We start from the raw sequence: 72089 nt of genomic DNA on the forward strand, positions 1-72089 counted from the left end.
TATAAGAAATAATTTTAATGATAAATAAAAATTATATCGCAATTTTATCACTAAACCATCAGAAATACTTTAGGAATAGACTTTTTTGACAGAAATATCCATCACTAATTTTCAGGATACATGATTCTCATTTTGTGATAGCATTTACGATGAAAAATTCTATCAAAAACCTTTCCGTCATAATTCCATTGCAAGTTGTTTTAAATTTTAATATATGGTTTATAACATATATTTATATATTATTTTTTTGATAATTTTTATTATGCAATACATAAACAATTTAATAACTATAATTTATTATTTTAAATTATTTAAATATTAATAATAATTTAAATAATTTAAATTATATCTTTAATTATTTTTATAGTTCTGATAACATACCTAATTATTGTTATTTAAAAATAAAAATATTTTAAAAATATAAACTATAATATATTATAAAAATTATAATATATAGCAATAATAAAATATTTGTTCAATTTAATATTAAATTTTTATCAAAAATAATGATCAATCTTATATCTAAAAGTTGGCGAACCATGAATAGTACTTGAACAATAAAATTTCAAAATGGCCCTCTTTTTGTTTTTTATCAAAATTCGAAGACATGTTCAGTTTGAAAAGCGATGCCTCACATTTATGTGTCTGTTGCAACAGTGTACTTTTTTTGCAAGTATTTACTTTCTAGGTTTTATTTGGTTCTTTACACCCTGTCTTTTTCTTTATTTTCAAAAGCACTAAATTTCTTTCATACCAAACTTTCTAATTATGTAACTGGTAAAAAAAATCGCTAATTATATAAGAACATTCAATTATTAAAAAAAAAAGATCAAAGTTGAGTTGTTACATGAAAGACACAACAGTACTGCTTCTTTGATTCATTTCCTTTGCCTTTGTTATGCATAACTATTTCAATGAATATTATTGACCTCATTACTCTCAAATTAAGTTTTTACTTTTATTTGTGTGTAACATATTGTTGGGATTTTGGGATGGTTTAATTTTTCATCGAGAGAATGGCAAAGAGTCCCAAATGATCAATTAGTTCAAGTTGGGTTCCAAATGCCAAGCTCCAAAAATTTGTAACTCAATTTTTTAATTTTGCAACTATGTTGTGATGAATTTACAACTTGTTCCAAATTTTAATGTGGTTAAAGAGTAGAAAAAATTATTTTTCCTATTAAAATTTAGAATACAAGTTACAAATTTATTATAATAGAGTTGCAAAATTAAGAAATTGAGTTGCAAAACTCTTGAAATTCAACACTTGAGACCCAACTTGAATTGACTATAATGTTGGGACCTCTCTGTCATTCTTCCTTTTTCATTGTTGGCCTATCATTATCATTATGCTTCATATTTTACTTCACTTTATTAATTAACCCAAAACTTTAAACAAACATTCGTCTTAATCTAATTTCACGATATCTTCCCATGCACACAAGATGAGATACTAGTTTTTTAAAAAATATAATATATTATAAATAATTATTATATAAAAAATTAATTTATCATATTGATAAATACAAATAATGTTAAATAAATATATATATTTAATTAATATATTTATTGATGTGTGTGAGAGAGAGAGAGAGAGACAAAGAGAGTGGTTAAATATTCTATATTTAATTTATCAATTAAAGACTAAAGATATCCTTTAATTCAATTGGCAGGAAGGTTGGATGCAAAGGCCTCACAAAGGTGCGAGGTTATGGGTTCTAACTTGGCCAAGGCATATTTGAGCTCATTTGAAGTTAATGTATGACATGGAGGCAAAGCGGTATAGAGGTGGTAGTACTATGGCGATAAGGTGGTACTGGCCCGCCAGGTGATATGACAATAATGATCTTTTATGGAATTTTCATTTGTAACGAATTAATGACGGAATGCATTACATCGCAGAATTGAAATAGCTTATCCATGTTTAGTGTTAGCAATGAAATTTTAAATTTTGTTAATTAGTGATGGTGTTTTTATCAATAGATGATAGAATTTGCATTGATGAGTGATGAAAAATCCCATCACTAATCCACTATTTTTTTGTAGTGAAATTAAGATCTCAAGTTTAAAACAATATTTTTAATGTTGTTTGAGTTCAAACCTTTCTGAATTAGAGTATTAAAACATTTGGAAGCATGACAAACAAGCAAGAAAAGTTGTCATGACAACACTCAGAATAAACTTTCGGCATGCACTACTTCTCCATCCGACATCCAATATAGGTAATTCAAGAGATCACATGTAGATTATTCATCTACCTAGCTAATTATATAAACCTCACCCTAAAATAAGTTCTCATTTAAAAGTTAGATGTCCTAACACACAACAATCTCTTTTCTTACTAAACATAGGCCCAAGGTGTTCAATTCTCATACCATGTGCCATTAACCTCAACCAAAGTTAGAACCATACCTTATAGACCAAGTCTATGTGACTAAACAAGCCCAAGCTTACCAATTATAAGGATTGACTCAGCCAAAGGTTCTATGTAATATCCTAAAAAATATATATAGTAATAGTATTTTAATTAACTTTGGATCTATATAGTATACATGTGTACATGTTTGCCTAAAATGAAGTGAATAAGCAATTGAAGAAATAAGGACATATCAATTCTATAAATATCTTTAAAAAAAATAAAATAATAGTTAACTAAATAAATATAATGACAATAATGAATTACAAATAAAAAGAAATGAGGGAATGAATGTATAAGGATTAAAAAACTTGGAGGAAAAGAAATCAGTGAATGAATGGATAAGTATTAAACAAACTTGGAGAAAAAAAGAAATAAAAGACAAGTATGACAAGTAGGATTATTTAATTGGTACATTGCATTTTGAAAGTAACTATTTACTATATACACACCTTTATTTCCTTAAAAGGGACAATATGAGTTTGTTAAAAGAATTAACTAAACTTACTAAAGATCAGAGTAAAATTTGAAGATTAGGAAGTTAGCAGAGGTAAGAGTCTCTCTCACTGAGTGATATACCCTAATATGTGTAACATCTCGAATTTCTAATCTTGCGTTAATGACTGATTAGGAAGAATTAGTGATTTAATATAGGAATAGGTTTTTGAGTAGTGAAATGTTATTTTGATCCACTAGGATGTTATATGAATATATACATTAAAGCACAGTGTGTGAATATTGTAAGGATTTCCCTCACTATGCCACACATTACGGTGGGAGGTAGATGCACCGCAGCACATGGTATAGAAATTAGATTAATAGGGACATGTCCAGCTCATGAAATAGAAGGGAGAAACGTGGGAGGAGAGTTCTTGTGTGGAGAAGAGCAATGGATGTGCTAGCACAAGCATAATCAGGAGCAAGGATGGTGTTTCTAACCTATTACTTATTGGGTAAGTCATATACTGCCTTAATCTCCGATTCTACCCTATTTTTCTCTTAGTTTTAACTAGTTTAAAATTAAATTTAAGAGTTTTAAGGAGTTGATTTCTTACCCTATAGTAATAGAAAGGTTCCTCAAAACTAAACTAGTGCTGTGTGACCAGTTTGAGTCGAAACAATAAAGCTTTAAAGCTGTAGGTAAGAATTGCCCTAGTCTAGAGAAAGAGTATTGAGAGAAAATTGTTAGAAAATGTTAAAGCTTGAAATGAGGGGTAATCAGTGGTAATATGCATAATCGAGTATGAAATGTGAATTTGATAGTGATTAAATGCTTAAATATGATAATTGGCACTTTTATCAATAAAGAGATTGACTCTGAATGCCAATTTTGTGTAGATTCTAGTGAGTGATGAAGTAGAAAAGTGGAAAGAGATTTGAGTAAGAAAGTAACATGGGTAAACCTTTCTAGCAAACAGAAGGATTGAGGTAACAATATAGTTTATTGTGTTTATTAACTATTATAACTGTGTAAAAGTAAATACAAAATGAGAAATAGTTGTTTGTGAGTCTTTATGCATGATGTGTATGGAAAATAATTTCAAAATGAGCATTGATTTATGAAAATGAGTATATATATATATATATATTATGACATTATGTATTATAGAAATGTGAATGAGCATAGGGGGTGGCAGTTCACCCAGGATATGTGGGGATATGTGTGCATGAAGATATGTGAGTGAAAAATTCATATAATCCGGGTGACACGATGGGACATTTGGTGTAGTATTATATGGGATGTTACCATGGGTAATTTGGTACAGCATATTATGGGACTGTTATCATGGAACATTCGAATAGTTTGGTAACTCCCTAGTACTCGATAAGATGTGGTTAGGAGTCAACGACACCTTTATTACAAGTATGTGAAGAGGGAAAATCATAGTTCGTAGGTGGGTTAGATTACCTTTGGCAGGTGTTTCTACCACTAAAAGTGTGCTCAAGTCAGCAAATGGTTGATTTAGGAGAGCCTATGGTTTCATGTTGAGGAGCATTAGAGGTTTGGCGACTAGATGATCATTGTAATAACTCAAGAATTTTAAGTAAAAATTATATTAAAAAAAGTTGGTGTAATTTTGACAAGAAGTAAAGTTGGTGTAGTGGAAGTGTGCATGTAATGCACTCATTTGGTCACAAGTTCAAACTGATAGAGGCCAAAAGGAGAATTACTTTTGCAATTTTTGATTCTGTGAAATTACCAAAATGCCCTTCTTCAAATCTGATATATTCCTCTTCTTTCTTTCTCTTTATCAGATCCGTGTGTGCTGGTCGGTGGAGAGAGAGCTTGAGGATTTTCTAGAATATTCGAACCCTCATCCGGACTTCTATCCTCCGCCATCAGCTCTGTCACTCTACTGGTCGCCGGTGACTCCATAAACGCCGGAGTCTTCACCGTGGGAAAGGATAAATGGGCTGGTAGTGCTCTCCTCTATTTTGCGTCATCCTCCCTTATCTTATCGTCTGTAAAACTGTGCAAGTAACTCGAGCTTCCTTATCGTGTTTTTCAGTCTGTAGCTTGTGGTTATGAGCTCGCCGGCGTGCTTGCCGTTGCTGTTGTCTCATCCGTCCTTGATCAACAAAAACGTGACGTCTTCCTCCTCCTCTGTTCCAGATCGATTTTTTTTCCTTTTCTTCATCATTGGCGTGGCTGTGCAGGTGAATAGGAGAACTTACTTCTTTTGTTTTGCTTGCTCAGTCAATCACTGGTTTGCTCATCTCTTCTCTATGCCAACAGCGATCTTCCTCTCTTTCACTGTGCAGACGAACATTCTCTTCCCCCTCTTGGTTTGCGTGTTGTTAGTTTATCCAAGGTGAGAATCTTTGATCTCTTCTCCTTAGAAAATTCTGTGCATGTGAGATGGTGAAGGGATAGAGTTGATGTTGCAATTTTATTTTTCTTAAGCCTTGCTGCTGTCCGTGACCATATATGGCTATATAAGAAGAGGAAGCTTGATTTTAAATTGAAATTAGTGGTTATATAAGGAAGGAGCTGATAGTATGTAATTGAGTTTAATTAAAAATGTTTGAATTAGTGATATTGTAAGGTTTAAGGAAGCTGAAATCTTGAAAGAAAATGTTAATATTAGCTTGATAACTTATGCTCATATAGTGTTTGATAAAATGTCCAGGAAGAGAGTTGGCTTGGATTTGCATTTTTGAAATTTAATTAGTCTTTGTGAGAAATATGCTAGTATGAAAAATTTTGGATCTACAAATTGATTTATAGATTGTAAAAGAATTTAAATATGAATTTGTATGGAGCCATTTAAATTCTTGGGAATTGTAAGGTTATTAGTAAATTGTTGGATGTTTAAATTGAATTGGTAGAAGTAAAGCACCTAAGGCATTTGGTGCAAAGCTTGAGAGAAAATTGTGTCTCAAAGAAATAGATTGGCATGGTTAAAATAATTTAGAGGAGACTAGTGATATGGATAATAATACTTTGATCAATTCTAAGGCATGAATTTTCATTTTGGAAATTTAAATGATGGTGGTTGGTTGAGATTATGTAATAAAAAAAAAGTTATTGAAAGGATATTTATTTATATCCTTATAGGGTGTGTGGAAGAACAGGACCTTGAAAAAGAATTAAAGGAAGAATATCTTTGGGAATTTGGAACTCCGACGAGTAAGTGAATAGCATTCCTTATAATTATTTATTAAAAATGTTTTATTGAAATATTTCATTTTTTTAATTATGTTAGTTTTAGAAATTTTGAAACAACAATGAAGGATAGTTATATTATGATTTGTGCATTTTCTCAAGAAATATATATTTCTAATATTGATGAAAACACTTTTGCTTATTGAATTTCAAAAATTTCTTGGTTACATGATTAGTACAAGTTTGTACATTCGTTATGATGTATCGATTTGGCAAGTTTCATATATTTGAAGTAATTCATGCGAGTTTGATCTTGAGAATGAAAGTTTGAACTCAAAAATGATTATTTCTCTCGCATGTTTGAAACGGGATTTCTAAGAGAACTCGAAACAGAACACTGCTGCTAACGGCAGTTCCATTAGCCCGTAGCGCGCTGTGGTTAAACACTAGCTAGTTTGTTTCGTGAGTTTTATTCTCACGTTTGGTATTCGTGGGCTTTGTACCTGCATTTGATTTCGTGGCCTAAGCCGGGTTTGGTTACTTACCCTCGTGGGCTGTGTGTCTACGTTTGTTTCGTAGCTTCGGCTGCGTTTGGTTACTTACCCTCGTGGACTGATGTGTCCGCGTTTGTTTTTGTGGCATAAGCCCCGTTTGGTTATTTACCCTCGTGAACTGTGTGTTCGCGTTTGTAACCTATTCTGTTGAGTTCTCAAAATTTTAAATGTTGATTAATATGTATTTTTGAAATTTACTTGATTTTGACTAGTAAATTGTATCACTTTGAGTTATATGAGAGCAGGTTGTTTTGTTTAAGCATGATAACATAAATTGTTTTCAATTTACTCTTATTTTATAAATATGGTTATGACTTACATGTTTATAAATTTTTGTGGAATTGCTTTTAACTAGCTGACACCATTATTAGAGATTATTGATTAAAATTTTAAGAACTTTTTCATGGGAATGCTATTCACTGGAAAAAATTATTTTGGTCTCAGATTTGTTAGCTGACGCTGATCCTACCATCGACCTCTAAAGGGCAACTAGCTACAGTGGGTGAACCTTTTTGATTGGTATTATTGCTTTAATGTAAATATAGAAATTGTATGTCTTTTGATTTGAAAGAAAGAGTAGATGCTCCACATAGGTTATTGATAAACCTTATTTTTGGTCTGTATATTGGTTGCTGGCTGGAAGGAGCTACGCTCCTGATTTATACTATTATCTGTAAAATTTTTATTATAGAATTTTCGGGAGATCCTAGTTACAGGGGAGGTTCTGCTGAAATTTCTACTAAAAAAAAAAGTCGACACTTTCTTATGATAATGAGTTTAAAGGAGTTATTTTGTTCTCCTCTTTTGTAAAATGAAATAAATATTCATTTTGAGGCTTACGGGAATGTGTGAAAGGTTCATACCCGTGCCGGTCACCCTCTATTTTTAGGGTGTGACAATCATGCTAGTGCATATTTATGCAGAATTGCTTTAAAAAGATTATATTTCTTCATACTTTAATATATACGTGATATTACCTTACTTTTATACTTTAGCATGGTTATTTGTGATAATGGACATTAAATAAGCTATATTGGTTATTATGATTTTTATCTCACCCATAGTTATTTATATTTTTTCAAGCTCTGGTGAGGCTAAGTTGGTATCTCTCGCCTAAATCTTTGTAAGAATTGGTGTAATGAATTTGTTGTCAATAGTTGTAACTATTTATAAGTTGTCATAGGATTCAAACACGTGCATAAAATTGTATTTGTAGTATGTTTTGATGATTTGGAGTTTCCTAACCCTTGTGTATGTGTGAAAAATGAAATGAATGGATAGGCTAGTGGATAAGTGCATATGTGTGTGAACATGAGATGGTTGAAGAGTATATGTAGTGATTTGGCCTTGTATGAGATTTAAAAAAAAAAGTGAAAATGTGATTTTCACCCAAAGTGTGAAATGGGTAGTTTACAGACCAAATATATATATATGTGTGATATATTGTGTATATGTGTGGTCAATCAAGTATGTATTGTCTATTTGGACTTAGTCAAGGCTCAAAAAGTGGCTAATGACAATTTGTTTCGAATTAAGACACTTAAGTCGAAAGATTTTGGCAGAAAACAATCAAAATGCACTTAGGTGTTTACTTTTTGATAGAGATATTGGATTGAAATAAAACTAGTGTCATTAGTTAAATTTTGAAATAAGCTTCGTGTAGGCGCTTGAACTATACCAATCAGACATCGTATGTGAAAATGGCGTGCAACTGAATTTCATATTAGAAATTGTCATTTGACAACAAAATTCATGTGTATGTGCCACAACGCATGTACCCATATGCCACAGTGCACGGTGCAGAGTGAGCAATTGTGGTCCTTATGCCGCATGCTGTGGCACATGTGACACGAGCCACGACGCATGGTGCCAAATTTCACTTTGTTTTTCAGTTTTGCACATGTTTTTCTAAGACTTAAATGTATCCTTAGAAATTGCTTCCGCCATGTGTAATGTTATATGTTTTGAGTGATTTATAAAATAATTTCTAGAAATCTTTTATTGGGACCCCAAGGCTTTCGATGTAAGTAAATGATTTCAATTTGATCGGCAAGATTGTAGTGGAGTGCATGATAATGTTGGTAAAGGACATTATAATATGACTATTTTCAACTATGAAATTCGAGCGTTCACACATACACCATTCGCACACCCACACCCATACACGCACTAGTGCATGCGCGCGCGCACTATCCAAATGCATTATCTATACGCCTTATTGTCTCTAATATATATATATATATATATATATAATTTACAATTCTTGTAATCACTACTGTGGATTGAAGAATTATGTTACTACAAATGATCATATGTTTTTCATAAAAGATCATACTTGCATTATATCATACTTGATTAGCACTAATTGCATTATGTAGTATACTTGTAAAATGAACTATATTACAAATTTTATAATATTAAATTCTATTAAAAAAGAATTTATATGGGAATATGCATAGAAAATTATATTGTTGTATGCTAGCATCCTTGAGATAACCTGGAAAGAAAAATCTAAGTAAAAATGGGGTGAGATTTATTATGTCGATCTACATTGAGGGACACTCTGGTTATGCTTCATGCTATATATGGATGCTTATAATTTTCCATTGCATACTCACATATATTTCTGATGTAGAGAAGAAAATATTTTCTAGTTAATAAGCAGCTGAACATTATTAGTTTAACTTTAATCTTTTATATCACTCACCTTGTTGCATAATGTTCAAATGCTAGAAACTAAAATAGTAGTTTAAATCAAATGGGATGCTCTTCACATTCCTGAGAGAGGGAGTTTCTTAGTTGTTTGTAATATAAGTATCCATAATATTACTAATGTGTTGGTCAATCCACCCCTACCACCACTACCCCAATTAATCTACCACCATTTAATGAATTATACACTCCATCAGTAGTTTGATATGCTATCCCTCCATTGGAAGACTTGCTAGTGCCATCAATGAGAGTGTTAACTCCTATGATTCACATCAATTGGAATGAAGACTTGTTGAAGATTATTAGAGACATTAATACGGACCAGCCAAGTTCTTAAATTTATAAATACTTGTATTATATAGAATAAAATGGCTTCAGTCCACTACTTGACTATATATGATTTTTGGAATTATGATGTAATTGGGATGATTGTATTGTTAATACTATCGTAAATATATTATATGAATTATAAGATTACCCTTTAAATTATTTCTTTTTTCTATGATTATTATAGACACGTTTAATTAAAGAAACAATTAGTATTAGTATTATTTATATGTTTAGAATGCTTGGTATATTTGAATTAAATATCCTTCTAGTATAGTGACATATTATATAAGTTTTTTTTTTTTGAAAAGAACGTAATAGCATAATATTTACTACATACCTATATTTAACATTATAATACATACTTTATAAAATAAGTTTTTGATAATGCAAGACTTCAAGTAATTTTTGGAGAATTTGTCTAAGATCTAGTGAATAAACTTAATCTTCTTTAATTTCCCTTCTTAATAAATATATACATAAATATATATTTCTAAATTTTATTAATTTAGTAATAATAAAGATACATTTTAAAACAAGCAAAAAACTTTTATAATTCTCTCATTCTTTTCAAGATGAAAATTTTTATTTTTAACATCTTTATTTATACACATTAATAATATTGTAATTAAAGATAAAAACTATTATTTTGAAGGGGTTTACACTCCATGATCACCTTCAAATTATATATTCTCTCTTCTTAAATATTAGAGTGTAGGATGCCCTAGCCTACACCCTTAAAGGTGATAATGGGATTGCCAAAATAATAAACTAAATACCAGGGCCTCCCATGATGTTAGTGGATACTATATGAATTTAAACTAGGGGAAATGGCATTAAGGACCCTAAAAATGGACTTTATTGCACTTAGGGCCTAAACAAATTTAATATTGCTCCGCAGGCCTTGGGGCCCCAATTGTAATGTTGTTTCACACCAAAAATATAATTTTGCCCTTTGTTTAATTTGAATAAAAAATGATTCATGAACCCTTAAAGAAACAAAACAAACGAAGCACGGTTCACTGTTTTTCTTGTCTTCTTTCTCATTTCACCAATCATCGCTCTGCCATTGTTGATCTTCACCGACATGGATGAGTGTAGAAGTCGTAGGTAAGATGGAGAACAGTTCACAATTTTTCCTCTCTTTCCTTACACATCACCAACCATTGCTAATCTTCTTCATCTTCCTTATTCGAGCAACATCATCTGTTTCTTAAAACTTCTATCATTATTGTTTAGAGGTAAGGATCTTCAATTTCATTTCTCCCTCATTGATTCGAAGCATCTATATCTTTTAGTTATTGAAGTTGTAATAAGTATCTCAAGTGAAGCACAGATATTTAAGCTTGCAAGTTTATTTGTTTATTTGCAATTCTACTGCTAATATGAGCTAAATGTTGCTGAATCATTTTTGGCCATGAAAGTTTTAGAGTGGATTAGTTGTTGTACAATAATTATGGTTGACTTATTCATATTGGGCTTTTATAGGTGAACTGAATAAAATATGATCCAATAGGAAGAAAATTTACTATTAAAAATGTTGAAGTATTTGTTGTGCAAAAATGAACTTTGAGTTGTTAAACATTGAGTTGTGCATTTTATTAAGCCTAGCCTAATGGTAAATTGGAATCACATGACTTTCAGGTGAGAATATATGAACCTTATGTTGTGTATAGTGGATATTGTGTTGTGCACTATTTGTCTAACTTGAGCATTTTATTAAGCCTAGCCTACTAATAAAGTAGAATCATATGAATTTTTAATTGAGAATATATGAACTTTATGTTGTGCATAGTGGATATTGTGTTATACATTGTTTGCCTACTTGCGTATTTTATTAAACCTAATTTGTTGATATAAGCTAAAGGTTGCTAAACCATTAAGTTGACTATGAAAGTTTTAAAGTGGATTAGTTGTTATACAATAGTGATGGTTGACTTGTTCATATTGGACTTTGACATTTGAATTGAATAAAATATGACTCCCAATGTGAAGAAAATCTGCTTTCAAAGATGTTAGGAGTATCTGTTGTGCAAAAATGAACTTTGAGTTGTTCATGTTGAACTTTGAGTTGTGTAAAATAAAAGTTGGATTTCTATATGTATACTTTTACCTAAATTAGTTTGTTCATTGCAAATTAAAATAAAATAAAATTTATCATTATTCAAGATGTGAGGAGGCTGGACATAATGGCAAGATGTAACATCCTAAAAATTTTAAGACTCAAATTTATTTAAAAAAAAAAATAAAAATAAAATAAAATATCTATAATTAAATTAAAATTTAGAATAATTTAATAGAGGCCCAGAGTTTGAATTTTACTAAGCAAAAGTTTGGTTTTATTTGATTTTTAACTATGGGAAAAAATTACCAAAGTTGACCCGGGCTTTTGTGCAATAATAAAAAATGTTGGGCCCTTCTTGTAATTTTCCCCAAACTTTTTGACCAGCAATTTAAAGACCAAAATTGATGTAGAAATGCAGAAATTGAATTGGAAAGGAAAGGAAAGGAAACGTATGAGAGGGAGAGAGGAAGAAGAGAAGAGAAAGGGAGGGAGTTAGGCTTGGATCTAGGAGTCTTTGCGACCGTTGCGAGCTCGGCTACACGATAGGTAAACTCCCTACTTCAATCCTCTTCTCTTTCTCTTGATTTTCTTCAATTTTTGGAAGAGAAAATTTTTGGATTTTGATCCCAAAGGCTTTATTCTTGTAAGCTTTTGTTTCTTTGGATTCTAGGGAGCATGTTTTGAGTTTCTATATAGTGATCTAATGTTTTGAGTGAATAATTGGATGAAAAGAGGTGTTTTGGGCACAAAATAAACCTTGAGAAATTGAGTTTTTGCTCCTCAATAGTTTAAGCCTATTGATTTAGTTATAATTTTGCTATTTGAGCCCAATAAGATTTAAATTAAGGTTTGGTTTTCATTATAAGGGCTAATGGTGAAAGTTGGTGGCACTAAATAAAGGTTTTTAATTGATTAAAAAATTATATAAATTGAAAATTAGCCTAGTGATGGCTAATAAATGGTTTTGGTGGTTAAGTGATACTATGTGAATGGTTGGTTTAATATATGGACCATTAGGGTGGATTATGACTCATTGACCTAAGTTGTGTGGTATAAGTTATAGTCTTCATTAATGCTATTTGTCATGATAAGTGATGTGGATCACTTATATGTTGTAGAAAATTGTTGGTGGAACTTTTTGAGAAGTAAGGAACAAGCCGAGCTCTATTTTGTACAAGGAGAACCCTTTTAGTACTAAAGGGTTGAGGTAACAGGGGAATTTATATTTCTTATTACTTTGTTTTAGCTATTTTTGAATAAATATTACTAGTTATCATGCATTAAATGTTTTAAAAGATTAAATGTGCTTTATAAGGGGTTATGGGGTACTACTTTGATTATAGTGCAAATATGTTTTCTAATTGTTTAATAATAATGTTTTTATGGAAATGAGATTTATAAATATTATACTACTTTAGAGTGTTGAATGGTCAATACTCAGGAAAGGTAGACAAGAGTAAAAGGCATGATCTCCGTGGGAGTTCACCAATGAGAAGGTGTGGATTTTTGATATTCTATGGCACACTGTCAGTACTTAGTGTTGTCTTACGTATTGTGGGCTCAGTGCACTAAAGTGGTTAGTGTATTGAGTGTTCGACACCTCTCAGTGGGGGAGGGAATCCGACATATGAAGTGTGAGGTTGAGTGCCTAGGCCAAGGTAGCCCTCACATGGAGAGTAAGTCGGGCTGGCTCTGGGAGGGAGTTAGCTTTGACTGCTCAGGATTCACGTCGAAGGGGCATAGGCGGTTCGGTGGATTAGATCATGCCTTAGATTATGTTTTGTGCCTGTGGAGGTACAAGTAGGTATAAGGTTTACCTGCGAGTTAAAGAGTGCCAGGGGGCATTCTGTTGGTCATGAAAGGCCATACCGGCCTAGGTCATGCATTCATGCATTTTAAATGGCTAAATTATATACTATGTTGAATTTATTATTCGTTTATTTGATTATGGCTTACTTTGTAATAATCAATGTAAATTTCGCTGTTACTGAGACTGTGGTTTTCTCACCCCTTTCTTTTCAATATTCTAGGTCTAGGCGAAGGATCCAGTGGTGGACGGGAAAAGGAGCAAAGTTAGGGGTTTGCTTGTGATTTGTAAAGAACTGCAACCCCTTTCTTTTAAGCAAATATATTGTAATGTATTTAAGATTAGGGTGCCAGTAGGATATGATTACGTGTGTGTGTGTGTGAATATGTGTGGATTGTGTGCTTGTGTATGAATTTTTGTCTGTTTGCAGACTTGTGGCTAGGAAACTTAGTTATGGTGTGTGGTTTTGATGGATTTACTTAGTAGACCAAGTTTCTATTACAAGCAGATCTTTATTTTCATATATATGTGATTTTATAAGCAAATGCAAAGTGGTTGCATTGCAAATGGTGTGCTATGGGCAAACATACAGCTTGGATAGAGAGAGTGGGTGCGTGGGCCCCACAAGGAGCTCTGAGCCAAGTGAAAATGTTTAGCATATGTATTTATATAAGTACATGGTATTTGGATTGATTTGTGACCACTCTTGTATGATTTGTGCATTTTGGGGGTTTAGGGTCCATTTTGGGAAATGGCACCCGGGTGGTTAAATTTTGATGTATGGGGGTTTTCTATCATTTGAATGTTCTATCAGGTGTTTTTAATCTTATTTGACGTGTCCAAAGTGTTTCCACAGGTTTGTGACCATTAGGATGGGATTTGGACAATTTTGAAAATGGTTTTTACCAAAAAGCTGCACTTTTGCATCCGGGTGTCCAAATCTTAATCCGACCGTTAGATTTCTCTAAAATTTGGGTCACAAGTAAAACCTTTTATAAGCTTCGTGTGGGCTTTGAATCACGTCGATCGGATATCGGACGGAGAAATGACGCACTCCGGAATTTGGTCTAGAGGTGCTGTCATGACAGCATTAAATTGCTGTCATGACAACTACAGTATTGATTTTATAACCTGCACAAAATTCAATCCGTCCGTTGCATCTTTTCAAAATTTAGTATGCTAATAGTATTCTTTAAAAGTGACATGTGGGCTTTGGAATCACTCCGATCGGAGGTCAGATGATGAAATGGTGCACTCCGGAAGTTGGTCCGGAAGTGCTGTCATGACAGCTTTTTAGCTGTCATGACAGCAAAAATAATCAAATTTTTAACATGTCTAATTTTAAATCCGACCGTTGGATCTTTTTGAAATTTGGTATACTTATAGTACCCTTTGAATGTGACGTGTGAGCTTTAAAATCACTTCGATCGGTGGTTGGATGGCGGAACAACGCCTCCCAGAAGTTGACTCGGGAGGGTTGTCATGACAGCAATTTAAATGCTGTCATGACAGTATCTTTTTATTTCTTTTTCGTCTAACTTGCTTCCGTGCGCTATAGTTAGAACCTATAATTTTTTTTAAGGTTTTAAATGTTTACTTTGCAATCGTATATTTGCTTAGTGATTTAAATGGTTTGTTTCCTAAGTTGGTTTTAGGATTAATTCCTTAACCACACTTAGTTTATTTGAATTGTGTGATTTTTGGATAACACTCGGGGCAAGTGTTACACAAGACATGCAAGAGTCTTAACTTAAACATGAGAAATAGTCACATTGTTCCTTTTTTATGTACATAGGCAATTATAATTATGTATATGGAAGCATTCTCAAGTAATATTTTTTGGGTAATTGAGAATCACAGATATTTTTTGTTTATATATAGAGAAGCAACTATTAGATGTTTTAGATAGAGTGGCTAGTTTTTTATATATATCAGACTTGAAATATCATGTCAAATTTCATGTGGGTACTTGTTGTAGTACTTAGTCCAGTACCAATATGAAATTCTACATATTTGATGTAATTTCCTTCTTAATATTGGAAATGTATGGACTTTTTATTGAGCATGCGTGGACATTGTCTTATACATAGTAGATATTGTGTCATGCATCGTCTGCGTAACTTTTCATTTCTGTTGAGCCTTGGCTTGTGAAATATTGAAAAATGCATGAAGTTTCTGTTAAGCATACGTGGATATCGTCTTGTATATGGTGAATGTTGTTTTGTATATGGTCTGTCTAACTTGTCATTTTGTTGAGCCTAGGCTAGTAAAATATTCAAAATGCATGGACTTTTTATTGAGCAAGCATGGGCACAATCTAGTATATAGTAGATGTTATGTCGTGCATGGTCTACCTAGTCATTTTTGTTAGAGCTTAGGCTAGTAAAATACTTAAAATGCATGAACTTTTTATTGAGTATGTGTGGACATCGTCTTATATATAGTAGATATTATGTCATGCATGATCTATTCTGTAGCTTTAAGGGTTCGCGCAGGTTCTAAATTTAAATCAAATAAAGGGCAAATTGTCTTTTTGGTGTGAAAAATATTGAAATTGGGGCTCCAAGGCCTGCAAAGTAATATCAGATTTATTTAGGCCCAAATTGCAATAAATTCTATTTTTAAGACCCTTAATGCCATTCCCCCTTTAAACTAACCCTTTAGGGTGAACTTTCATCCTCTTTATAACATCCTAAAAATTTTAAGTAGGATTAATCTTGTTGATCATAATGTTATTGTAGAAATTATAGTTATGCTCAACAAGGAATGGGTGGTAGAAGTGATTCATATTCGACATATTGCTAACAATGCTAGTGATTTTATCACTAAGTTGCTGCTTTCTACATCCCCAGGTTTTCCAATTTTCTTGTATTATTAATTCTCTAAGGAAGCTATCTTACATTATAATGAAACAAGTTAAAGTGAATTTAATGATTTTATAATTCATTTCTCATTTTATTCTTGCTCTTCTGATATGCTCTCTGTAAAATATTATGCTCTAATCTAGTTATGGACTTATAGTTGGTAGCTATACTTGTTATTTTTATGTAAAAAATTTTGTTAAAGGAATGACCTATTAAATGAATAAAGTCTAACAAGCATTTTTTTCATAGCAGATTGCACAATATTTTAGAATAAGTAAATGTTGATTTGTGAATGCTTTCTATATCTAGGTATAAACTTGGTAGGTAAATTCAATGTTTTCAATACTTCAATAGAAATGAAGAGAGTTGAAGATTCATTGGATGATTATGAAACAACTCAAGATAAAATATAAAGAGTTGAAAATTCATTGGATGATTATAGAACAACTCAAGAAAATATTGAGAGAGTTGAAGATTTATTAGAGGATTATGAAACAATTCAAGACGCCTCTGATGTTGTAGATTCTGAAAAAAAATTCAAGACTCAAAAGGACAAGCTTTTAAAATATTAGAGATCAACATAGATGTGCCTACAAATGTGGGATTTCATTTGAATAAATTTCTTGAGGAGGCTGATAAAATTTTTGATATAAAAGAAATTCTAAAATCCAATATAACTGTGGTTGCAAATTTAAAATTTTACTTAAACAAATTTCATAATAATGAAGATGGAACTTTTAATAGAAAAGAAATTCCAAATGTAATCAGGACAATAATAAAAATTTACCTTCCCTACTTTGATTTTTTTTTTCCAATAGAAACTAGATATTATTAGTAAAAGCAAAATAAGAGGTGTAGAAGTGTGGTGAGAAACAAAAGTCTAAAAGTGAACAAAACTAACAAAACAAACAAAAATAAACAAAGAAAAGCAGTCAACCATCAACATTCTAAGCAGCTGGAGGTCTTAGGTCCATTATAGATGAGGAAGAGGTCTTCACATCCTTTGCTAGAATAAGAGATAAAGAAAGTGATGGTGTTTCCACTGACCCTATTGGGTTTATAGTCTTATAAGTAGAAGTAGCGAGGTGATCAGCTGTAAAGTTACCTTTATGACAAACAAAGGAAACATAAAACCCAACATAAGATGCTAAGAGAGCCATGATGTCTTCAATAATACCTTTGCACATCTAGTCACTAAGATTAGGTTGGCCTTTCTAAAGACTAGTAACAAGAGTAAGGCAGTCACTCTCAAAAATGATTTTTTGCATTACTTAAATCTTGAGCTAGCATGAGAGCTTGATGGAGGGCAAGAACCTCAAACATGAAAGCAAAAATTGACTTAATTTTATCAACAAAGGCCCAAGTGAAATCACCCTTATCATTGCAACAAATAACACCAATTGAAGCATTCTTGTTTGACTCAAAGAAGGCTCCATCGCATTTAATTTTAAGAATACCCATGGTAGAGTAATCCAATTAGAGAGGGAGACTTCATTAGAGGGTTTTAAATCCTTAACCGATAATAGATTATTGGCATCCAAAAATTCCAATACAGCCTAGCAAGAATCTTCAATAATACGAATAAGGTTGGGCTGAATATGATTTAAGATAAAGTTATTTCTAACTTTCTAGATAAGCCACAACATCCAACATACAAGAGCAATGTTAGAATCAGCTTGAAAACTGTGATATGAAATAAAAGATTTAAATCAATTACCAACACTAGTGATATTATGAGGATCAAACTGTAAAGATAATCCACTTCCTTCTTGTCAATGCCTCATTAGTAGCCAAGGCTTTCATTAAGAATCTCCATAAAAAATGGTTAATTCTAAGGATTGTGTGGACTTTCCAAACACTATGCCAAATATATGTAGAAATAGCAAAGGAAGTGCTAACTTTTTTCAAATCACATTTCTTTTTTCCCACAACCCTCTTATAGCCCAACTTGACAGTATAAATTTCATTTTTCACCCTATTCCAAAATAGTTTATCATTCATCTCAAGTCTGGATAGGGGAATTTAGTGGATAGCTTCCACTACATCAGATCTCACAAGGTTCAGGAGGGGTGATAAATTCCAGCATTTGTTATTAATCAAAGAAGCCATTCGTGTGTCAAATTTTTTAGTTCAAGATTATCAATAATCAGTATCCTACTAGGGAGAAGTGAAATCCTCTTATCTCCATATCCGGATAGATTTACCATCACTAACTTGCCAACAAAGTTCATCTTGGAGGAAATTCCTCTCGTCAATTATACTCGACTAGCAACATGAGGCCCTAGAACCTTTTTTTTGCATTAAGGAAATGACACTTGGGAAAATAAATAGCCTTGAGGGCTCTTACCCATAAATCATTTGGGTTGTGAATGAGACGCCAAGCTATCTTAGCAAGCAAAGCTAAATTATAGTTGATGAAATCCTTAAAAGCCATTCCTCCCTCTTCCTTAGGCTTAATAAGTTTGGCCCAAGCGATCCAATGGATTTTATTGCCTGAAGCACTACCATCCCACTAAAACTTAGAGATTAGACTATTAAGATCCTTGCAAGCTTTGATTGAAAATTTGAAGCATGTCATTGGGTATATTGATAGCATTAATGACAGACTTAATCATAGTTTCACATCCTGCTTGAGAGAGATGCCTTTTGCTTCACCCAAAAACCTTCTTGCCAATCTTTTCTTTCAAATAGGCTAAAGCTTGACATTTAGTCTTGCCTCAAATGCTAGGGATGCCTAAATATTTCCCTAGATCTGAAACAACAGCTATACCAAGAATAGTGCACACAATGTCATGAACATGGGTTGGGGTATTTTTTTGAGAAGAAGATTGCAGATTTTTCTAGGTTTGCCACCTAACCAGATGCCTCGCATTGAATTTTCAAAATGAACAATTACATTTTTTATATGAACAATTATATTTTATTTACCTTCCAAATTTAGGTGTGAATTTAAATGGTTTACTTGGATGCTTCACATTTTGTATCTTGTTACTCTTTATATGAACAATTATCACTTGATATTTATATATACAAATATATTCCTCCTTCTCCGTTCCTTTTTGTGCATGTATAAACGACTTATAAGTTACAAATTATTTATATATACAAAATAAGAATATTTGATATTTTTTCTTGGTCAAATAATATTTAATATATTTCAATTTAATATTATAATTTTTCTATATATTTTTTGACGGCCTGAATTGTTGAAAATATTTTACAAAAAATTCTTGCAGATAAAATAAAAGTGTCAATTTTACTGGCAGTAAAAAAACTGTACACTAATTAAATATGAGAATTTTTAACGGTAAAAAGCTGTTGAAAATAGTTTCAAAATTTTATCCACAGTCGGTGATGGCTGAAAACACTATTTTTGACCATATATTTATCAACAAGACTTATTAAAGGTCAAATAAGTGTCAATAAAACAAATATTGACGATCATTGATCCTTTGTTTTTGCAGTGTTTTCAATTTTTTATATCTTCCATGTCTACCATAATTAATAATAAAATTAATTTATATTTATAGCATGAACGAATAATTGAATTGCAGCACAAGTAACAGGTGGGCTGAATGACACTAAATATCCTTTGAAACAAGCAAAACAGAAAGGACACATAGTAAAAAAAAATTTATATTAATTAAGGATTAATTGTTATTAAAATTTTAAAAAAATTATATAAATTATTGTTAATTTATAATAAGTTGTTAATAAAATTTAAATAAATACTTATTAACTCAAATCAATAAACATCCACTTAAATTTTAATAATAAATAATTTTTAATTAATATAAATTTTTAGAAGTGATTCTTCATTGATATTTTCTCAAACAGAAATCAGAGTTAAGAAGGATGGCTGGATTGGGGACAAGCAGCAAGCAGGAATGAAGAATTGAAATGGACTTTACCCAGGGTTATGACACATTGAATGGTCAATGGTGTAGATGCATTTTGAGTAGCCTAATGACGTGGTGCATTGTCAGATTTCCGATTATCTGTACGGACAAGATTTGAGGCCTCGCAAGGACGTGCCGAAGCACGCCACTTTGTAGATCGGGTTCTCCGTTTGATGTTTTTATAGTTCATGGTTCATCATCCTCCATTGGAGCAGTTTAGCATTATACCAGTATGGCCTCTTCAGTTCTCCAGTCTCCTCACACTCGCTTCTACTCTGTCGCGCCAACACTTTCTTTCTCTTCTCTCTGTCCCGTTCGTCTCCGACTTCCCCAACTTCCTTCTTCTCCTTCTTCTTCTCCTCTGTCCCTGCGTAGCAGAACTCTGTCAAAGACCATTACAACCCCACTTGCCTATGTGACCGGACCCGCATCCGACCCCATTTTTAGTGAGTGCGACCCTAAGATAGATGGGTCGGATCCATGGCCGGAGAAAGTCCAACCTCCCGCCGTCATTAGCTGGGACCTTTTCTGGATGCTTTTGATGAAACACAAACTGCGGCTTGCCGTTTCAATTGCGACTCTAATTTGTTGCACCACTTGTACTCTTTCTATGCCCCTATTTTCTGGTGAGGAACGCGAGCTTCACTTTACTATTTTCTGCCGCTTACTGAGAAACGCAAAAGTACTGGATTTTTGTTTAGTTTCCCTCTCTTTACTCTTTTCTTGGTTGAGGTGCTGCAGCAAAATTTTGCTTTATTGAGTTGAACAAACTCCCTTTTGCTCCTTCCCAAAGCCATTAAAGTCAAACAGTTATAGACCGGACACTCCTTAATTTGGGATCATGCACAAGTCTTAGAGACAGGAGATGTGTTGCTTTGAAAAACGTTGTGTAGATAATAAGCTTGAAGATTTTTGAATTCATCAATTATGAATATTTAACTGTAGGCTATAGCATACCTTATAGCTATTCAATCAACTCTTAGCAGAAAAAGTTGCTATGGTGAAGACGTTAAGTTCTTTAGATTACATGATATAACCACTAACCAGTATTTATTTGGGATGGGAGACAGCTTTCACTAATTAGTAATTTTTCAGTTAATCGTTCTGTGCTAATCTGACAATGTACAAGTTGGTACTGTTATCTCAAGCTGTAGGCATTGCTGCACTGATGGTGCTGAATTTTATCAATTGATTTCATTTTGCCCCATTCTTCCCATTCTTATATGTTGTGCCTTTTTTAGGTCAATTTTTTGAAGTTCTAATTGGGGCAAGACCAGAACCATTATGGAGGCTGCTTAGTAAGGTTGGAATGCTGTATGCCCTTGAGCCACTTTTAACTGTTACTTTCGTTATAAACATGAACATAATGTGGGAAAAGATTATGTCAACACTAAGAGCTCAAATTTTTGGGAGGATATTGATGCAAAAGGTAAGCTTACTTTTACAGTTTTCCAGTTCAGTTTTATTGGTGTTATATTCCTAAATACTTTTGAATTTAGCTCTTTCATATGTTATGATGTTCTGGATAAGTTATTCATTATTCAATAGATCTTTCAAGGGAAACATTCCCTTACATGATTGACATTTTCCATTTAATTGAAAGAGGAGTATGAAATATTAATCTTGGAAATGTGCAATTATTATTTGTTTAAACAGATACCTCAGATAAATTTGTTTTCCCATGATTATACCATAAACATACCATGTTATTTTTTCCCCCTTTTTTGAAGGCACTTCTGTATTAGGGTATGCAATTGGACTGATGCTTTCTGTGATAATATTCTTTAAAACATATGCTGGTATTGTAGATAACATAAAAAACCATTGATGCCTTGCCTAATGCATTGGCAATAATATTGGAACTTCCATATTTATGAATTCAACTTTGGCTGATTATAACTTTTGGTTTAAAGTTATACTATTGTTAGCTTTAATGGTGAATTCTGATGTGAAAAAGAAGTATATGGCTTTTTAATAACATATTTGTTCCTTTAATTCGTGCAGGTGGAGTTTTTTGACAGATACAAGGTATGCATGTTAAATTACTTAATCTGGTTTTACTTTTTATGTTATGAGTCTATGAGAAATTTAAATGATAGGAATATGTTTGGTTTACATTTTTTTTTTTTTTTATATGATTTTCTTGTTAAGTACTCTATTGTGATTTTGTCTTTCTTTTCTCTGTTTTTGTATATCTTTCTGTTGTCCTGTCCTCTCTCTGATCTCTTTCAATAATTTCATCAATTTTTCTTTTCCATTTTATTAGTATAATTATATATCTTCAGACATTTTATTAACATGATTATTTTCTCCATGTGTTGGATTTAATAAACTGAGAATACTTGAGCAAAATTTTTCATTTGCTTGCATTTGCTCCATATAGGTTGGTGAACTCACCGGTTTGCTAACATCTGATTTGGGTTCTCTTAAAGATATTGTGAGTGAAAATGTTGCAAGGGATCGTGGATTCAGGGCATTATCTGAGGCAAGCATTTCTACACCAATCAGAAGTGAGCTTTATTTTTCCTATATTTAAGCATGTGCATGATTCTTTTGTCTTGGTTGCAGTTGACTTTCCTTCATTTCAAAAAAGCATGTAAATGTTTTATATGACCATAATTAAATGTTTCTGTATGAAAGAACTGGTATCCTATATAACCTCAGCTTTTGTCATTACTACTTTACTTTTGTAAGAGTGTTTGTATGTGTGTGTTTTGGTGAAGACTCTGATGTGCTTTTGTTTTCATGTTGCTTCTCACTTTCTTTTGTTGTAATTGCACTTTCTCTTTTCTTTGTTGTTACAGGTCATTGGGACAATTTGCATTCTTTTTGCTTTATCACCTCAACTTGCTCCAATTTTGGGTATCCTAATGCTCACAGTTTCTGTTTCAGTTGGTAATACTCCCATGCTCACCTTTCTTTTAAATGATATCAACTTAAGGCCAGGCTGACATTTTATGTTCTGGTGGTTTTATCTTTAAGTGCGGAAGTAGTGGAGAGTAATAACTATGCTTTTCCATCTTTCTTAAATCTTAAGAGAGCATTGCAAGTAGCTTAATTATGCAACCCTGACAAATCTGATGTAGCTCAAATTAAGAATGCCTCATGATATGGAATACTTTTGGTTCATGCCAATGTTTATTTTTCTTCCTTTCCTCTCCGCTTGCTGATTCCTTTTAGTGTTTTCAAGCTGTCTACAAGAGATCAACTCTGCCGGTTTTTAAAGCACATGGGTTGGTTCAAGCATCCATATCTGACTGTGTAGCAGAAACATTTTCTGCTATTCGTACAGTGAGTTTCCAACAGTTCAGATTTGTGTAATAAAACCTTTGTCTTGTGGAGTGATGCTTTTTTTAAGGCCATGATTTGTTATTGATGGTTGAAACAATGCCATATATGATTACAGGTAAGATCCTTTGGTGGAGAGAAACGCCAAATGTTTACATTTGCTAACCAGGTAAGTTATTCATTGCATTGACTAATCATTATTGTCAAGAAGATATGACTACTTCGAATTCCTTTGTAAAAAATAAATAAGAACAAACTATGAGATGGCTGCAGGTTCTTTCTTACCAATCAAGCGGGATAAGGCTTGCCACTTTTAAATCTCTGAATGAGTCCATGACTAGAGTTGCTGTTTATGTTTCTTTGCTGGCATTATATATCCTTGGAGGAAACAAAGTTAAAGCGGTGAGTAATTCTAGCTTTCTCTTATCTATATATGATGATTTTTGGTGAACTTTTTCTACTGTAATTAATCTTGCTGGTGATAATCACTTTTGCTATACCCAAAGAAAAAAAAGTTATTGATGCACTAACCTTTTGACAATGTCATGTCTGGTTTTTCTCATTTATTTTTTTATTTTTATAGCATTTTTCATATTAAAATTATGATTTTTTTGGATAAATTGATTGACTGACTGATTTTTCTATATTGCTTTATTGCTTACAGGGTGAACTCTCTGTTGGAACTGTGGCGTCTTTTATTGGATACACTTTCACATTAACTTTCGCTGTAAGTGGATTGAGCTGTTGGCTTGTTGCATTTCTTTATCTTTCAATCCTCTCTGTGTTTCCTCATAGTATGTCTTTCAGGTTCAAGGAGTGGTTAATACTTTTGGAGACCTACGTGGAGCTATTGCTGCTGTTGAGAGGATTAACAATGTTTTCTCTGAGGTTCAAATTGATGAAGCCCTTGCTTATGGCTTAGAAAGAGAACTGAAACAGAACAAATTGGATGATGATAACTATAAACTGTTCTTCTCTGATAATTCTACTGAAGAAATCCAACAAAAATACTTGCATTACATGTCAGCATTGAAATCCTCAAGCAATGTGTACAGCTTAGCTTGGTCTGGAGACGTTTGTCTTGAAGGTACTTTTCTCACAATAATGTAACTTTAGTTTCTTAGTTGCTTGGCTTTCAATATATGGCTTTTAAACATGGTAAGCATGGTCATATTATTCATTATATGACCTTGTATACCAATGTTCATGTGATGGGAGCTCTTTCCATTCTTTGTCCTTCTCTTACCTTTCTTTATTTTCTCCTAGTTATCGGATGAACTTCCAAATCATTGTGACTATGCATTTGAAGTATCTCTTTGAGGGATTTTCTGTTATGATTACTTTATGATAATCATTATGTTAAAACTCCGTAAACACATTCTTTAAGGGATTGGAATTAGAGGAAGGGCTTTAAAATCAATATTCAATTTTAATTTGCTTTTTATATTCTGATATGAGATGCTTGAGTTTCTCCTTCAATTTCTCTCTCTCTTTCTAATTCTAACACCTCTTACTTCAAGTTTGAGAATGAGTTGTGTCAACTAGTGCAAATTAATTATCATAGTAATATGAGAGTTGATTTACTTTTTCATATGTAGATTGTTCTATAATGTGAATTAATATTCTGATATTGTTTTGCAGATGTGTATTTCTCTTATCCTTTAAGGCCAGATGTGGAAATCTTAAGTGGCTTAAATTTAACACTAAAATGTGGAACCATAACTGCATTGGTGGGTTCCAGTGGTGCAGGAAAAAGTACAATAGTACAGCTGTTGGCTCGTTTTTATGAGGTTTAATTCCTGTTTCATTAGTTTGTGAAATAAGGCTTAATTTACTTCAATGTCCTAAAAGAAATCAACTGATCTTTTGCTCCTGTAGCCAACAAAGGGTCATATAACAGTTGCTGGAGAGGATGTTCGATCATTTGACAAGAGCGAATGGGCTCGGGCTGTCTCTATCGTAAATCAAGTATGATTTCTTGAGAAGGAAAAAGAAAGGATTATCATGTCTGGTATGAACAAGATTTCTTCTAATCCACTGATGATGTTAACATGATATAGGAGCCTGTTCTGTTTTCGGTGTCTGTTGGAGAAAATATTGCATACGGGCTTCCAGATGATAATGTTTCTAAAGAAGATGTAATCAAAGCATCAAAAGCTGCAAATGCTCACGACTTTATACTTTCACTTCCACAGGTTTATTTTGTTTTCTAGACATGCTGATGCTTAGTGCTTACTATATTTATGACTAAGGAATATTTTTAACGAATTTCCTTTCCTTCCATATTTTTCTTATAGGGTTATGATACACTAGTTGGTGAGCGTGGAGGCCTACTAAGTGGGGGACAGAGGCAGGTATAGAGTACACATAGATAAAGGGTTTGTTTAATTTCTAGTTTCAAAAACTGTTTTTTTTTAAACAAAGAAGTAAAAAAAAAAACAAAGAAAGAAAAGAAATCATTTGGGTAAGTGTATTGGATTTAAATGGTCTAGAAAAAAAAGCTGTTTGGAAACATCTTAGTATACTTGAGGTTAGTTTATTTCATCCAAATTACTTAAGCCATTTGTTTTTTTTTTTTTTTTTGCCAATAGCTTAAACCATTTGATTAGATACATCCCGAGCTCCATATATTCTTAAATTGTTTTCTAATTATTTGATGTGGGACTTCTTTATCTCTGATACTTGGAGCTGTTTTTTTTTTTTTTTAAAAAAAATACACTACATTTGACTATTGTAAGTTACTTTCAATTATAACTAACCACTATCATAGGCCATTACCATTAACTACCGATGACCACCACTATCAACCGGTTTTTTTAACTCTAAAATTATTTTCAAATCATCGTAACCAAACATAATTTCATTTTGTTTTTATTCTGAAAAAAAAATTAAAAGTTAATTTAGAAAATAGCTTTTAAAAACAAAAAATATGAACAAAACCAAACAAACCTAAATATTCCTGCAGGCACAAACTTTCGCTCTCGTAGGAACACATTATAAGTCTTAACTGTAGTGTTTATTTTCTGCAGAGAATAGCTATTGCACGAGCACTCTTAAAGAATGCCCCAATCCTTATACTTGATGAGGTTTTCTTTTACCTTTCCTTTCCTTTTCTTTCTTTTGTATGCTTCTATATGCAGTTTCCATGATTCAGCTACTGCTGTGTCAGTATCTATCTGAATCTGATCCTAAATATGATCCTGATTTAATGTTTTATGGCTCAGGCCACCAGTGCCTTAGATGCAGTTAGTGAAAGGTTGGTCCAGGACGCTCTGAACCATTTGATGAAGGGGAGGACAACGTTAGTGATAGCTCACAGATTGAGCACAGTTCAAAATGCTCATCAAATTGCACTCTGTTCTAATGGCAAGATTGCAGAACTTGGAACACACACTGAGTTATTGGCTAGGAAAGGCCAATATGCTTCACTGGTTGGCACTCAAAGGCTTGCATTTGAATGAATAATGAAGCTATTGATATTTTCATTTATTCAAAATTACCTCCCTAGCTTTTGAGGCATGTAGGAGCTGGATGCTGTATCCGCATGGTAGCTTTTTATACAAATGAAGTTGTCTTCTTTACAAGCGGAGAGAAGTTCTCTTGATATGCGTAGTCAAGAAAGAAAATGGAGTAACATAACATCCCAAGAAAGTAGGACACACTTAGGACTCAAATGAAGTTGTCTTCTTTTGAGGCATTTAGGACTTAAAAGTGTGGGTTGACCTTAAAGAGGACACAATTAAATATTAGGCCTAAGAGAGTAGGACACTGTAACATCGTATTTTATGACTTAATCTTAGTTTGGATGGAGAGAAGTGAGAAGAAAATAAAGAAGACAGAAAATTAAGAGAAATTTCTAAAACTATTTTTTTAAATATTTTTAAGAGTTTTCTTTTTAAATTTTTTTCTTTTTACTTTTCTTTCTATCTACACGAAGGGTTAAAGTGTTGGATGTGATTTTAAAGAAGATATAGGATTAAATATTAGACCTAAAAGAGTAGAGGGTAGGATGAAATGAGGGCAAAATTAAATTATCCACTATTTGAATTTTATCTTATAAAATAAAATATTAAAAAAACATGAGATTTAATAGTGAATTAAATGGAAATTAATAATCATAAATTGTTATTAATACGAACGCACACATTTGCAATGGAAGGTAAGATAAAAATTACCTTTTTTGTATTTTCAAAGGTAAAAAAGTTTTAGTTAGTAAGATAAAAAAAGCAAATTGAGTTTAAATTTTATAAATTATAAAAAGTTTTAGTTAGTAACCTAAACCTAGTTTTCATCTCCTATTCTCTCATTAGCCATCACACCCAAGGTCTAAACTCATCAATTCTCCAAAGTCAAAAAAAAAAAAAAAAACAAAAGAAAAGAGAGAGAGAAAGAATCAACAATTGTCTCTTTGTATTTTACTCCCTCTTTATTTTCTCTCATACGGCACCTCCTCTCTTCCGTTTTGTCCTTTCTTTCCTCCTTCATGTTTTGTCTTCCTTCCCACTTAAATAAATCACGTATAGGAGGCCTTTTTATTTTCAAATGAATTGTATGGCTTCTCTTTATACAGGGTATTTCAACCAAAACCCAATAGCGTGTGTGTGTTTAAATTATGAGTTTAATTAATGTTTAACATATATTTGACTATATATTCTAAGGAATTAATTAAATTATAAAGGGGTATGAATTTTAAGGATTTTGAGTTCTTCAGGATAGTTTTAAAGTAGCTTTAGAGTAACTCTAGACTAGTTTTCTAGTCACATTTTTGTAGATGTTTGTGCGTCTGTGTTTTTCTTTTTCTCTCTTTCTTTTTTCTTTCTTTCTTGCTTTGTTTTTTTTTTAATTTTTGTAAACTCTCGTTGAGAGCTTATCTTGCTAGGAGTAACTCCTGTGACTGTCTGTGTAAGTTGAGCAACAGGAAACTCTAGTTACTCCCATATATATATATATATATATATGCGTGCGCAAACTATATGTCATGTTTTATTACATAAATATGTGTCGGGCATGTATGCTTTACTGTAGCCGGGAACAAATCATGTTAACAATTATCTATATAATGTGCGTGGATTGTGACTGCTGATATGAATATATACAGGCTTAATTCTTTCAAACATCTTCTCGTTACATGTTAAGTTATAAAATCCTTCCATATAATATATTCTTAATTTTTTTTAAGCATTCTTGTGAATTTTTATAATGATGTTTTGTCTCTCTTTTCAAGTATACTTGCACGAGCCTTAATAATTAAATGTTTACATGTCATGCATTATTGGCGGGCTAAGGAGATATGGATTTGACTATGTGGTTAACCACCACTTTGTGTCTAGTAGTTGGCCTCTTGTAGGGCACCCTCTTACTCAATATTTGGCTGATTTTGTAATGGAGAAACGTGAGATAATGATACCTCTTAATTTAATCCTTTGAGAAGGGGATCTATAGTATGGACTTGGACTCTATGCTTTTGGTTGGGTATATCTCAAACACTAGAGATCTTTGACCAATCTATTGTGTGGGCTAGATAATGAAAAAGCTTATAGTTTTAATCAGCATAGTATAACGTTGAATTGAGTAACAAGGGAGATTGCACTTATTGTACATGAACATGCTAGAATTGTACAGTGTGATGATTCATATTGTTGATTGAGAAATATGAATGTAAATGCATGTATACCTATATTATCATTTAGTGCTTGGTTGTGGTTTGTTTGTGTATGATAGCTTACTATGTTATTGGGATATTTGTACTCACTCCTTTCTTTTAACAATTTTCAGGTGTAGGATCGAATAAGAGGTAATTAAGGGAAGGCATTGAAGGTGTAAGCTATCAGATTGAGTACTAAGCATTTAAACATTGATTTGATTTAATTGTGAACTTTGAAAGTTTATGAAAATTTTAATAAATATTAAATAAGACAAGATGGAACCTTGGACTATTTATCATATCTAAGCATGTGACTTGTAGTCATGTTAGGTTCAAGCCTCAAATTGATAGTAATGATTTGTTTTAATGAGGTCATGCCTCCACAATGTTATCAATATAATTTACGGCTGGAATGGAGTACCTAGCCCTTTGTGTCATATGTTTGGAGATCTCATCCTGATATACTTTTATTGCTAAGTGTTTAGAATTCTAAAGTAGGTGTTACAGCCAACAAATGTTAGCCCATTAGTAAAGATTTGGTCTATAATCTACAAGATTGTGGATTCAAATTTGCTATTGTGAGAGGACCTTGTTAATAGATAATTTGTAAATATATCTATAAATGCTTTTTGAACTTAAAGATATGTCATGACTCGGGTGAAGTCTCGATACCCAACTCACCTATGCTTTTCATATGCACAATATATATATATATATATATAGAGAGAGAGAGAGAGAGAGAGTAGGTGTTACAAATGAAACTATGATATATGACTATATGTCATAGGCTCATAGTACAAGAAGTTGGAGAATATAGCGAAAGAGAATTTCATGGCCTAGACAGGAAGAACGACTTCTCTTTGCCTAGTCTGTCCAATAAAAATGAATTAGTACAACCCACTATGGAACTCGTTTGTGCTTAGAGACTACCATTACAATAACACTTTCCCACAAATTCAGGAGTTATGCTTCTGGATTTTTCATTTTCCACACAAATTCAGGAGCCTATCATTACACTCTATTTTCCCTACTATTTCTACGTTCTAAATTTAGAACATTCCACATTGGCCAGCTATTATTTATCCCTTTTCTTTACTTTCAGGGCTGATAGGTAGTTAGAACTCAATGTAATTGTTATCTGTTGTACATTGCAAGTCGTCATTTTGATACCTCAAACTATTATGATTTGAAATCATTTGGCAGTTACTTTCATACCAAAAGACCTTTTTTTAAAAAAAAAAATTAAGAATGTGGCAAAACTATGACTCTTTTAGTATTTGGAACAATCTTTTCCCTTCTTGTATTTAGACAACAACTTAAGGGATAGAAAAAGGTTATAACAAAGGTCAAAATTTATGACATAATGAGAAAATTATGATGACTTAGAAATGATGATCAAAGAATTGAGCTCTGCTAGGCACTCAGTTGGAAGGCCAAGGAAGGAATTCATGAAGAAATCATGAATGGGATCAACTGTTGCCACACCAACAAGTTTGCATTTGCCTTCTTCATTCAGTCTTTTGCCTCTTCCACTTTTCATAGCTCCTTTTGATTCCTCAGATGTCAGCACTGTCTTCACCAGCAAAGGAGGAGCCTTGTAGACACTCCCAGCAGAAAACAAGAACTTGGCCTTGAATTCAAGGTCAACCTTTAAATAAACAACATCAACAATATTAATTGCCAATTTTATAGCTTATCACAAAGACTAAGAAAAAAGGGGCAATTTAGAACCAATATTTTAAAATCTAAACTTTATGACAAACCGAAAGAGCAGGTCACGATTTTCATGATTTAACTGATTTGATTGGTAATTAAACCAGTGACATAATAATTAAATAATATATATATATATAATATTAAAAATGTCAATAATATTTTAGAGTTGCTCAATCATAACATATTAAATTTTAATTTCCTCATTTTTTTTCTAATTTGCTTTTTTAAAGAAAATAAGTTTTCAATTTTCTCTATAATTAATTTATAGAATGCCAATGAATAAATCATGAATTCAAAATTTCACTATAACAATCTAGAGGAAAGTTAACATTAATAATTTTAAATTGAATAAAAAATTTATTATTAAAATAAGAGTAAAAAGAAAAAAGGTTCAGAATGATCCGATTCTCAATATGAGTTAACAAGTCAAATCAAGCCATTTTGTACCTGGTAACAATCTAATGTGTTAAAACACTGTTTAGAACAGGCTCAGCTTTGTGATGTTAAAGTAGTTTACCTTGCCAGATTGCTTGTTGATGATTCCTTGGAAGACGAGAGGGACAATATCAATCTTCAGAAATGGTGGCAATGGCAAACCCAAGAACTTGGTTGTAGAACTTGTCAATGGTGGAATATACAGAGTCTCAAGATCAAATGAAACAAACAGTTCGCTGTCAGCTACGTTGTCTTTGTTTCTTACCTTATCCCCAGATCCTGTTCCTCTTCCTCCTTGTGCATTATACTCAAAATCAGGATACCTTGAAATCCCAAGTCTGCAATCCCTCTCTGTACTGAAACTAACAGTATAACTGTTAGCCTTGGTACTTGGAACTTCAAGATCTGTGATTGAATATCTGATCCTCTGTAATTTGTCGCTGAAAGAGAATGAAGAAGAAGAAGAAGAAGAAGAGAAGAATAAATATTTTGTTCTAAGCTCTGGTTTGCTAGGTTGAAATTTGCAGAAAACTGGTGAGGTTGAGGGGTTTAATTTACAACCCATCGTTGAGTTCTGAAAATATGATCTGTTCGGAAGTTTCATTCATGCTGCGGAAATACCAAAAGCTGAGGTTGGGTTGTGTTTTGGGGTATGAATCTTATCTTCTTGCGTGTGAGAGATCTTAACATTGTGGAATCTGAAAGTAGCACCTGGCTCTTGAGCTGGCAAGACAAAACTCTGGGTCCCATTTGAGGGGGAGTGATCAAAGAGAGGCTTGGATTGTTTTCTGGCCACTTAATTTATTTAGATAGTTTCACTCTTAAATTGTTTAACAAAAGTGAGCATTATATTTTTAATTGATTTTTTAAAATTTATCTTTATTTTACAATAAAATAATTTTTTAATATCATAAAATGCCATTTAGAGTGTTTAAAGTGGAGATGAGAGTGGTGTTATTATTGCTTCATGAATGCAGGAAACAAAACAAAAAACAAAAATTTTGAATGAAAAGTCATTCATAGATATCAAAAGATTACAAATCAGAGAACATTAAAGTGATCATTTATTTGTCCTTCCTCATCTTAACATGAATTTGTTCTACTTTGATTAGATATATTTAATAAAATATAAATTTAGAAATGTTTGAGACATTAAACTCATTTTTTATGTAATATTCTCTTTTAATTTTGTTAAAAAAGATGTAATTTATCTTTTATTATTAATAAAAATTAACTTTAAATATTTATTGACTAGAAAACAAACATAAAAAATTATTAAAAAAAGAACAAACAAAATTTTCTTAATTATTTTCTATAATATTTTGGATTCTTGTCTGTAATTTATGGTTTCTTTACTTTAATACTTTATCATTTTCTATTCATTTATAAGCCAATTTATTCTTTTACCCTTTCTTAAAAAAATATATATCAATGAGCTTTATTTTTTCAGAAGAAACTTCCAATATTGTGATTTCACTTCTTCTATACTTATATGAGATTATTGAATTAAAAACAAGTAGATTTCACACCCCTAGCAATGTTCGGATATTATTAACCTTATGTTTGGTTGGATTTAGTAGACTGTGGAGGGAAGAGTTGGAAAATTTTGAATGAATTCAATTTTTTTAAAAAAAATATGATAATTGATGTTAAATTTTTTTTAATAAAGATAAGATGTGAGGAAAGAATAAGTAAAATTAATTAAGAATTTTAAAATCACTTCTCCATTTTTCAAATAGAAGGTATTAAATTTTTTACCAGCTGCTGTTTCATTCTCCTCCAACCAAATATGAGACAAAAATTAATGGGAGGATGACATTGATAGCCCTCAAAAGAAACATTATTACGTTTTGAGCCTATAAAACTCTGAAATTTCTCTGTAAAACTCAAATAAAATTATGTTTCAAGGTTATTTTGTGAAGCTCGATAACTGGAGTTTGTGATATGAAAATTTTAAAGTTATTTTGTAAATTTTTGAATTGTAATTGTAAAGTTAGTAAATATTAATTATTAATGTAGACTGTGTCTTTGTAAATTTATAAAGTGGTTATAATTTGATTTACATAAAACTTTAATGGATTAATGCGTTTGTTTTGACATATATTGTGAATACTATATTTTTTCTGAATATTTTTTAATTTAATAAAATTAATAATAAATAACAAAAAATATATAAAAATATAAAAATAAAATGTAATCCTTCTTAAGATAATATTTTCAAAATAAAAAAATTTAATTTAATTGATAGGGCTTAATTTTATTTTAAATAATTCTTTTTTTGTTAGAATTTTATTTCTTTTAGTTTATTAAAATAAACAAAAAAATATAAAAATATAAAAAAATTAATCTTTTTTAGGATTATATTTTTAAAAAATATTTTCTTAACTCAAAATCAAATTTTTAAGTCCCTTAATTCAATTTTAAAAATTAATAAACATAATTTAAAAAAAGAGTTATTAAGATTAAAATATATAAACGTCTGGACCTTCATTCGTGCAATGCACGTTACAACACTAAGAGAAAAGCAAAAGAAACAGAAACATGCAGCAGCAACACGCAAAGAAAAAAAGTAGATGCAGAACGAGAAGAAACAAAGACAAGAAAAGAGAACATGCACACACATACACTTTCGACCAGGCGTAAAAGAAGCAAAACAGAGCAGAAGGAGCAGCAAGCAACCGGAACACATGCACATATGCTTTTGGCCAGCAGGAGAAAAGAAACAGAACCAAGGATGCATGCATGCATGCAGCAGATGAAAACACAGAAGAAAGCACTCACACAGCAGATGGAACAACAGAGAAAGCAGACGGAACAGTAGAGAAAAAGTGAGAAGAAATAGAGACAGAAAAGCAAAACACACAGCCATGCATGCACGAAAAAAATGCTAAAAAAACAGATCACGAAAAAAAAAAAGCAGAAAAGGAGAGAAAGAGAAGCCGAGAGGGAGAGATCGACAGTATAAAACAGAGATAGAAAGAGAGTAACAGATGGAGACAGAGGCACGAGAGTTTTCTGAAAAAGAGACTGAGAAACCAAAAAAACAGATGCCGAGAAGAGAGAGACCAAGAGGGAGAAACAAGGATGAGAAAACAGAGCAAAAAACTAGTGCAGCAGACCAAGGAGAAGAGCACGAAAATGAGAGAAAAAAAATTAGAACGAGAGGAGAGACATCTAGAAGGAGAGATGAGAATAGAGTAACAGACGAGTAGGGAAAAAGAAGGCAGGAGGAAGGAAGAGCATGAGAAATAGAGATAGAGAAAAGAGAACAGAAAACAGAGCATAAAAGACAGAGAAGAAGATAGAAAGAAAGTGACGAAGAGAAGAGTGCGTCTGGAGAGGGGAAGGAAGAGACCAAGAGACAAGTTTTTCCTTAAAAAAAGGGAGACAGAGGAGACTGATCAGAGGGAGTTTTCTAATGAAAAAAAAAAACAGAGACAAAGAGAAGAAGATAGAAAGAAAGAGACGAAGAAAATGGTTTACCTTTGAGATTGAGAATGCAGAAGCAGAGGAAGCAACCCGAGACTAATTGAGTCAAAGTTTGAAGGAGAAGAAGACATCATTCGGTATATTCATTTTTTCTTCTTTCTCTTAATGATCACTGCTGGTTTATTGCTGAATGAACAGGATAAATTATGCATTATGTTCATATGATTTGCCTTGCTTTATGATGAATAAAATTAAGTCTTGGATTGAGTTTCTGATTAAGGGTTATTTCACATTCTAATAGTTGACATGTTGTTAAGGAACTTTCAAGATTTTTGATTAAAGGATTATTTAGAGTTGTCTTGTAATTTATAACTTCGAGCTAGTGTGTGCTTGTAAGTGTGGTTTAGGAGAACCTTTTTGAGTTTTAAATATTGCGAGTTCTGATTCTTACTGCAACATGTGGCTAGATACTATACATGGAGAAATCCTTTAGGGAAATTTTACTTATTGTCTTAACTGAACTGGTATGATTTTGGCATAATCTCATTATAGTGATAGTTCCAACGATAAAAAATTAGTGCAATTGTTAGGCAGAGTTTTCGAATTAAACTTTAAATATGTTTCTAATATGAAAGGGCATATTAATATGTAGGAGCATGATTTTTCATCTCTATATTAGTCTTAAGGTCCTTTACTTGTCTATAATATTGTTACACTCATACTGTATGGCACTTTCCATCAACATGTACAATTTCAATTATTATGATGAGCCTATTTTATAAAAGGTTAAGAGGAGAGAATTTGATTCTTATATAAAAAAAGTGAAATGAATAAGAGAAGATTTCTTTCTAATTATTTACTTATTGTGTGAGATTTTAAAAATTTTTGCAGGCATTTAAAATGATCTCATATCATGTAAATCAATAAGAGTTCGCAGGTATAGAGATTCAATTTATATAAAGTAATCAAGGGTTTCAATGACCCACCGTTAAAATTAATTATCTTTTTATAATCTAAATAATTTATTTAAGTTCCATGTGAGATTTCAAGAATCTTCATAGGGACTTGAATTAATCACATTACCATGTGGGATAATAAATCCTTGCAGATATAGTGATTCTCCATTTCTATAATAAATAAGTGATTTTTGTACATAGTCATATAATAGAAAAATAATGAATTTAAGTTGTAATCATATTTACTGATTATATCTTTTAGTCATGTGAGATTTGAATCTCCGTAGACTTCTAAGATAATCGTATTATCGTATGAGTTAATAAGACTCTGTAGATATAACAATTAAGTTTTTTAAAAAAATATATATATATATATATATATTATATTAAATTAATCAAATTAAGGATGTATTTAAATAAATTTAATTCCTTTATTGTGTGACATTTAGGAATCTCCGCAGATATTTAGAATAATCATATTATCGTATAAGTCAATAAGGCTTTGCAGGTATAATGATTAAGATTCTTTAAAAACATATATGTATATGCTTAAAAATATATATTAAATTACTGAATTCTTTTATCATGTGAGATTTTGAAATCTCTGCAGATATTTAGAATAACTGTATTACCATATGAATCAATGAGGTTCTGCAGGTATAGCAGCTAAATTTCCAATCATAAAACATAAAAGAAAAATAATTTTAAACTCTTTTCTTTCTTTATTTTAAAAATTCAAAAATTGAGAAAATAATTAAATTTAAATTACTTTTGGCAATTTAAAACAAACATATCAAAATTTCAGAAATTATTTTATTTGCAAAATAGTGAATTATTTTTAATTAATTTATCTTCAAAAAATATTTTCACTAATAATTTTCAAGCCCGAACTACGTGGACTTTAATCCCCATCATAGAGTACGTAGGCCTCAGAGTCAGATTCTAAGTCAAATCCTCCCTTGTAAATAAATAAACATTTTTCACCTAATTCTTATCATTTTTATATCAAACACATGAATATAAAAGGAATAATTAAAATAATTTTAAAATCATATTAATATAGCATAATAAACTTCAGGTAATCGTTCTCATGAACGAGTATTGTGGGGTGGCTAACACCTTCCCCACACTCAACTAACTCCTGAACCTATTTTTTATTTTCGTAGACCATCCATATCCTCCTTTAACTGGCTTCCCAAGATTTCCCTCAAAATCTTGGTGGCGACTCCTCATTCCGTCCAGTTCCTGCCGTGAAGGCTAGGACCTTTACCCGTGCACCATCTTTGTCGCATTTTTCCAGGTGCGATAGTTGGCGACTCTACTGGGGACTATTAAAGAGTCAAGCCTATAAGTTTGTTGTGCTCAAAATATAATATTTTTTTTCTTTTTTTCTTCTCTTTTATTAGCATTATTATCTCTTTAAATTTGTCTGTCCTGTGTTTCTTCCTCTTTTCCTCTTCTCTCTTTCCTTTCATTTTAATAACATGTTTTTAGGATAGATAACATGTGGAATAAACCTTAAGATAAAAGACCTTTATGTGTACATATATATATTTATCTCTTTGTTTGATCTGATTAACAGATGAGGGTTGGGTAGCATATATAAATAAGGTGACATGCTTGGATGCTCTCATCACACACTGTGCACTTACACAATTTGACATACATATATTTTGGGCCCTATACCCAGGTCTGTGAGTACCATAGGTTAGTAGAGGTTAGTAGTAGTTTTCCTGTGGAGTTTCTAAACTCTCAGAGGTTACCATGAATACTTCACCCAAGTTGTTACTTGCTCAATAAATTTGGTCCCTATAGAGCTTATGTTCTCGAAGGGCTAAAGTTATTAAGTAAGGTCTTCACCTTCGGGTGTGGGCATCTTGGGAGCCTTTTAGGAATAAACACCTACCCTTGAGTCACACATTTTAGACAAAAGCTAGTAGCCAACCATTCTAGCTAATGTATGGTTATAAACTTAAGTTTTCTTGAATAGGACACAGAATGAGAGTATTGATCTTTTATTGCATCATTTTCATAACATGTCATAAATGTCATCATAAGGTATTCGCATTTAAAAAAAACAAAACAACAAATTAAATAATTTCTCTTGTTATTAGATGACTAAGTTATTTTGCTTTTAAAGTCATAACTTTAACCATGTGTCAATTTTAGCTGTACGTAGGCTAATTTATCCCTTTCTCCCTATGGGGCAATAAGCACATTAAGAAGAGAAGGGATTTTCTCTCGGCATATCTATAATTAAAATCATTTTTTTATTGTTTTTTTCAAAAATAAAATTATAAGGTTAAACCTTTCAACATTAATCATGTAGGGGATTTAAGCCTCTCGTTAATTAATTGTTTACTCCATCTCCCTATGATTCAATAAGTGTTTGGAGGAGTGGATTTTCAAAAACAAGGGAGCCATATAGCTTGCTAAAATTATGAGAATTGCATATTGTTAACCTTTGCTTTGCTTAACATGAATAGTGAGCTATCCAGAATCTTTGTGAAATTGCCATAAGGGATAAATGGCACTTGAAGGTAGTACAAATCTAAATCACACTAAAAAGTTATACCAGGGAAAAGGGATCAAATTATCTATAAAACTTGAGTCATTAGAAACCTTAATTGAGTTAAGCCGTCATATCAAAAGGAAGATTATGCAAGATTTTAAAAGGAAATATGGAAATATATTGGATCTTCTGTCAGTCACAATACATAATGATGTAATAATGGAATTAAGCCAATATTGGGATGCCTCGTTAAGGTGTTTCACATTTCAAGACTTCCAAATGGCACCAACTTTGGAAGAATACGAAGAAATCTTGAGAATGCCCCTTAAGGAAAATATGACAGTATATCTTTATCCTGGGTATTTGCCATCTCAAGGTATGATAGCAAAAATTTTGGAAATTCCTAAGGAAAAAGTACGAATGGTTTGCCCAGGACAAGCAGAGAGAATCTCAATAGCTGATATAGAAGCCCACTTGAAAGTTTTGGCAAAAAAATAGGATTGGGTTAAATTTTGCAAGGTCTTGTGCATATATGGAATAATCCTATTCCCATCATCAATTGGCATAATTGATTTAGAAGCCATTAGTGTATTTCAAATGGTGGAGTACCATAATGTGAATCCAGTATCAACAATCTTGGTAGAAACCTACTTGACCTTAACTCAATGTCATAATAAGAGGAAAGGAAAGGTCAATTATTGTATAGCATTATTGAATATATGGATGCTTGGCCACCTTTATGGAAAGACGCTTCCTTTTAGAAAGAAGAATGACTCAGACAGTAATCCACTTATGTCTTTTAAGGGTCAATTCGTGATTGACAGAATGAGTACATAGATTAGAAAAGAATCTTCACAAAACTCAAAGAAAATTCTATCCTATAGAAACTAGACTGGTGGTGGAAAGAGGAGGTTATTTACCATTGTGGTGACTTTTTGAATGCGCCTTTAATAGGACCTAGAGGGTGTATCAACTATAACCCTTCCTTAGTGTTAAGGCAACTGGCTTATAAGCAAAATATTCCTTCTAAGGAAGAGGTGCAAGAGTTATACTTTCTACATGAGGAGGACAAAATGAAGTTGTCAAACTAGAATGTCAAAGAAGCGTGGCAAAAGATAGGGTACAAAGGAAAGATTAAGCTAGGGATATGTGTAGTAAACTCAAGTTCAGAATATACTACTTGGTTGAAGAGTATAATTCAAGGAGCAAATCCTTCATTCCCTCCTCAAAATCCCTTATTAGGCAATGACTTGAAAGAGATTAATAGGCAGCTGATTGAATGTTTGAAAACGAAGGAAAATGAGCTACAAAAGCTTGCTAGCTCGGAGTCCAAGAATAAAGAAGAACTGGAAAAATGCCAAAATGAATGCATTGAGTTACGGAGGAAGCTAGCAAAGGAAAGAGAAAGACATAACCTTAAAGAAACACTTGAGACTAAGAAATTGAGAAAGGAAAATGCCAAGCTGAAAAGAGAGATGCAAAGTAGTGATGACAAAGTTTAAAGTACTAAAGCAAGACTTGTCAAAACAGTCAGGAAACTGATGCATTGAAAAATGAATTACAAGACATCAGGCCTGTTAAGGAAATGCAGCAAGAAATCAATACACTCACACAATAATTAGAAAGGAAGGTGAATGAGCTAGCTAGGGTAAGAGGAAGTACAGCTGAGACAGCATAAAACTTTGTTCAGAGGCTTAATCAATAGAATGAAGTCTTAAAGGAATGGAAATCACTTTGCCTTGATCAAACAAAAGAAACTAAAGAATGGATGTTAAAATGTAGGCAGATGATTGATTTGGCTAATGCAAAATTCCAAAATTTACAAGAGCATTCAAGCAAGCTGAAGGCATAGTTCATCCCAGAGGAAGTCCATTAGAGATTGTTGAATTCTTTCATTTGTGTCATGAAATTGTAAAAGAACTCAATAGTGTGACAAAGTTCTCAATCTGTATTAATATTGGAATCATTGTATGAGGATCCATATGACGCTTTGTGGTTGTGAAATTGTTGATTGGTTTGTATTATCGTCATTCGCTTAAAACCTTGAATTTTTATGGGATCTAATATCCTTCTCATTCAATGGTCAACTTTAAATTCCTTATGAAATAATAAATTTCTGGAGGAATTTAAAGGGTGCCTGTATCGTGAAACCCTTATGTCTACACAATGCTGGATATCTTATGAAACAAACGTAAAAGGTAAAACTTATTAAAATTAATTATTATGTTACACGAGTAGGCCAACATTGCGCCTCGAAAGAAAAACTCATTTGACCAAATTCCCGCCACTTAAACATACAGCACACGATCGTGTAGTTGTGCCATAGAAAGTTCAAACGGGAATGAGTCAGTAGCCTTAAATGATTGGATGTCTGCAGTGGAATCCAAAATAGCCGAAATAAGCGACATGATGAAACTGCTAACAGAGACTCTAAAAAGGAAGAGTGATGATAATCTACCACAAAATACTATAGCGAATGAGAATGTAGCTAACAGAACAATTGAGCCAAATAGAGGATTAAATCTTAAGATACCCACGTTCTAGAATAGGGGCCTTTAACATACCAGATGGTCCTAGGAAAGATCACGCCTACATGTTCCAAATCCCACAAGTGTCATACAAAGAGAAGGAGTTGAAAGAAGAACTCAGAGAGATGAAAGATCAATTGAAGGCTCTTAAAGGATCAAATGCGTGGGGTTCCTTAGACTTGAAGGAATTATACTTAACCACATAAATTGATATTCCCAAGAAATTCAAGATGCCAAACTTCAATAAATATGATGGTACAAGTAACCCAATTTATTATTTGAGGGCTTATTGCACAAAGATGTCCATATGGTCACAAGATGAGAAGTTTCTGATAAACTTCTTTCCTAAAAGCTTGACTGGATCTGTACTGACTTGGTACATACAACTAGACCAAACAAAGATTAAAAGATGGAAAGACCTTATGGACATTTTCATGAGACAATACAAGTTCAATCTTGAAACTGCTCCAACTAGAGAACAATTGAAAGCAATAACCAAGAAATCATTAGAATCATTCAAAGAATATGCTCAAAGATGAAGAATAGTGGCTTCACAAGTGCAACCTCCGATGGTGAACTCTGAACTTTGCTCGTACTTCATTCGTGCGTTGCCTAAGCCATTTTACCAGTACATGATAGGAACATATGTCACTGATTTTGCTGATTTAATGGTAATTGGAGAAAGGATTGACACAGACATACGAGAGGGGAAAATAGCCACTTTTCAAGCTGAAAGTAGTTCACGAAAGAACTATGACCAAAAAAAAGAAAGAAGGGAATGTGAACTATATTCAACCTATAAGACAAGCTGCTACTAGTCCCCAAGTCCCTTATCAAATATAGGGAAGGAATCAAAGATAGCCACAATTTAGGTTCAGGCCTAACAAGCACAGGCAGGATGGAGAGAGGAGAAATATCTAATCTAGGGATAGTCGCCCATGGCCTAATTTTAGATTAACAAATGATAAATTGTATCATAAACTTCTAGTAGCCCAATTATTAGGTCCATGACCTTATAAGCTTCTTAGTCCACCTTACCCAGCATGGTATAATCTAAATGCTATTTGTGAATACCACATGGGTGCACCTAGACACTTAATAGAAGAGTGTATGACGTTTAAAAGGAATATAGTAGACCTAGTTAATTCTAATCATATCCAGCTTAAACAAGAGGGACGCTATACTATTACTACTAATCCACTTCAAAACCATAAAAAGCAAGTTAACGCTATCAAAGAAGAGGATACATTTTTTAAAAGCTCTACAAGGATCAAGATGCCTAAGAATGAGCTTTATGCTCACTTAAAGGAGTATGGCTATATACAAGAAATCTTCCTCACAGATAATGTTGATGATCAAAGGCTTGGATATTGTGAAAATCATCAAGAGATAATAGGCCATGATATAGAAAGTTGCGAACAGTTTAAAGAAACTGTTAGAAAAATGATGGTGCTAAGGATTGTGTCCGTAAAGAAGGGAGATACCAAGGTGTGTATGGTAGAGAAAAGGTGTATTGAGCTTGTCATTAAAAATTCAAGCCCAAAAGAGCAAGTCAAAGCAGCCTTTTTTGTGATCAAAAAAGCCTCTATAGATCTTACACCTCACGCAAGACAACCAACGTTGATTATAAGCACACCTCATCCCTTTCCCTATGAAAGCGATCGAGCAATCCCATGGAGATATCAAAGCATTATAGAGAACCATAAAAGCTCAACATTGATTGCTAGAACAAGCAATGAAATAGCAAACCCAGGAGGTGTTACTCGAAGTGGAAAGCCATACTTGCCATCTTACATTAGGAAGATGGTAAGAGAGAAAAATAACAGGCCAAAGGAAGATAATCCCAAAGAAATAAAAAACATTGGAAGATAAGTTTCTATTGATTATGAAGCAAAGTGATTACAGCATTATGGATCAATTAAAAAAAACTCCAGTATGTATCTTAATACTTTCTTTGATTTTGAATTTTGAAGTGCATCACTAAGCATTGCAAGAAGTTTTGAATCAAGTTTTTATACAGCCTAATATAACCCCTGAGAAGGTGGCAAGTGTGATGAATGTTGTAAAAGCCTCCTCTACCATTTCCTTTTCGGAAGAGGAAGTTATAAAAACTGTTGTCCACCAAACGAAAGCTTTGCATATCACTTTTAAATGTGAAGGGTTCATAATAGCAAGAGTATTGATTGATAGAGGATCAGCATTAAATGTGTTGCCGCTCTCTACATTTGAATCATTGTCACTAGAAGTTTTAAGTGTACACAAAAGCAACATTATAGTGAGAGCATTCGATGGATCAAGACGAGAAGTATTAGGATCTATTTATCTCTCTCTGGAGATAGGACTAAGCATGTTTAAGGTAGATTTTCAACTTATGAACATAGATCCAAGCTACACAATGCTGCTAGGAAGGCCATGTATTCATTCTGCTAGGGCCGTTCCTTCTACCCTACACCAAAAGATTAAGTTCATCAATAATGAGGGAATTGTAGCAATTAAAGGAAAGGAGGAAATCATGGTGAGCAAACCAAGCTCACTCCTTTATATTGAGGCTGCAGAGAAGGATCATGGAATTTCATTTCAAAGCTTGAAAGTTGAGGGTATTTGTGACAGTACTCATAACATCAATTCCATTATTGCTAAAATCATGATGAAGAGTGGGTTTATGCTAGGGAAAGTTTTAGGCCCTTATCTACAAGGAATTACATATCTGATTAAGGTTTTGGATAATTATAATCATTAAGGGTTAGGGTATGAGCCTACCTTAGAAAATTAGATGAAGGAAAAGGCAAGTTTGGCGAAAGGCAAAAAGGCCAGTAAATTGGAGATTTCACACATCAAAGAAACCTTTCCAGGCCCATCTGAGGTGATATGTGAACCAACATCTCAATGATCTCTTCCAATGAGGGTGTAGCAAGTGGAAAAAGTGCCTCAATTGCAATCGATAATTCTAGCAAAGTTCTGGGGAATTGGGAGTTTGAAGAGGCCAATGATGTCATTAGCTTAGAGTAATTGTTTTAATTATGTTGTTCATATTTTTTTATCCACTTTTTGAGCCCAGGTTTAGGTAATAGATCTTGGGTATTCTCTAATGCAAACTTTTGATGCACATAATTTATGGAAATAAATTTCAATTGCATTCATGTGTATCTCCTTATTCCACCCTTTCTACTTCAGTTCATTCTTTCCTCTTTCTTTTCTTTTCCTTATTTTTATTTCATTCCATATTCATTTCTATCATCCAGGGATTTTGTTTCTTCTGATTTTATCTCTCACCCAGAGGTTAATAAACCCTGTAAAGATGATTCGCTTGTTGCCATTGATATGCATGATTATGAGTCTGCTGATGAAGACATAATCCAAACTTTTTCTAAGATACTTGAATTGAGTGATAAGAGAATGTGCCCACATGAAGAAGTGATTAAGATGATTAATATGGGAATTAGGGAGGATCAAAAAATGCTCAAAATAGTAGATAATCCTGAAAGGGAGCAAATGATTGAGTTGTTTAAAGAATACATAGATGTATTTGCATGGTCCTATAAAGATATGCCTGGGCTAGACCCAAGCATTGCTTTTCATAAAATACCATTTCTTCCCAAGGTTGAGCTTAAGAAATAGAAGTTAAGGAGAATGAATACGGGGGTGTCCTTGCAAATAAAAGAAGAAGTAATGAAGCAGTTAGAAGCAGGATTCTTGGAGGTAGTAATTTACCCATAATAAGTGGTAAATATTGTTCCCATTCCTAAAAAAGATGGTCAGATTTGAATGTGTGTTGATTATCATAATTTAAATAATGCGAGCCCGAAAGATGATTTTCTACTACCGCACGTTAACATATTAGTTGATAATACTACTCAAAGCTATCACTATTCCTTTATGGATGGTTATTCAGGGTACAATCAAATCCCTATGCATGAAGGAGATAAAGAGAAAATAACCTTTACAACCCAATAGGGAACATATTATTATTGAGTGATGCCTTTTAGTTTGAAAAATGCTGGGGCAACTTACCAATGAATTATGGTAGCACTATTCGATGACATGATGCATAAAGAAATTGAAGTTTATGTAAATGATATGGTAGCTAAATCAGCAGAGAATGAGAGTCATGTTAAAGTCCTTAGAAAGCTATTCGCGAGATTACGCGAATATCGGCTAAGATTGAATCCTAATAAATGCATCTTTGGAGCTCTTTTTGGGAAGTTATTGGTGTTCATTGTGAGTCGTAAAGGGATAGAAGTAGATCCAGATAAAGTTATTGGGGTTCATTGTGAGTCGTAAAGGGATAGAAGTAGATCCAGATAAAGTGAGGGCAATTCAAGAAATGCCATCTCCCCAATTCAAGGAGTTTCTTGGGATGATTGAATTACATTGCTAGATTCATTGCCAATCTAACAGCTACTTGTGAACCAATGTTTAAGCTATTAAAGAAAAATTGCAAGGAGACATGGGATGATGATTATCGAAAGGCCTTTGATAAAATCAAAGATTATTTGTTAAATCCCCTAATTTTGGTTCCTCAATCACCAGAACGTCCACTAATCCTCTACTTGGCAACTTTACCTCGCTCAATAGGGGCAATACTAGGTCAACGTAATGATTTTGGAAAGAAGGAAAAAGCAATTTATTTCTCAAGCAACAAGTTCAATGATTGTGAAGCTCATTATCTCATGATTGAGCAAATTTGTTGTGGACTAGTATGGGCAACTAGAAGGCTAAGGCAATACATGCTTTACTATACTACCAGGCTAATAACACGAGTGGACCCACTCAAGTACATCTTTGAGAGCCCACACATTGCAGGTAGAGTATTGAAATGGAAAGTTGTACTATCTAAATATGATATAAAGCATGTGATGCAAAAGTCAGTCAAAGGTAGTGCGATAGTGGATCACTTGGTCGATAGGGATGACCAGCCATTAGATTTTCAATTTCCTGATGAAGGCATATGTACTACAAAAGAAGGTTGTGATGAAGGAAATGATGAAGAGCAAGAATGGGAAATGTATTTTGATGGCGCCGCCAACATACATGGAAATGGGGTGGGAGCAGTAATTGTTTCACTAGAAGGAAAACAATTTCTAGTGGCCATTAAATTAGAATTTGATTGTACTAACAATATAGTAGAATATGAAGCTTGTGTTAATGGTGTTCGAGCAGCTATTACCCTTGGTATACGATGTTTGAAGGTGTTTAGTGATTCAGATCTCATTATTCATTAAGTAACAGGAGAATGGAGAACAAAGGATGTAAAATTGATTCTCTACCAAGAACTCTTAATAGATTTGATTAAGCAATTTGAGGTTGTTAGCTTTCATCACTTAACTCGAGATAAAAATCGTTTCGCTGATGCTTTAGCCACTTTAGCAGCAATAATTCAACTTGATTGTGGAGACCATGTCCAACCCATTCAAGTAGAAGCTAGAAGCTTTCCAGCATACTGTTTGAATGTTGAAGGAGATCAAGAAGAACATCCTTGGTTCCAAGATATTAAGGACTTTATCACTAAGAGATCATACCCAACCAGAATGACTAAGAATGAAAAGAAAACCCCTCATCGTTTAGCTATGACATTCTTTATCAGTAAAGATGTTCCGTACAAGAGGGGTTAAGATGGTACCTTACTTCACGGTATGAGTTCAAAAGAAGCAAAGAAAATTATGGTTGAGGTACATGAAGGCATATGCGATGCACATGCGAATGGTCACACTATGGCCAAACAGATTCAAAGGTGTGGCTACTTTTTGTTAACAATAGAGAAAGATTGCTTTTAGCATGTTAAGAAATGCCACAAATGTTAGATCTATGCTAATAAGATAAATGCTCCTTTAATCTCATTACATAATTTGGTATCACCTTGGCCATTCTCAATGTGGGGAATTGACATTATTAGTCCAATTAACCTAAAAGCTTCAAATAGACATTGCTTTATCCTCGTCGTGATTGACTATTTCACAAAATAGGTAGACGCGAATTTATTTGCTAGCATCATGTAAAAAACATTCCTTAAATTCATGAAGACAAATATTTTGTGCCAATATAGGATTCTTGAAAGGGTCATTACTGATAATGGTCCTAATCTCAATGGAATGAAAGTCAGAAACTTTTGCGAGAAGTTCCAAATCAAGCATAATAATTCAACCCTATATAGACCTCAAATGAATGGAGCAGTTGAAGCAGCCAATAAAAATATTAAGAAGATCATTGGAAAAATGATATAACTTATAAGGATTAGCATGAGATGCTTCCCTATGCTTTACATGGTTATTGTTCTACTGTACGCACATCCATAAGGGTAACCCTATACTCCCTTGTTTAGGAAATGGAAGTTGTCACACCCATTGAGATGGAAATTCCATCTTTTAGAGTATTGGCTGAGGCCAATTTAGAAGAAAATGAATGGGTACGAATCTGATTTGAGTAACTCAACATGATTGAAGAGAAAAGACTTACTGCAATGTGTCATGGACAATTGCACCAAAAGAGAATGGCAAGAGCTTTTCATAAAAAACTTCGCCCAAGGGAATTTAGTGCTGGTGATCTTGTACTCAAGAAAATATTGCCTAACCAAGAAGATAATAAAGTTAAATGGGCTCCGACTTATAAGGGACCTTATATTATCAAACATGCCTTTTTTGGAGGAGCGCTAATCCTAGCTGACATGGACGATCAAGAGTTAGCAAAGCCCATTAATGTAGATGCTGTCAAGCATTACTTTGCTTAAATAGAAAATGAAAAAGAAAGAAGTGCTCGCTAGATTGAAAACTTGTAAACGCAACCTAAGCAAAAATAAGAGCCAACAGAAAATGAAAAGGAAAGAATAGCTCATTAGGTTGAAAACCTATAAAGGCAACATAAGCAAAAGTTAGAGCTAAGAACAAGCAAAGTAATGATAAGAAAAAGAAGAGTTCACTAAGATAAAAGGATGTCTTAGGAGAAGAAAGGAAAGCATAAGAAGTTAAGTATCTATGTTAGGGAAAGTTGACTCCATCGTCCCTCACACTATGCATATCAATGGCAGCTCAGTGAAGCACTTGTTAGGGTTTTGAAAAGCTAAAGGAGAGAGATGTGATTAAGTGGATTCACACATCCCATTCGCACTTAGGCCATTTGTACTCATAAACCAAGATATTCCCATCTCTCTATGAAATTTTGCATTAGAGAATAAATTTTTCCACCCTTATTCCTTTGAGATCATCTTTTTTCTCTTTTCGTGTTATCATATTCAATTCATATCTCATATATTATAGCAAATTCACATTTAAGGAACAATATTTATTAATACATTTACTTGATGTAGAATGCTAGTATCTTTATTCTTACTTTTCGCCCTTGAGGTATCAAGATTATCACGTAGGTGTAAAATGATAACAGAGCATGTGTGCTATCAGTATTCGGTCATAAAAGTTGATCTCATTAACTTGAAAGCAAGATCAAGTGATAAGAATTTGGTCATTTGAATTTTCTAAAGAGGGGCAACGGCATATTATGATACTACACCTGTTAATGAATAAAGGTTAAATAATTGACTTGGAGGTATTACTTTGTGTTCAAAATTATTTATTAAATATGCACAAAATTTTTCAAAAAAGGAATATATATTAAAACGGTTTTCAACATCAAGCTTTCCAATAAAAATTGTTGCAATACATTTGCATTATCCATACATTTGCATTGGGGCAAATAAATGCGTCTTACCCTTTTCATTTATCACAACAAAAGAAGTCTCATAAATTGAAACAAATAAATGTTCAAACTTTTTTTTTACATTGCAAATCATCCATCCATGGTATATTGTACATATTTTTAGCACCCATTTTAATTAAGGGAAAATAAAAATGGAAAAATCATACATGGCGCATTACTGCATTACATTATGTAATAACCCAAGAATTTTAAGTAAAAATTTAAAATATATAATAGTAAGTTTTAATTGTATTTGTATTAATTTTAAAAATATTTTATCATGAGCAATGTTAGTCTAGCAAGAGTATAATGATCTTAAATTTTAACTTAAATAAATTCTATCTCAATTAATATTTAATTTAATTATTTTAATTTTTAACAAATGAGGATGTAGTGACTTGGTTGAATTCATATTGGTTACTTATATAAAAGTTTAGAGTTTAAATTTTATTTAAGTCAAATATGTTAGTTTTATTTTATATGGGAGGGATTACTGAATGTGCCCTTGTCTATTATTACAAAAAAAACATAATAATAATAATAATAACAATAATAATAATAATAATAATAAAATCTAATGGGGTATTTAACGGTAATTTTTTCCATAAGCTTTATATATTATTTTTAGCTCCTTTTCTCTTTGATTTGGCGGACTGAACAGAGCAGATTGGGGAAGGATCGTGAATTTTCTTTACTGCTCTTCTCCTCTTCCCTGTCACACTTTCTTCCTCCCATCATCATCAGTTTGCCCGCCATTCTCCTCTCCGTTCATTTTCGTCGGTGATAGTCGGTTGGATCGCTAGCTTCTCTAATCTTCCTCTTCTATTCACGTCATTCTTTCTTTGTTTTCCTCTGCTTTGCATCGTCAATCTCTCATTGCCATAGGTCATGGCTCAGTCACTCGCCTACTGTCTATCCACATCCCCGACGTTTTGCTACAGCTCCGTCTACCGTTGGTCTATCAGACTCATGGCTTTTGTTTCTCTTCTGCTCCTCTATTTCAGATTGACGAGGATGTGTTTCTTCATTATTGGTGCGAGTATATGGGTGAGTTAAATGGCTTGCTTTCTTTATTTCCTTTATCAGTCATCCATCTACTTATCTTATTATGCTCAGCAACAACCTTTATTCCCCTGCATACACGAAATTTTCTCTTCCTCCCCTGTTCGTGTATGTCAATTCAACTGATGTTAGAAGCTTATATCTCTTCTCCTTCTCTTCGAATAATCTATGCGTGTAAGTGCAAGATGTGATAGAGTTGAAATTGCCAATTTTCTCTTGAATTTCTACAGCTGCTGTTCGTGACTGTTGAGAAAAAAAAAGAAGAGAGAGAGAAGAGTTTAAGCTGAAACTTATGTGCTGAGAGCAAAATTATGATAAGTATAGGTTATAATTTTTGAGTTAAATTAGTTTGTTTGGATTAGTTGATATTGAAGAATTGTTAAGATGAGATTTGGATAAAAGAACTTAGACTTGAAGCTTGTAAAATGGTGCCCATAAGATGCTTGATAAAATGCTAGCGAGATGGATTTGCTTGATTGTGTATTTTATAAAATTTCATTGAATTCCTTGAGAGACGTAAGTAGGTTGGATGCTATTGGCTTGTGAATTAAGTTTGATATTCTATAGAAATTTACTCATAAATATAATGTAGATATGATTGTTAAGAAATTGTCAGACAAAACATTTGAATGTTGAAATGCCTTATGGAGGGATTTGGAATTTATGTGCATTTGGTGTTTTAATAAAAAGTTATAAATATGGAAGACACTTATTTTCTACAATGGAAGATTTAAAATTAGAGATTTTAAGAAAAGAGACTTTGTTGGTAATTCAAGACCAAATTATTTATATATATGCATCTTTGGAAATATTGTGAAGTGTTTGGTGTGATGTCTGAGAAAGTTTGAAGTTGAAGGTTTTATCTTTTATTTTTAATCATTTTTGGACTGAAGATTTTAAATGATGAGGCATGTATAAGAAAATGATAATGATATTAATTGGATATTAGGAACTTAGAGATCAAGCATTGACGCAAGAGTGCCAAGTAGGAGTAAGTTTTACGTTTAAGAACATGCCAGGTAAGTGGATAGCATTCCAACTGATATTTTATTAAAATCTCCTTTATTCAAATATTACATTTTTATGCAAATTTTTTTTACGACAACAATGTGATTATGAGATATTTTTTGATTAAATTACTTTATTTCGTGAAATTATTTTACCAAAATTGATCATTTTAGTTAATCAGTAAATACAAGTTTGAATTCTAATTGTGGGATTTTATTTTGAAAATTATTGAATTGCTATGAAAAAATAATTTATGCGAGTTCGACATTGAAAAGGAAAATTTGATTGAATAATGATCAATTTCTCGCATGTTTGAAATTGAATTTGAAAGGGACTTTATATAGAACACTGGTTACTAACGGCAGTTCCGTTAGCCCTTGGCACATCATGGTACACCTAGCTAGCAGGGTGTTTATAGGAGGTACTCGCCCCGTACGATGGCCAATGCATGTGGAACGGAGGGATGGTTATTCATGAGTATCGTACTCATGTTTGTTTCGTGGCTTCAAGCCGCATTTAATTAGTATTGCCTCGTGGATTGTGTCAATGTTTGTTTTGTGGCTTCGACTGCGTTTGGTTACTTACCCTCGTAGACTGTGTGTCCACGTTTGTATTCATGGCATAAGCCCCATTTGGTTATTTACCCTCGTGGATTATGTGTCCACGTTTGTTTATTGTTCTAATAAGTCCCTAAAAAAATTTGTAAATTTGATTATTTGATTATTTTATATTTTATTGGTTTTTATCTAGTAAATTATTTACAACCATTTATTTCATTTATGTGCTTTCTGGAAATCAAGTGATAAAAACATTTGTTATGATATTTCAATGGTTTAAGATTTTATTGAAAAATTTTATAGAGTCATTTTATTTTAAAGTTTATTAAATTTTTATGGAAATTGTTGTCTATTTGACTTACATAATTATTTTAAAATTTTCTTTTTAATCATGTTCAATTATTTATTATTGGGATGTTATTAACTGAAAAATATTTTGTTTGGTCTCAGATATCAAAGCTGATTTCTTACTCCCTGCTGATCTTTGATGGGCTCATTGTTGAATTGACTAGAAGATTATTGTTGAGAATATCATCTTATTCATGTAAAATTTGAAAACCTATATAGTTTATTATTCTAATAAGTCCCTAAAAAAATTTGTGAATTTGATTATTTGATGATTTTATATTTCATTGGTTTTTATCTAGTAAATTATTTACAACCATTTATTTTATTTATGTGCTTTCTGGAAATTAAGTGATAAAAACATTTGTTATGATATTCCAATGGTTTAAGATTTTATTTAAAAATTTTATAGAGTCATTTTATTTTAAAGTTTATTAAATTTTTATGGAAATTGTTGTCTATTTGACTTACATAATTATTTCAAAATTTTCTTTTTAATCATGTTCAATTATTTATTGTTGGGATGTTATTAACTGAAAAATATTTTATTTGGTCTCAAATATCAAAGCTGATTTTGTACTCCCTGCTAATCTCTGATGGGCTCATTGTTGAATTGACTAGAAGATTATTGTTGAGAATATCATCTTATTCATGTAAAATTTAAAAACCTATATAGTATCTCTTGGAAGTCCAATTTAAAGAGCTCCATATTAACTATAATTAGGGTCCTACCTCTTTTTGTTATGTTAATTATTTGCTGCTGAGAAGTAAAGTTTTATATTGTTGGATATGTGTTGTAAATTTTCTGTTGAAGAGATTTCGGTGGATCCTAACTTTAGGGGAGCTGCTGCAGAAATTTTATAAAAAGGTTTGATATTTTGATTTATGTGAAGAGTAAAACTTGATACATTAATTTAGAACTTTTCTTAATCGAAGCTTTAAGGATGTGAATTTGTACATATATTTCATGTTAGTCATGTTAAAATTTTAGGACGTGACACATTCCTTGTCATAGAAATATGCCTTATTTGGATTGGGGCAAGACAAAAATAATATTAAAAGAAAAGAAAAAAAAACCTGAGGAAGTAAGAGAAGAAATAATAAACCTTACCTGTGAGTTTCTCATATTTTTCACGTGAGATTAAACTTATTTTTACACCCTCAAAGCCCAATACCAACTGGCACGATTCTTTAAAATCCTCTAACGGCAGGCATCCTAAAGTCCTGTAACAGTAGGCACCCTCAAAGCCCAGTACTGACTGGCATGATTCTTTAAAGCCCTGTAACGGCAGGCATCCTTAAAGCCCAATACCGGCTGGCATGAGTCTTTAAAACACTGTAACGGCAGGCACCCCAAAGCCCTGTAATGGCAAGCACCCTTAAAGCCCAGTACAGGCTGGCACGATTCTTTAAAGTCCTATAACAGTAGGTACCCTAAAGCCCTATAACAGCAGGCACCCCAAAAGCCCAGTACCAGCTATCACGATTCTTTAAAGCCCTGTAATAGTGGGCACATCAAAGCCCTGTAACGGCAGGCACCCTCAAAGCCCTGTAACGGCAGGCACCCTCAAAGCCCAGTACTGGCTGGCACAATTTTTTAAAGCCCTGTAGCGGCAAGCACATAAATGCCCAGTATCGGCTAGCACGATTGTTTAAAAGCCCTGTAACGGCAGGCACCCCAAAGCTCAGTACCGGTTAGCATGATTCTTTAAAAGCCCTATAATAGCAAGCATCCTAAAGCCCAGTACCGGTTGGCACAATTCTTTAAAAGCCCTGCAACAGCAGGCACCCCAAAGCCCAGTACTGGCTAGCATAATTCTTTAAAGCCCTGTCATGGCAGGCACCCCAAAGCCTAGTACCGACTGGCACAATTCTTTAAAGCCCTGTCATGGCAGGCACCCTCCAAGCTTTGTAAAGGCAAGTATCCACCAAGTCCTTTGGAACATAAGTAATTCATCTTCATTGAGGTTTTGTTTTGTTTTGTTCCTAAATCACATTTCATTTTAAACCCTTTATTTTATTCTGTTTTGTTTTGTTTTGTTTTTTTGTTTAGTTGTAGGTACGTAAGAATCTTGCCCCTCCAAACAAAATACATGTTTCTTTCTTCATTCATTTCCAAGATAAGAATATCATCTCATGAAATTCTCACTTAGAAATCAAATGAAGAGGGGCATCTAGTCAACATATATTTTGTTTCGATCGTTGTCATTCGTTTACAACATCTTTCTGTTTGTCTTATTTTATTTGGTCATTTCCATTTACATCATATTGCTAACTAAAAAACAAAAAAAATCATTTCATTGTATTTGTTATCCAATAATCTCGCATTTAATCATAGCTTGTTGTGTCAAGGGCAATTAGGTCTTTTCATAGGCGTTGCACGGCCGACCAAAATACATGCTCTATCTTTACTTGTCACTTATGTAAGAATTTAAAAACACACTTTTTTATATATTTACATAAGAAACAAGTAAAAGGATCCAGCCAGAAGCAAAGGAAGCAACCCAAGACTGATCGAGTCAAAGTTTAAAGGAGAAGAAGGCATCATTCGGCATAGTCATTTTTTCTTCTTTCTCTTAATGATCACTGTTGGTTTATTGTTGAATGAACAGGATAAATTATGCATTATGTTCATATGATTTGCCTTGCTTTATGATGAATAAAATTAAGTCTTGGATTGAGTTTCTGATTAAGGGTTATTTCACATTCTAATAGTTGACATGTTGTTAAGGAACTTCTAAGATTTTTGATTAAAGGATTATTTAGAGTTGTCTTATAATTTATAACTTCGAGCTAGTGTGTGCTTGTAAGTATGGTTTAAGAGAACATTTTTGAGTTTTAAATGTTGCGAGTTTTGATTCTTACTGCAATATGTGGCTAGATACTATACATGGAGAAATCCTTTAGGGAAATTTTACTTATTGTCTTAACTGAACTGGTATGATTTTGGCATAATCTCATTGTAGTGATATTTCCAACGATGAAAAATTAGTGCAATTGTTAGACAGGGTTTTCGAATTAAACTTTAAATATGTTTCTAGCATGAAAGGGCATATTAATATGTAGGGGCATGATTTTTTTCTCTATATTAGTCCTAAGGTCCTTTACTTGTCTATAATATTGTTATACTCATACTATATGGCACTTTCCATCAACATGTACGATTTCAATTATTATGACGAGCCTATTTTATAAAAGGTTAAGAGGAGAGAATTTGATTCTTATATAAAAAAAGTGAAATGAATAAGAGAAGATTTCTTTCAAATTATTTACTTATCGTGTGAGATTTTAAGAATTTTTGCAAGCATTTAAAATGATCTTATATCATGTAAATTAATAAGATTTCGCAAGTATATAGATCCAATTTATATAAAGTAATCAAGGGTTTCAATGACCCACCGTTAAAATTAACTATCTTTTTATAATCTAAATAATTTATTTAAATTCCATGTGAGATTTTAAGAATTTTCGTAAGGACTTAAATTAATCACATTATCGTGTGGAATAATAAATCCTCGCAGATATAGTGATTCTTCATTTCTATAATAAATAAGTGATTTTTCTACATAGTCATATAATGGAAAATTAATGAATTTAAGTTGTAATCACATTTATCGATTATATCTTTTAGTCATGTGAGATTTTTGAATCTTCGTAAACTTCTAAGATAATCGTATTATCGTATGAGTCAATAAGACTCTACAGATATAACGATTAAGTTTTTAAAAAATATATATATATATATATATATATAAATTTTATATTAAATTAATCAAATTAAGGATGTATGTAAATAAATTTAATTCCTTTATCGTGTGAGATTTAGGAATCTCCATAGATATTTAGGATAATCATATTACCGTATAAGTCAATAAGGCTTTGCAGGTATGACGATTAAGATTCTTTAAAATATATATATATATATATATATATATATGTGTGCTTAAAAAATATATTAAGTTATTGAATTCTTTTATCGTGTGAGATTTCAGAATCTCTACAGACATTTAGAATAATTGCATTACCGTATGAATCAATAAGACTCTGCAGGTATAGCAGTTAAATTCTCAATCATAAAACATAAAAAAAAAATAATTCAAAAATTGAGAAAATAATTAAAGTTAAATTACTTTTGGCAATTTAAAACACGCATATCAAAATTTCAGAAATTGTTTTATTTTGCAAAATAGTGAATTATTTTTAATTAATTTTTCTTCAAAAAAATATTTTCACCAACAATTTTTAAGCCCGAACTACATGGATTTTGATCCCCATCACAGAATACGTAGACTTTAGAGTTAGATTCTGAGTCTAAGTCCTCCCTCATAAATAAATAAATATTTTTCACCTAAGTCTTATCATTTTTATATCAAACACATAAATATAAAAAGGAATCATTAAAATAATTTTAAAATCATATTAATATAGCACAACAAACTTCAGGTAACCGTTCTCACGAATGGGTATTGTGGGGTCCCTAACACCTTTTCTACACTTAACCGACTCCTGAACTTATTTTCTGTTTTCGCAGAGCATCCTTATCCTCTTTTAATTAGTTTCCCAAGATTTCCTTCAAAATTTTGGTGGCGACTTTTCGTTTCGTCTGATTTCTGTCATAAAGGCCAAGACCTTTGCTCGCACACTATCCACGTTGCATTTTTTCAGATGCGACATCTATATTTTTTAACTTTGGCAACTGAATATCTATACTTGCAACATATTCATGTTTTGACAAATTAATATATAATTATTTCATAAAATTATTTGTTCAACTGGACTGATTGATGTTAAAAAAGAACAAAAGAAAAAAAAAATTGAAGTTCAACCGTAGCAAATCACATCAAGGAGAAATATATAATTCCATCTTTTCATATTAAATTTGTAATCTTATTATAAGTTTCACACCCATATGTTTTTTTAATTGTTATTATAGATTCTATATCTGCCCCCGATTTTCGTTCTGTTTTTCGCCACTAGTCTCGTGTCCGCGTTTTTCATTACAGGCCCATATTTTCATTTATTTTTATTTACTATATTAAATTTTTTAAAAAACTAATATATAAAATTTTAACAATAAAAAATGAATATATATGAAAATAAAAAAGATAGCTTGTGAGAGGAATTGCTATGGATTTACCGTTTAAAATCTATTGTGTTTAGAAAGGATTAAGATTAAGATAGCAAGGCATGTGATGATTAGCTTGGCTTGGCGGGACAATAGGTGGGATTTTGCTGGTGCAGGAATCTTCTTTCTAGATCCAATATAATATTCCAACGTTAATTTCATATGGAATTTAGCATATGGAAACAAGAAAATAATGAAAAAAAAAGTGGGAAACTTTGTTTAGAAACAAATGTAAAAGCAAATTTTTTCACAAAAATATTCTTCAAAGAAGTTGTGGTAAAAGATCAAAATCATTATTAAAAATTTTATAATTATTACTAATATTTCTTGAATTACACAATAATCTTAGAAATACCCAAGGCCAAAATAATTTTTAGTCCCTTGATATATTAATGTAAATAATTTGTTGAGTTCAATTATTAAATTGCCTATCTCTCCTGAAATTTGCTAAGCCTAAAAAGAGAGCCAATTTTAAAAATTAGATTGTTGGATGCTTTTTATACCTACAAACTTCACCTAACTTTTGAATCTCTTCATTGTAACAGTCATTGTAATACCATCTCGTTAAGAGCTAACATTTTTTATGTTTCCATTCTTGACATTCTATCATTAAAATACTACATGAGTAATCCTTTTTATAACACTAATATCAATTAAAACATCAATGTCATGAGTGCAAGTCAAAGAGGACGACACATCTCACAGACTTATCTCGCTCAACTTATAAGGTTTCCGACAGGTACTGGTTACAAAATCCTTCACTGGCCATCTTCGATTAGCCTGAACCACCTGCATTGTTGCCCTCAGATTCTCTAAACTCCACTCTCACTCCTCACCCTCTTCTCCTTCCACAACCTTCCTCTTCCACATATCATCATAGTCGAAAATCATCTCCTCATATTTCAATAAAAAACATTAAAATCAAATTTGTTTTCAAAAATCAATCCTTTTGTATTCAGGAATTTAACAAAATCATTAAGTTAAGCCATGAAGCCATGTGAGAAGCCAGTGATGAAGCAATAAAAAAGGTAGTGACGAAGAGAACGGTGGGAGGGGATTTTGTGGCCAACAGAAAGAACGAAAGGATGACTGTATCTCCGTCATCGTCGTCGCTCTCCCCAGCGAACTTCTCTCCGGCGGCCAGTGCAAATCAATCATTCACTTATGCCTAGGTCCAAGCCAACATCACCAGCTATTGCCCCCCCCCACCCAGATTGAAGCTATCGTTGTCGGGAACAAAGTCTTCGTCAACCTAAAGAGCAACACACCGTTCCTCATACCTGCCATGAAGTTCAGACTGACTCGCTTCTTGCTGGTGCAAAGAGCAAGGAAGTTCTCGACGTTCTTCCGGTGGTGTCGGTTGTCCTAGAGAGACAGGGTAGAAACATTCAGGGTTCAGACTGGTTGGATGGAAAATGAGGGATTTATGAGGGGTGGGTGATTTAGTAATTGAACATAAAAAATTATTTAGGGAAAATTAATTGATTTTTATAGTTTTGATTCAATTATAACTCAGTCCTTATATTTTTAACTCAGTTGTAATTAAAATCCTGAATTTTATCTATTATAATTTAGTTCCTATAATTTCAACTACTTAAATATTTGTTCTTATATTTTTTCAAAAATAAAATTATAAAGATTAAAAAAATTAAAATTTTAATATTTATAATATTTATAAGGATTAAAAGGGTTTAGTAATTTAAAATATTAATAATAAATTTTAACATATTTTTAATCTTTATAATTTTATTTTTTAAAATATAGATATCAATATTTAAGTGGTTGAAACTATAACGATTAAATTGCAAAAAGTAAAATCAAAAGACTGAATTATGACAAAGTCAAAACTTTAGAGATTAGTTATAACGAGTTAAAATTCAGGAATCAAATAATTGAGTCAAAACTAAAGGTGTTCACAAGATAGGACGGGACTGAAATACCCATGTCTCATCCCAAAAAACAATTGGGACTGCATTTTTGTTTCATGTCACATCTCGGTTTAAAAAGTTATTTTATCCCATTAAGAATCAAGACAAGTGGAACACCCATGTCTCATCTCTAAAGTCTTGCTATCCTAATAAAGCAAACAATGTGGGGGAGATGCTTGGATAATACTCTTTTGATTCTATTTATAAGTCACTTCCAACATGTTTCGCTAGTATCAAGAAAAATCTTAAAACTCATTAACCTTGTCTTAAAATTTAATAAATTCTCAACTTTGCTTCTATTAAATATACATATTTCAATAACATATTTTCTCTCTCCAATATTTAATAGAGGGTGAAAGAGAAAATTTATGATAAAAATTTAATGACATGACTTATAAATAGAACTAAAAAAATCCTTCTCACTCTGCCCTATAAATAGGACCAGAGGAAGTACTATTCATTGATTAAAATTTTAAATCACATGACTTATTAAGTTTAAAACCAAAACAACATGATTATATAAATACAACAATTTAAAATCAATTGTTGAATTACATAAATCATAATTACAAGTATACATGAGAACATATTATGATGGCAATTATAAGTGATTTCTAGGTTATAACAGAAACAATGATAGAAAAGTTAGGCACAACATCAAGTCATTATTCTTTTAGTTTAATTGAGATATGTTAAGTTAGTGACTCTTTTAAAAATAAAATAAGGAATATGATATAAATAAAAGTTATTAAATAAATAGATATATAAATAAATTACATTAATATAATTAATATATTGTAAAGAAATATACTTAATCTGTGTCATTGAAATTGCAAATATAAAAAACTTTTAGTTTTAAGTAAGAATTGCACATATTAAAATTATAGTTAATATAAGTATAAATTATATTAATATATTTAATATATTTAATATATTTTTTAAAAAAATAATTTATAAATATATGTAATATTTAGGATGAGATGAGACGTTTTAAAAGCAATCTCATGTCAAGTCCCATCCCAAACCTATTTCGGATAAGGATGAGACCCGTTCTGATATGATTGAAATGAAACTTGATTGATCAAAAATTAGTATAAGTTGAACATCTCTAGTTAAAATTACAATGATCAAATAATTAATTTTTTGAATTATTTATATTGAAAGACCAAGGGACTAAGGGGTATTTTAACCATTTCATGGCATACAGTCCTTACATGAGATTAGAATAATTCTCTGAAAAGACAAAAGTATTTTTCAGATTGTTTAAAGGCTTGTTTGTTTAATTATTTTAATGAAAAATTCACTTATTTTTTTTTAAAATAATTTTGTGAAATCTTATGACTTTATTTAAACTTCTAAAAATATCATGAATTTGATTTTTTTTTCAAACTTTAATTATTTTGAGAATTTATTGTAAATAGTTTTAAAAAATAATCAATAAATAAGTGATAATATTGTAAAAATGTAGAGATACATATGGAGATACACAAAAGAATTATAAAATTCTAAAATGACCAAATAATAAATAATTTTTTCATAAATAGTGATCCATAAAGACGTAATAAAATCTCAAAATAACTAAACATGTATTATTATTATTATAAACAAACATTAAATAATATTTTTTTATAAAATCTATAAATAATTTTTTAATAAAAAATTTCTAAACTCCTTAATAATTTTTTATTTTTTAATATTAAATAAATGGGCCATAATAAACCAAAAGTTTGCATAGTTTTAGGAGAAGCAAGTCCAAGCCAATATAATATGGCCACATATTAGTTTTTTTCTTCACATCTCTTTGCACTCTTCACAAAATAACAATCCCCATGCAATAAATTATGCACATTCACAACTTCAATCCTTGAATTACAAATGTACTCTAAAATATTAATGAATATTGTATAATTTATTTTTCAATCACTCAAAAAACTAGTTAATGATATATATATATACTATTTAATAAATTAGTTAGAATAAATGAATGCCTATATTATTTTTATGAAACATACTCCCTCCATTTAAAAATATAAAGTATTTTTAATCAAATTTTACCCTTTAATAAAATAGTTACCTACTTTTCAACTAATTCTATCTTTTTATATTTACCCCTATTAAACACCCTACAATAAATATAAAGTTATTATTAATAGGGATACTTGTAAAAAAAAAGCAATAATTATATTAAAAATGCTTTATATTTTTGAATATCCATCTTCTCAAAAAATACTTTACATTTTTTAAACGAAGGGAGTATGTAAATATATATATATATATATATCTTAAAAAAGAAATAGGATAAGTTTTAAAAAATGAATTAGATTAGATAGATAAATTAGAATAGAATGACGTACTATCATGTTTTATTTTTAATTTTTTAGTGGACTAAATTAATCAGTTTGCTTAATCATTTGCGAATTATGGTCAAATTTTTATTGATGAAATTTTTTATTCTACATATTTAATCTAATTAATCAAACGGACAATTAAAATGGGTCAAAATAGATTATAGATTAATGGAATGAATCTCGTCGATATTAGAAAAGGAAAGAGAGAGAGAGAGAGAGAGAGAGAGAGAGAGAGAGAGAGAGAGAGAGAGTCCAACAGCCACTTCCAGGATAAATATGTCATTTCATCCTCTCGTAAATCTTACGCCTTCGATCAGATGAATAATTTGCTTCTTAATATTATCCTTCCCTCCTCTACCATCTGACTACTGTTCCTCCCCATTCCGATCGAGCAGAAAATTAGGGTTTCTGCTTCAATTCTTTTAACCCTAATCTGGAAAAGGGTCTAACGGTTTTCGACAAGTTTTGCACTTGATGATTGCACTTTACACTCCCAGTTTAAATTTTCACCCAATCTCGACCTCTCTCGCATGGTTGATTTGGGATTCCACCTTGCGGAGCCCACGGTCTATTCTTTCCAATCTCGTTTTTTGAGCTATAGCAAGGTTTAGATTCTTTCAGATTTCATCATCCAGTTCAGAAGAGGAACAATCAGTATCGTCGGGAACATTTCTTTCTTTGTTTTTTCTTCTTTGATAACTCGTCGGGAACATTTCTAAGTTATGGATGTGGATGGTAGTCATAAGCGCGTCTTTCAGCGTCTCCGCGGGCCTCCGGCTGATGCCAAGCACCAGAAAGTGTGTTATCATTGGCAGGCAGGCAGGTGCAATCGGTATCCGTGCCCTTTTCTACACAGTGAATTACCTCCTCCGAATGCCAATGGGACGTCTTCGAAAAGGTCCCATGGCTCCGCTGATGATTCAGGGTTCTCAGGTCCACGGAGGAATCCGAATTTTAGTGGATCATCAACGTGGGGTGGGGTTCATGGTGGTAATAAATTAATTAGGAAGACTGAAAAACTTTGTACTTATTGGATTCAAGGGAATTGTAGTTATGGAGAAAGGTGTAAGTTCCTTCACTCTTGGAGTGTAGGGGATGGTTTTTCCTTGCTAACGCAACTCGAAGGGCATCAGAAGGTAAAGAATTACTTAATCTTTCGGTTGGTGCGCCTTGGGGATTGAAGGCTGCAAGTTAATGGGCTGGTTATGAACATATGGACAGGTTGTCACCGGAATATCTCTGCCGTCTGGTTCAGATAAGCTTTATACTGGAAGCAAAGATGAGACAGTCAGGCTTTGGGACTGCCAGTCTGGCCAGGTTGTTATTGTATTTGCTCCTATGTCTTTATGTAATATAGTTATCTGAACTTAAATGCGAATACCCGGACATTTCACCTGGGACTATTAGTTCCTCAATCAAACAGTCCAAACTTTGCGTGAAAGTTAGTTCCAAGTTATGTGACATTTCATATTTGATTATTTTGTGTTAAGTTATTCTCAATGCCCGTGTTCTTATCAAATTATTTACAATGGATCCTGTAAATTGCCTTCAGACATTATTCTTGGGTGCTTTTTCTTGTGCTTCCACTAATTGGCAAACTCATCAACCATCCTTCTTTTGTTAAATAAAATTGTTTTCCCCCACCCCAAAAAGATCTAGCGTTTTATATTGATAAATTTTATTGATCCCTTATTGCAAAGTCATAACTTCAACTTCTTGGTGTTTGCTTGACAATCCCCATGCACGTCCTTGATATTTTTTATGTGCAACTAGGGTTTATGAGTAATAAGAAACTGGTTGTGGCCCCTTTTGCCTCCTTATTTGATTTAATTTTTTTGTTCCTCTCCATTTCTCTTTCAAATTCATTGTCAGAGTAAAAGTTATGAGGTGGCCATTCTAATATTGTTTTTTCTGTTTGCTAGTTTTCTTTCTTATTATAATAAAAAACCAATATTTATTTCGTCATTGTTCGTTGATATTATGCTGCAGTGTTTGGCTGTGATCACTCTTGGTTGTGAAGTGGGTTGTATGATCAGTGAAGGTCCTTGGCTTTTTGTTGGTGTACCTAATTTTGTTAAGGTAAGATAAAGCTCATCACCATTTTGTTTTTCTGTTTCTCCATTCATATAACATTTAAATCTAGTCCACTTTGTCCAATTTAGGAATATTTTCTTTTGCTAATATTTGTATTCTGTGCCGTACTTTGAAGAATGACTAATTTGAAGTTTGGCTGATGATGTTGGTTTTGCAGGCCTGGAACACTCAAACATCAAGTGAACTAAGTCTGAGTGGCCCTGCTGGGCAAGTTTACACTTTGGCTGTGGGTAACAGTATGCTTTTTGCTGGCACACAGGTAAAATTTGATATCTATTATTGCTAACAGTTATGCTTTCTTTCCTGAAGAGTTTCTGATGGGAATATGAAATGTTGGAGCATAGAGCTTGTTGGATGAATGGAAGTGGTTCATTTTGGGCTTTTTATGGATATTTGAGTGAAGGTTGAATTTTCTAGAATGTTGTGTTAGAATGTAAGGATGTTGCCCATAAATAACAGGCTACATTTGGAAGCTTTGATGAGAAGGGAAAATTGGGAACAAGCTACCTTTCTCTTGTGTAGATGAAAATTGAGGTTATGATATGGCATGACAGGCTGGGGAGTAAAGTGTAAAGTGTAAAAATCTAATCTAGTCCATATACATTTTATTAATTCAGTTTGTGGTTAAAATTGTATTTATAAATTACAATGATTTTATATGAAATGAGAAATATTTTTTCCTGTTTACCAGCCAATCTGTCTTTTTTCGCCTCCTTAAATAATGAATTTCTCAAACAAAACAATTCTCTTGACAACCTCTTCATTATTCCTTTTGCAAATCCAGTTTTCATGTTAAAAAATGCCAGGCTGGTGAATGGTAGGGAAATAAGGAATACTGAAATGGGGAATGCAGATGTTAGGTTAAAAGCAGAAGTAATTGGCCGGAAAAAAACGGATTGAAAGGAGAACTATTAGAGTAGCTTCACTTGAAAATAAGAACTATTTTAGGTGATTTTTGTTAATGGCTAGTGTGCAACTGCAGCAGGAAGTTTAAGGAGGTGCGTGTTGGTTTCTGCATACATTGAAGTGCAGTGCCATATGACTGCATGCTCCAAAATAGTAATAAAATAAGTAATATTTTATTAAAAAAACCAAAATAAACTTATAAAGAGTTTCTTAAGTAATGAGATAGCAGAGAGAGGGAGGGAGAGAATGGTCAAGAAGTGAAAGAGAGAAGGCATGTAAAGGGACAAACAACATGGATATTGGATATGTAGACAACCAACAGCAAGTGTTAGTGGCTTCCATTTTCACTCTCACAATTACAAGTAGAAGAATGGTCTTTTTGGAATTAATTAAAGCTGGCATAGTAGATGGTTCTTTGTACCAGAGTGCATGTATCCAAAAAAGTAATTAATTATCAAAATTCATCTCTTTGGAGACTGATTGTATGATTGGACTTTCTGGTAAGTCTGGGGCATATACCTCTGCTTATTATTCGGTGGCTCAAGTGAGTTGTGATGAAGACTTCTTATATGTGATTTTATTTAGTTTTCCCTTCTCTATCTGCGTATGGTAAGTGAATTTTTCTTTTCTTCCGTTGCAGGACGGGTCTATATTAGCATGGAAGTTTAATGCAGCCACTAACACCTTTGAGCCTGTTACATCACTTAAGGGTCATTCTGGTCCTGTTGTTTCATTTGTTGTTGGAGCAAATAGGCTATACTCAGGTTCCATGGACAAGACAATAAGAGTAAGTTTGCATAGTTATAAATACTCTGTCATGACATGAGCATAATCTTTTTGCTGTTTGCTTTGTAGTCCTTAAAACCAATATGACAGTATGAATTGGTCCGTTATGATGATCCCATTTGTCTTTTCTCACTGATTTTTGCCTGCTAGGTCTGGAACCTCGAGACATTGCAATGTTTACAGACTTTAACAGGGCATACATCAGTTGTGATGTCTGTTCTTTGCTGGGATCAGTTTCTTTTATCTGGTTCATTAGACAACACAGTAAAGGTTGGCTCAACATTCATATTACCTGCTGATTTTCTGTCTGTTTTAACTTTATGGATTAAATTTTTATTGCCTTCATATCTTTTGGTTTTTGCAGGTATGGGTAGCTACAGAAAGTGGAAACTTGGAAGTGACTTATACTCACAGTGAAGAAGCTGTATGTATGAATTTATTCTTGAGTTCATTTTTCTCTTGTATATTTAGACCCTACGTGTATAATGATGTGTCTATGATAACTCATGGTCTTAAGTTTCTAATTCCTATCCCATTTGCATTAAGGAAAAGAACTGCTTTTCTGAATTCAACTGTTGTGAATGCGTGTTGTCAATCCTGTGAGTTGGGAAATGAAAGAGACCTAAATTTTGACTATCAAAACCAGCCAATGTTGGCATGTCTATCATGAAGAAGTCAATTACAAAGGCTTATACCTATTAAGTGTCCGAAATACTGAAATTACAATTTCTACATTACATGTATGGTTTGATTCAGTATGTCACTAAAATTTCTGTCCCAGATATTATTAACTAGTGTTTTTTTCAGCATTTTTTTGTTTCATGCTACCCATATTGGCATTCTTGTTGCTGCATGAACATGGTAAAGGAAGATAATATACTTTAAAACATGGACCTTTTCTCATCTTGAGTATATCTTGTTTTGATATGTCTTGTCTCTTGTGTTGATGTAATCTGTAGTTACTTGTGCATGACTTGTGGCTAGGTGGAGTTTTTATGGAGAAAATGGGGATGTCATTATGTTTATTCTAATTTTTGTTTATGATGAGGATATTGGTATGATCTATGTCAGGGTGTGCTTAAACTCTGTGGGATGCATGATTCACAAGGCAAGCCCATTTTGCTGTGCTCTTGCAACAATAATACTGTCTACCTCTATGATCTGCCATCGTAAGTGCTTCTCTTCCAACTTTCATTATTTCACGTTTCACTCTAATTCCATTTCCATAATCTTCCCTAGCTAAACCTATCTTCTGCCAACATCCATGACACATTTTACCTTTAACTCACTAGGAACTGATGAAGATGTCAACTATATGATGTTTTCCCATGGTGGGGTAGATTGAGCTATTTCTGGGTTCATTATTATGTATGACCCATTTCTTTTGCAGCTTTGCAGAGAGAGGCAAGATTTTCACAAAGCAAGAGGTTCGAGCTATCGAGGTTGGTCCCAGTGGCTTATTCTTCACTGGTGATGGAACAGGTCAAGTAAAAGTCTGGAATTGGTTGCCGGAGCCATCTTCTTCCCATCCAATAAATGGCTCTTCGTAATCATGTATTCCATTCATTTGTTCTCATGACTACTACTAACTTTTATTTACACCTTTATTTTGCCAGCATGAGTGAATTTAGAGTGAGGAAAGAGGGTAGCTGTTGATATTGTGTAATTTGAGTTTGCGTAGTAGGCATAGGCATACATCGAAAACGCTTGAGTTTTGGCAGTGGTAGCAAGTATCCATGTCCTAATCTGTATCTTCTGAAGAGGATGGGTCTTTCTTCTTGTCAACGCCTGTCTCGATATTTTATATATATATATATATATATATATATATAATTCTACTTTTCTTGTCACTTGGAAGTATTTCAGAGGATATGGTTTGGTCCTGTCCTTGGTGTGACTCTGAACTTCGGAGGGACGCCACAGTGAGTTTGTAACATTACATGAATCAGATTTGTATTATTACCCATCAAGCCCCCTAGTCCCTGGTGCCCGGGGGGGAGCTTTATGTTTTAATGTTCAATTATTTTCATCCTTTTTTTTTCCCAATGATTTGAGCTCGTCGGCTGGTTTGTGTTGTTTGTTGCGGTGGCCCCATCTACGACGATTTTGGTAATTGGATTAGGGTTTTTCAAAATACTCTAGCTATCACTCCGCTATCATTGTAGAACTTATAAATATTGTTGAAAGAATCAAAATTTGTTGGAATGACAAGCTTGATAAAGTTCACATTTATTTTGGTTCTAAAGAAATTCGTGTTCATTCATTGAGTTTTTGAATAATCATCCTTTCGTTGAAATTTCAGGAAAATTTTGAAATTTATTATAAAAGATTGGATAATTACATTTGAGTATGTGCTTAAAAAAGTGAAAAAGTACATTGATTGGCTTGTACATCATGCTTCAAATGGTAGTTTAGATTTTTTTAATTTTTCTCATATTCTACCCAATGGGTGATGGAATTTTACGTGACCTCATTTGTCACTCTTTTGCATGGTGTTTTTTTTTTATTATTTTATTTCGTGGCTGCTATCTGGAAAAAGAAAAACAAAAATAAAAAGAAAAAGGCTGGGTTGAGTTGTGGGCTAAAATGGAAATTTAGTTTGTTTGATTTCTATTTTCAACGTCCGTTTCCAATTTTCCAAATGAAAGAATGTCAATTGAGGGGGTGTTTTGTTTTTAAATAATTTCTAATTTTTCATCTTATTTTTAGCATAAGAAAATGAAAATATTTCATATTTTTTGTTTTTTTGATTTCACTCTAGTATTTTAAATTTTTAATCTAGATTAATTTGGTTGGCAGCTTGCGGTTAATTTTTTAGAGGATATACCTTCCATTAAGAATTTAAGAATTACATTTAGCCATTGAAAGCTACTATCATCTACTCCTATAATCACCACCCATTGTTGGCACTTGGCAACCAACATTACTAATTGGCAGTTATCATCGATTTTCATTAGTTGTCATTGTTAGCCACTACCAATCGTTGCTATCCATCACCACCTATTATTAATAGTAACCATTAGCTGTTTACCAACTAACCACTCTTAGTTGTTATCAACTAACCACTACTAGTCATTGTTGTTAGTCATAATTGACTAGGTGATTACTATTAACAGCCATCATAGATATCACCATTGACTAACCACCATTATCAACCACCTCAACTACCATTATTAGCCAATGTTAGCCACCTTAGTTGGTTAACAACCACTATTAGTTATGACCAACCACCATCATATACTATCATCATCAACTACTATTAACTATTAGCATCTGTCTTTTTTTTTTTAATTCTAAAATTTCTTTCAAATTAATATCATCAAATCTTTTGATTTATTTTGAAATACAAATTTCAAAAAGTGGTTTACACAATGGTTTTGAAAAATAAAAGATAGGAACATAATCAAACAACCCTTGTAATTTTTTTTTTTTTTAAATACAATGGAGAAAGTTGAAACAACTAGAAAGTGGGATTGATTGAATTCATCACCCCTATAAACTAGGGGAATTTGGTGACTCTAGGCCATATTACTCTTAACTTGTTATACTTAGTTTGTGGGGTGAGTGAACATGAATTGATATTTTTTTCCCTAAAGCAACTTCAATGTTTTAGGTTTAGCTAGTTTTGAAATTTAAGAAACGACAATCAAAAATTAAAATTTATGTTTAATACATTTGGATTTTGAATGATTGTAGGGGTTATTACAAGTTGTGTTCTAATTAGTATGAAATCAAATTTTTTAAAAATAGAACCTTCAATTTTTTCTACCTTGAAAACTATTTATTGTGTGTTTGGATTAATGAGAATTTGAATTTGGATTTAGATTTGAATTAAATATTCATAAAAACTTATGAATTTGTATTTAATTCAAATCTAAATTCATTTCAAGTTATAATTTCTTTATAGTTTCAAATTCCTATCTAACCTAGTCATTTAAAATTTTAATTATTTCAAGTATCTTGTTCTTTTTGTGTTTTTACTATTAATACCTCTTTGACTTTTATATCTTTTATAATATTTTTTGATTAAAAAATAAAAATAAACTTTCTATTTTCAATTTTTCTTTGTTTCGAATCTCAATTTATCTTTCCTCTTCATTTTAACATTTTTAAAGTATCCAACTAAAATATTTTAGATACATGAATTTTAAATTGAGATTTGAAATGTGTAAGATTTTAAATTCAAATCAATCAATTCAACACTACTTAAAATTATAAATAATTTCAATAGTGGATTGCAGTATTTGATAGCATATGATATGGCTTTCTCTAATTCTCATTCCTTTTTTTTTTGGTAACTCTAATTCTCATTCCTATCTGAGTCTCAATCTCATCATTATTTGAACTTTAAAAAATATTGACACAAACCGATGTAGAAGTTGTTAATTATTAATAATGACATACAAATTTATCAAGGTGCACTTTTGTCATTATCAAATCATACAAGTTTTCTTCCCCCATCCCAACTCCCTTATAATTAATATATTAATATAATCGCACTAAATTTGGTAAGTATAAACAGCAAACTCAACTGAGAAGAGAATATTTCTTGAAATATTGACAGTAACCGAGAGACCTCTTTCAATCAAATTGCTACATATATAATAGTTAAAATCTAAACCCCTAACTTCATTTAGACAAGAGCATTTATCACTCATACCAACTTTAATTATTTGTCTTTTTAATGTTAAGTATTTAGTTATATATTTATAATATACGTGCATATATATATATATATATATATTTTGGGTTGCTGTATGTAGGATTTAGATTCAATAAATGGCTTAAATTTACTTATTTAATGAATATCTCTCATAACATAATAACAATTATTTGATTTAATCAAATAGTTGTAAAAGATTTTATTATGTAATACTTAAAAAATACTAAATTTCAAATTTTTGGAGGGTTAGCATATGTAATGAGTTTTTTATTCATGATTATTGTTTTGAATTTTTGTAAGAAAATAAATATTAATAATTTTTAAATATTGATGAAATTCAACGATTGTGATTGAATCACTCATTGAATAATTAGACTTAAGTCCCTTATCAAATCCAAATCCCCATATATATACAATCTGGTATCTACAGATTGAACATGACCTTAATAGCATTGCCACCACGTGCACTGGTTTCAAAGGCTTCTTCCACCTCCTTCTGAGAGAACCCAAACCTGTGAGTTATAAGAGGCCTCACATCTATCTTCCTACTCCTCAGAAACTCCAGGCACAGAGGCCACGTGTTCTTGTATCGGAAAATCCCTATCACATCAACTTCCCTGTATTTGGAACCAAACAATTCATCATTTAAACATTATTACATATATAATGCAGAGAATAAAGTAAAGCAATGTTGGTTATATGTGCTAGTAAGTGATCTACAACTACAAGAAGCTTCAAGGGTCACCAGTAATGAAGCATGATGAACATGGAAATACAGTAAAAGCTACATCTTGTCTTTAGGATTTTTGGTCTTTGCCTCTCTAGTTGAAAATCAAGATCGGCTCTTAGAGTGGCCAAAACCCTAGGTAGGTGGCATTTATGTTTGCCTAAAAGACAAACGATGAACTAACAAAAATTAAATTTAGTAGAAGTGTTTAGTTCTCCACAATAGTGAATTAAGATTTGAATTCTTGTTGAAAAAAGGTGCCTATATCTAATGTATGATTATACCTCAAATATGATTGTTTCTAGCCAATAAAAAGATACATATAAGCAATAAAAAAAATGGCAAACAAGGCTTGGAACCATGTTTCCAAACAAGCACTTACAACATTTTGGTTTGCTTGAATGAGAAATAAAGAATAATAATGTACGGATAAATATTGGTTTTGACCATTTCGTTGTTAGAACAATGGAATGAAAGAGAGGAGATAAGGAACTAAGTAATATGATAATGTCAGTTTTGCCCTTTTAAAAACTGTTTTATTCAGATTCACACTTCAATTTTAAGGGAAAATTTGTCATGTAGATTACATTGCTCCTTCTAGTCCTTTTTATAAGCACATATTAACAACTTAATGTAAATTAATTAAGTTAGTTAAAATTAGTTATTTCTTATAAAATTTCAAAAATACCCTCAATAAAAGTCATTAGTTAGATTAGTTTGTTAATTAGTTCAGAAGCTTTATGGTTAGTTAGAAATAATAGGTGAAAAAAAATTAAACTTAATGCTTTAGCCAAAACATGTTATATATTAATAAGAAACATTCATGAAATCCTTATAACAAAGACAGGAGGGAGTATTATTTTATTCTATTACATATGATGATTCTTATTCTTATCTAAAACAAACCTAACAAGGCACAAGTAATACCATTTCATCTCATTCTCATTCTCATTCCCATTTTCTTATAATCCATTCCAATATACCAAACATATAAAATCCAAAGACAAGTTACACCCTAATGTTCTTGTGCATTTTGAAGTAAAGCATCATGTTTAACAAGTTCTCTAGGAATACAACTTTTTTCTTCTTCTTTCCTTACTCTATTAATTTATATACATGGTAGTAAATAAGATAGAAATTTATGCCTCAGAAAAATTTTTATCATGCAGAGAAGTTGATCTTATATCCACACACACGCAAACAGTGACGGATCCAAAGGGGGGCAAGGAGGGGCTCTTGGGCCCCATGCATAATATAACATTTGGTGAAAATTACCCTTATTCTTTGTAAAATGATCTAAGTTGGATTTTGGCCCCCATTCTTCATTTTATTCTCAATTTGGCCCCCCACCCCCCAACAACTAAGTTCTGGATCCGTCCCTGCACACAAACTCAAACAGACCATAGTAATAATACCTCACAGCAGCTGTTGTGAATGGAATAGTCATTTGAGTCTGAGCCATTCCAACTAGGCACAGTTTGCCACCTGCACGAGTGGCACTCAATGCAGTAGTCATAGTTTTGTTGAAACCAACACAGTCGAAACTAAGATCCACCCTATTTCCCATTGCTTTTTGTATCTCTTCAACTTCTTCACTCACATCCTGCTAAGTTAACAATGAATGACTAGCTATGAATGAACTGGACAGAATGAGCGGAGAGATGTTGACTTTTGTCTTATTGTATGCTGACAAAAACAGAACCATTTCACAACATGAACCATGAAGATTTACTTGAATATATGGCAAATGGAGAAAGGAACTAGAAAACTAACAAAATTGCTACTTGCAAGTCTGGTACAAAATTAGTATTTCTTCTAGATCATAATATAGGACACTGGTAACTATTTCACAATTTTTTTTAAAAAAATAGGTGGAACCTTTGATCTCTTTAAAAAAAAAATCACATATTTCCAATTATATCCTTATTAAATATCATATTCAAATGCCTTAATAATGATAATTGAAAATCCAATACATGTCATTTTTTTCCCAAAAATAGTAATAATTAAATCAAGAGGTAGTGGTATAATTTAAAAAATAATTATAAAAAATACCTTTTTTTGGTCAACAATTATAAAAAAATAATAATATTCT

The 72089-nt window shown here is 32.2% G+C and overlaps 5 protein-coding genes and 1 long non-coding RNA gene across 10 annotated transcripts in view; 4 read left to right on the forward strand and 2 right to left on the reverse strand.

Moving 5' to 3' along the window:
- Positions 1-4545: 4545 nt before the first annotated feature.
- LOC129294922 (uncharacterized) lies at positions 4546-7370 on the forward strand. Its single transcript, XR_008589464.1, has 5 exons — positions 4546-4834; positions 4927-5074; positions 5154-5229; positions 5976-6047; positions 7022-7370. It is a non-coding gene; the product is annotated as an uncharacterized LOC129294922 (long non-coding RNA).
- Positions 7371-20448: 13078 nt separating this feature from the next.
- On the forward strand, positions 20449-29620 carry LOC129316743 (ABC transporter B family member 28). Of its 2 annotated transcripts, XM_054961135.1 has the most exons (17): positions 20449-20877; positions 21493-21680; positions 22256-22279; positions 22635-22736; positions 23056-23146; positions 23442-23542; positions 23658-23708; positions 23813-23941; positions 24204-24266; positions 24347-24626; positions 25181-25329; positions 25418-25507; positions 25600-25734; positions 25837-25893; positions 26569-26625; positions 26764-26970; positions 29315-29620. In XM_054961135.1, the coding sequence occupies exons 1-17, from the start codon at positions 20484-20486 to the stop codon at positions 29318-29320; spliced, it is 2124 nt and encodes a 707-aa protein (XP_054817110.1). In that variant the 5' UTR covers positions 20449-20483; the 3' UTR covers positions 29321-29620. The 2 variants fall into 2 exon arrangements, with proteins under 2 accessions (XP_054817110.1, XP_054817104.1); XM_054961129.1 differs by lacking the exon at positions 29315-29620 and having other exon boundaries at positions 26764-27123.
- Positions 29621-30434: 814 nt separating this feature from the next.
- On the reverse strand, positions 30435-32098 carry LOC129316761 (uncharacterized). Its single transcript, XM_054961143.1, has 2 exons — positions 31417-32098; positions 30435-30831 (listed from the first exon to the last, which is right to left on the reverse strand). The coding sequence occupies exons 1-2, from the start codon at positions 31936-31938 to the stop codon at positions 30556-30558; spliced, it is 798 nt and encodes a 265-aa protein (XP_054817118.1). The 5' UTR covers positions 31939-32098; the 3' UTR covers positions 30435-30555.
- Positions 32099-44779: 12681 nt separating this feature from the next.
- Positions 44780-46371, forward strand: LOC129287744 (uncharacterized). The gene is made up of 3 exons (XM_054924009.1): positions 44780-45029; positions 45158-45931; positions 46043-46371. Exons 1-3 carry the CDS (start codon positions 44780-44782, stop codon positions 46369-46371), a joined length of 1353 nt encoding a protein of 450 aa, XP_054779984.1.
- A 14752-nt stretch (positions 46372-61123) lies between these two features.
- LOC129287553 (zinc finger CCCH domain-containing protein 48-like) lies at positions 61124-66650 on the forward strand. 2 transcript variants are annotated; one of them, XR_008587733.1, is made up of 9 exons: positions 61124-61954; positions 62040-62135; positions 62808-62897; positions 63070-63171; positions 64459-64605; positions 64755-64874; positions 64969-65032; positions 65676-65773; positions 65995-66018. XR_008587733.1 is itself a non-coding variant. In XM_054923760.1 (9 exons), exons 1-9 carry the CDS (start codon positions 61541-61543, stop codon positions 66152-66154), a joined length of 1287 nt encoding a protein of 428 aa, XP_054779735.1. In that variant the 5' UTR covers positions 61124-61540; the 3' UTR covers positions 66155-66650. The 2 variants fall into 2 exon arrangements, 1 of the variants encoding a protein (XP_054779735.1); XM_054923760.1 differs by having other exon boundaries at positions 64969-65028; positions 65995-66650.
- Positions 66651-69611: 2961 nt separating this feature from the next.
- Positions 69612-72089, reverse strand: part of LOC129306482 (sorbitol dehydrogenase-like) — a 5515-nt gene continuing 3037 nt past the window's right edge. For 2 of the 3 annotated variants that reach the window (XM_054947124.1, XM_054947106.1), the window contains 2 exons: positions 71410-71600; positions 69612-69884 (listed from right to left, as the gene is read on the reverse strand). In XM_054947124.1, the coding sequence (XP_054803099.1) occupies positions 69692-69884; positions 71410-71600 (384 nt within the window). In that variant the 3' untranslated portion in view covers positions 69612-69691. The remainder of the gene's footprint in view (positions 69885-71409; positions 71601-72089) is intronic. The other variant, XM_054947114.1, reaches the window with a different exon arrangement.

This window comes from Prosopis cineraria, unplaced genomic scaffold, assembly GCF_029017545.1.
Source record: "Prosopis cineraria cultivar Desert tree isolate PC_DT_omini unplaced genomic scaffold, ASM2901754v1 PC1, whole genome shotgun sequence".
NCBI classification, from domain to species: domain Eukaryota; kingdom Viridiplantae; phylum Streptophyta; class Magnoliopsida; order Fabales; family Fabaceae; genus Prosopis; species Prosopis cineraria.

Bases quoted from the DNA above. Each gene is read 5' to 3' on its own strand.
- LOC129316743 (XM_054961129.1), top strand. From the start codon at position 20,484: ATGGCCTCTTCAGTTCTCCAGTCTCCTCACACTCGCTTCTACTCTGTC. The intron at 22,737-23,055 runs GCAAGCATTTCT...TTGTTGTTACAG, and splicing joins GATTCAGGGCATTATCTGAG to GTCATTGGGACAATTTGCAT. The intron at 24,627-25,180 runs GTACTTTTCTCA...ATTGTTTTGCAG, and splicing joins TGGAGACGTTTGTCTTGAAG to ATGTGTATTTCTCTTATCCT.
- LOC129316761 (XM_054961143.1), bottom strand. From the start codon at position 31,938: ATGAAACTTCCGAACAGATCATATTTTCAGAACTCAACGATGGGTTGT. The intron at 30,832-31,416 runs GTAAACTACTTT...GTTTATTTAAAG, and splicing joins TCAACAAGCAATCTGGCAAG to GTTGACCTTGAATTCAAGGC.
- LOC129287744 (XM_054924009.1), top strand. From the start codon at position 44,780: ATGGTAGCACTATTCGATGACATGATGCATAAAGAAATTGAAGTTTAT. The intron at 45,030-45,157 runs GTGAGTCGTAAA...CCAATCTAACAG, and splicing joins TAAAGTTATTGGGGTTCATT to CTACTTGTGAACCAATGTTT. The intron at 45,932-46,042 runs GTATACGATGTT...AACTCTTAATAG, and splicing joins TCGAGCAGCTATTACCCTTG to ATTTGATTAAGCAATTTGAG.
- LOC129287553 (XM_054923760.1), top strand. From the start codon at position 61,541: ATGGATGTGGATGGTAGTCATAAGCGCGTCTTTCAGCGTCTCCGCGGG. The intron at 63,172-64,458 runs GTAAAATTTGAT...CTTCCGTTGCAG, and splicing joins TGCTTTTTGCTGGCACACAG to GACGGGTCTATATTAGCATG. The intron at 64,606-64,754 runs GTAAGTTTGCAT...TTTGCCTGCTAG, and splicing joins CCATGGACAAGACAATAAGA to GTCTGGAACCTCGAGACATT.